This window comes from Xenopus laevis, chromosome 3S (genome assembly GCF_017654675.1).
Source record: "Xenopus laevis strain J_2021 chromosome 3S, Xenopus_laevis_v10.1, whole genome shotgun sequence".
NCBI lineage: Eukaryota > Metazoa > Chordata > Amphibia > Anura > Pipidae > Xenopus > Xenopus laevis.
Genome location: NC_054376.1, coordinates 54,694,716 through 54,755,663, shown reverse-complemented (window position 1 = coordinate 54,755,663; position 60,948 = coordinate 54,694,716). Strand labels below are relative to the sequence as shown.

The 60,948-nt window shown below is 36.3% G+C and overlaps 1 protein-coding gene across 1 annotated transcript; it reads right to left on the bottom strand.

Annotated features, from left to right (window-relative positions):
• Positions 1-3,597: 3,597 nt before the first annotated feature.
• Positions 3,598-56,118, bottom strand: lipc.S (lipase, hepatic type S homeolog). The gene is made up of 9 exons (XM_018255480.2): positions 56,001-56,118; positions 30,762-30,952; positions 30,264-30,443; positions 22,338-22,455; positions 20,920-21,144; positions 17,622-17,864; positions 11,391-11,511; positions 9,450-9,668; positions 3,598-4,331 (listed from the first exon to the last, which is right to left on the bottom strand). Exons 1-9 carry the CDS (start codon positions 56,080-56,082, stop codon positions 4,214-4,216), a joined length of 1,497 nt encoding a protein of 498 aa, XP_018110969.1. The 5' UTR covers positions 56,083-56,118; the 3' UTR covers positions 3,598-4,213.
• Between the last annotated feature and the right edge of the window lie 4,830 nt (positions 56,119-60,948).

The window sequence follows — 60,948 nt, the reverse complement described above, 5'->3', positions numbered from 1 at the left end:
CCACCTGTAGGATAAATGGTGATGCTGACTGTGAGCCAGGCCTGATTACTCACCATCAGTTTCCCACATCATGTTCCTGTGGCAGCAAGTGGGAACAATTATCTAAAAAATAATGTGAACAGCTTTGAAATTGACACTTGGTTTTGTGCCATTTGCTATGAAACACAGCTTTTTTTGAGAAGTTATTGTGGGAAATGATATACTTTTGTAAAAAGTGTCATAAATAGTGTTTGCACCAAAATTTGCACATCATTTCCCTTCATATCATAAAACTATCTTGGACACAAGATTTTTTTAAGGAGCCTCAAACCATGTTTTTTCATGATAACATTTGCTTTCATTTCTAAATAAAAGTCACATTGTAGATACTTCCGTTTACAAAGATCTGACACTTTTTTCTATTCTTCTTAGCTGAGAATTCACTGAATACTATAAACCCATATGGCTGTGTGAATCCACTTCAACAGCTTGTAACTGGTTTGTTAACTCATCTGAAAAGACAGTATATAAATAAAACATTTATTATGGGGGGCAGTGCTGGTTTGCTTTGAGTTTACTGAGGCAATTGGATCCTGTCAGTGTTTTAAGTATTATTTGGCATGTTCACATCTGTACATGCCTCCTTCCCATGTCAGAGCTGAAGGGAAGTCATTAAGTCACAAGGATAACAATCAAATCATCCTACCTTAAGTGATCTCAGATCTGAAACAGAAGATTGCTTTAACACCACACATGCATTAGCAAGCAGCTTATTACAGTTATTGTGGATGCTGTACTTGCAATCAGCCCTGATCGATGGTGGATTTCAGCCATGCATTTATGTATGAGTGCTTCTCTTTAGGCACATAATTAAATCCCTGGCTATGAAGCAGATATATAGATCACAGCCAGAGGTAGCAATCTGCAGGAATTGTATTTAAATAAGGTTTTCAATTCCAAAGGCCTGTGCATATATAATATTTACAAACAATAAAATACATATAATAAAGTACATATATTTTTAGAATATTCATAACACCTCTAGCATCTCACAGCCAAAAACTGAAAAGGTTTGACAAGTTGCATTATTTTTCCTCCTCAGACTGACGCTCCTGTCTTCCTGCAGTGCCTTAGTCTTAGCTGAATAACTGGGCAGAGTTATTACAATTCTGTCTGGAGGTTTATCACTGTCAGGAAAATTTTCCTGGTAGCCCAAAAAGTGTTTCAAGGATTTGGCACATTTATTGGTCTTTTTGGCTAATTGGATTTTCCAATTCATCAGAACGGCATCTAATGTATAGCAAATGGAATAGAAAGTATTTGCATTAATTAGCATTCATTTGATATTGACACTAAAAAAACGACTCTTGAAAATATGAATGTACATTATGGTTATTTATCAAAATCCGAAATGTTCTCAATATTTTCTGAAAACCAATCTGACCAAATCCACAATGACTTTTCTCCCCTATTTATAAATACATTTGCACGAAAATCTCTTGTGTGAGATAAGACTCAATAAAACTCCAAAAATCTTTGGATTATTTAATAAAACCCAGCGCAGATCAGGATATCTTCAAAATGTCAACGGGACATCTGCCTATGACTTCTACATGAACTCGGCAGGTCTGAGTTGGAGTACTGTTTTATTTGGACTTTTAACACCATCGGGGGTTTAATCTTGAAAAATGTGAGGTTTTTTTTTCTATGAAAAAATTGTGTTTTTTCTCTTTAAAAGTCTGACCAGAAAAAAATCTGACTTTAATAAATAACCCCCAAAAAGTTACCTATAGGTCATGTTGACCATTTTACGCTGATCGATCGGCTTTTGTAATTAATAGTTACTTGAAGTTGCTAAACCTGACTGTCCCTTTTCGACCTTTTAGAGTTTCATTACTAATGCAGAGATGTCAACTTTTTTCGGGAGTTAACAGATTATCCGATTTGTCCCCCCGGTCTCCCATCACTCTGATGCATTCCTCCGATTTCGGACGATCACTGAGCAATAATCCGGTGTGCACATAACAGAACAGTTCAGAGACATCAGTGGAGTGCAATGCGCATGCATTTGATGCAACTTCCACTGACATCACAAACTCGGAAATATTTCGGCTGCGTGCGTCATAGCTCCCCCTGGTGGGAAGAATTTGACAGCTCTGCTTATGGACTATTCCTGCACAAATATGGCAGCCCCCTCTTAGAGGAACATGGGAGATTAATGTAAAAGTATTGGATAAATAGTTATGCAATGAAGTTTACAAATGACTAGACCTGCAGAAAACGTTGTGACTGTTTTTACTGTTACCTATATTACCCCAAAAAAAATACCAGTGGGAACTTCTGATCTTCCTCTTCGTGCCTAATGAGTCATTCCACAGAGACTTAGGCTCATGACCGTCCCCTGTGCAGGGATGATGATCTGACAGCTTTAAACCTGTACATGGTCATTTTATTTTTGCAAAGGTTGAGAAAAATGTAAACTTTTTACCACCCAATCTATATATAATATGCAAAACAAAACATTATGTAATTGAGGTGCTATGGCATAATTATAAATGGAACAGACCCTGAGCCAAGGTGAGGGGTGGTACCTTTTCCCCATAGGTTGGGCTGAACTGTGGCCATTTTTTGCAGTGGGGAATGGGGAGAGAGTGAATATTATGCCCCTGCTGAGGTGCATTAATATGTTTGCATTTTTAACACAGAGGCCAGCTTTAAGCCAAAACCAAGTAAACACAAGTGCCAGTTTTTTACGTGGATAAGGACATACCTATTCTCCCTACCACTGACCACCTACCACCTGCCACTGTAAAATCAGAACCACGGAAACTATGAAAGTATGACTTTATGTCTCTTTGTTAAGATTTAGAGGTTGGCCTCAGGGCTTCTATACTCCAAAGCAAGAGGTATGAGATGAAATATTCTTGGTAATGCAGCCTCCACTCTACTTTGCCTTAGTAATCTCCACCTTAACACAGGAAAAATGTGGGAAAGTGATGGACAGTACCACAATTGTTTAAAATTTACTAAAACAGTTCACAGATAATCTTCCTGCACCCCCTACAAAATGGACTAATGCTAACAAAACATTCACAACGAAGAGTGAAGAGGGTTGTTTTTATGTATCCTTGTAAGAAACAAATGTGAAGTAGTTTTGATATTTGTTATTAAATTAAATTAATCTGACCTCATATTGAACAAAGGGGTAGTCTATCCCTTAGGACATTAAATGTAGACACCTAAGGAGCTATGAATAGGCAGCTTACTAATGCAGTTCTTACTTAAATTTAGACTATTAAGGGGTATGTTCTTGTTTTCCTGGGAATGCTGCACTTTGTGGCTCACACTGCATTGAAACTCCACTGTAAGGTCAGACTTGCCATCAAATTCTCTGTCAACAAGGGTTTAGTGATAGGAGAAGTATGACATTTAACCATGCAACATTAACTGGAAATCAATCCAATCAATCAAGTCAGTGGTGGAAATGTTTGACTTCTAACCAAAGTCTTTGCAATAAGGGAAAACTGGCATCTAGGGTCAAGGGGAAAGAATGGCATTTACTTTAGGTATGGAGAGCTGGAATGATCAACGTACTTTTTTCTGTACAAAAAAAGATGGATTTATTTTAAATAAGCTGTTTATTATTTCTGTAATAAAAGCCATCCTTATATGTGGCAGCTAACCTGGACACCACACTGAAGAAGGAAGAGAGAGCATTGCATTAATGGTAACAATTATTTTTTTTAATGCATGTAACATATGGTGCAGAACCCACTACCTGCACCATAAGTATATATATATAACCCTGCTGGCTGCCATATCAACATGTCCCAAATAACCTTCTTATTATTTTGCAATGAATGGGGAAAATTGGCTCCTGTACTATGGGGCTCAGCACTAGCTAACTTTCCCCAGGCCCTTCAGTCACTAAGGACTGTCCTATAATGAGTCACAGCAGTTTCTCCTCTCTCTCAAAGGGATTAGTATCAGTTAAAGTTTACAGTGACACAGGAATGGTGCTCTGTGCACTTCGTTCTGCACTTTGTTGGCAGAATTAGCCAAATTGTTATGGGAATATTTTAGAGAATGTAGAGAATTTTAGAATGTTTAAACAAATAAGTTGAAAAGATATATACATGAGTGTAATACTCTGTATTTCTGACTGTACAAACTTGACAAAAACACATACTTATAGTAATTTGCCTAATGTTTTTTGTAAGCGTTCATTCTTGGCTCAGCTTGTGCTTGTCTTTCTCACTTGCTTTTTTGCATTGTTCCTACATCTCACATAGGTTTTCTCTTGGGCAGGAAGAAGCTTGATGTTGTCTACATTTTCGGAGCAAAATGTCATCCTGGAAAAATAAAAGATGAAATTAGAAAGCAGACATTAAATTGCGAGGATATAATTGTCTGTCCTTTTCTACAAAATATTTCACAAACTGCCTAAGGTAAATAAGGTAACACACCCCCAGTGGGTAGACCCATTATATCAGGAAAAGGGTCCCTGGGGGAACTGTTAGCGCAGGTAGTTTATACCTATTTACAACCACTAGTCTTGAGACTGCGCAGCTACATCAGAGATAGCCAACATGTTATAAAATTATCGTCTATATTATGTGGAAACACTATTTTACTTGGACCTCCCTAGATGTGGTGTCTCTCTATACTTGTATCTCACATAATATTGGCCTCAAAGCAATAGAATACCATCTTAAAACATATAGCACCTATTCAATCTTTTCTGCTTGAGGCAATAGAATTCCTCCTCACACATAATTCTTTTCTGTATAATAATAAGTACTTTTTACAACAAAGAGGTACTGAAATGGGGGCAAAGTTTGCCCTGTCCTATGCCAACCTCACCATGGGTTGGTGGGAGGAGCAATATATCTAAATATGGATAATCCTTTCAGAAAACATATAGTTTTTTTCAGTCGTTACATCGACGACTTTTGGCAGGGCACATCCAGTGAGTTCCAAGAATTCATAGAATATGTCAATAACAATATGATAGGTTTAAGGTTTACACATTTTTTGGACAAAAAATCCATTACATTTTTGGATTTAACATTGTACCAAAAAGATGGAAGGGTAGTTTCAACTATTTATAGGAAACCAAACTCTGGTAATTCCCTACTCCAAGCAAGCTCCTGTCACCCTAAACATGTCATTAAAGCCATACCGGTAGGCCAATTCATGCGATTGCGAAGGCTATGCACCGATACACAGAAATTTATTTTACAACCTGATAAACTACGGAAGAGGTTTAGTGCTAGGGGATTTTCTGAAACACACATTGACTTTTCCTTTTCAAAAGCTTTAAATTTAGATCCTACCAAGGGAGACAACAAGAAAAGGCACAGTAAAAGGCACATACAGGAAGGATACACTGTTACATGTTACTACACAAGATAACAGAAAAGAAAATTCTATTTATTTTATCACTGAATTTAGCTCTCAGTATAACAGTATAAAACAGATCTTTGAAAAAAAATCTCAATATCTGAAGAACTGATCCTATATTTGATACAATTCTTGACAAATAGGAAACCAATTGGCCCTTAGCCTGGTTCAAGCCCCCTGTAATAAAGATCCAAGTTGGCTCAATACCAAGGGTATGTACAAATGTGGGGCTAGAAAATGTCTTACCTGCACACATGTCAAGAATACAAAAACATTTGCTTCTAATATAACATGCAGGGAGTACACTATAAAAAGATATATTAAACACAGCCTTTGTAGTATATTTATTGGAATGCAATACATGTCATATCCAGTATGTTGGTCAAACCTCTTGTCCTCTTAAAAATCAGGTGAGAATATGTTTTAGATATTAAAAAAGGAAATTTGGACTTGAATGTAGCAAAACACTTCAAGGAATGTAATAATGGGGATGCCACCAAATTGATGGCCGTAGGCATAGACAGTGATAGACGTGGTGGATATATTATTTCTAAAATACTCTGCTCAGAGACGTGGTGGATTTTCTACTTACAAACTAGAAAACCCCTTGGTCTCAACAGTGACTTTGATGTCACGTGTTTCTTTAAATGATTTGTTCTAAACCATAATCTTGATGTTAGGCATGTGGGTATTAAGTATGAATTACAAAAAAAGGTTTATTTTTGACTAAGATATGTACAACTCACTATAGTGTAGCTTTTATGAAATTTTATAGTTATATACCATAAACTGCATTGAAGTTCCTCTTCTTCCCTGAGTACTTTCCCCTAATTTACAACAAATATATTAACAAAGAAAAGAAGTGAAAGAGAAAAGAAAAAAAACATGTAAATGTTTTTATTTTGATCAGACTTGTGTTACATTTTTTCTCTCTTTTTTTCTTTATTATTTTCTTTCCATGTATTTCCCTGTTTCTTTCTTTTTTGCATTATACTATGTTATGTAGATATATACTGACTGCGTTTTTTGAATGAACAATTGTATACCACTTATATGAATATAGATATTCTAAATGGCATTGTTGTTTTCACTTTGTTAATTGGATTAGCTTCATATGTAAAAAGACACCTGTGCTGTTAATTGTCTTACAATTCGAATTGGTTGAGGTATACACTGTTTGTGATTGGCCACAACGCCTTTAAAAGAGATGTTCAGGGGTGTGCTCATTAGCCTATGAGTAAGTGACCCAGTAGGCACGAAACGCGTTAGGCGGTCATCTGTATGTCCCAATAAATTATTAGAATTTTTTTATGTTAACTTTGGTCTTTACTTTTCTACAACCTGACAAGGCATTATATGAGGTATTAATGAGTGTGCACAATGATTCAAAAATGATAGAATCTTCTCAATATTGAAGAAACCCTTAAAAAGCTAATTTAAAGGAGATGTGTTACTTACACAAAAAAAGCTGAATGATAGATCCAACAATGCGCTCGTAATTTTATCTGTCTTTATCTCGAAAAGTCCTATTGATATGCATACAGCACATTTTACAGTATGAATGTCTCAAGAATTAAATAATTGTCTGACATATTATTCTTGTACCATAGAATACACCCTTGCTGCTAATACATGTACTGGGATAATGTCTTTTAAAAAGAGTTAGTAAGGTCTCCTCCTTATGCATTTAATTTTGGTGGAATCAAATAAAATAAAACATTATTGTAGAAGACAGTCCGTATATGATGTTGCCATTAAAGTAATACTAATACCCCCAATCCAAAATTCTTACTGATGCAAAGTGCCCCCCCCCAAGGATCCAGAAATGGGTCCTTCACAGTTGTTGTTCTTTATTGAGCACTGGAAGTCGGGAAATTAAGGCCTTATCTTGTATAACTTTATTACCCAAACAGTTGGAAATCATGCATGCATTTTGCTATAAAAAATATTTTAGAATTATGGAAAAAAAGGAGTTCATTATATACTGTAAAACGTAAGCTCTAAAACATAATCATTGGACCAAAAGAATTGATAGATTTAGAGGGCGTCCTTCAGGATTTCAGGATTTTTCTAAAGCTGACCTATATCAATGTGATTACATTGATATTTGGCAATAGCTGAGATTTTGTATCAGAATTAGATACATTTTTTTTTATTCCTTTTGAATTTAAACCAATACAGTTGATTTCAAATTGGAGGTTCTTATAAATCCCAGAAGCTATATAGATCAGTCAGAAACATTGAGCTCAATAAATCTTCCTGTTAGTCTTATTTGAGTAATCAGGAACGATTTAAGGTTCCAGCAGTAGGGCCGAGGCAGAGATCTAATTGTTGGGCCTTCACTGAACCAAGAATTTGTGAAATAACTTACAGTAGCTGGTTAACCTAAATATACCTAAATATATAGAGGCAAGCAATTCAGACTTGGTCTTTGCTTCCTGAAGTAGACTTGATGTCCAGTTATGGCTGCCTGGGCCAACGGCCATGGGAGTAGATAAACCATTATCACAAAATGGGGATACCACAAGAACAAAATGTCCCCATTAAATATAACAGCTTTTTATTAGAAAGGTTTCTTAATATATGTTGCAAAATAAACCTACACTTAATAATAGAAAAAAGGCAAATGGTTAAATGAGGTTGTCTGCCATTTCTTTGGTATGTTTCATTCAAAATTTCTATCAGCGAAAGTGTGATGGGCCTTTTTCCATCAAAAGTAATTTAAAGAAGGCCCTAGTTAAATCTGTAACAGTGTCTCTTTAAATCCTTTCATGGCAGAGCATGTTTTACCACGTTTATTAATATTTATGCTTTTAGATATGATGTCAATGCCTGAAATAGTACCAATGAGAAACTGCTCCCATTATAACATGAAATTTTACACTGTAGCATAATGTAACTATATAGTTTTACAGAGCTCTGCACTTCATCTGAGAAATTATAGATAAAGTCTGTATTGCTAAAAATCCTGGTAATAATAGAGAACAAAGTAAAACAATACAATTCATACTACAGAGGTTTTCTATATAACATTTCTTTTATCCAAACTGATTTTAAAGGTATATTTACAGACTGTGCTAATAATACTCTGCTTTTTGTGATCCAAACTGTTAATAGCAGAAAAGCAGTCCAGGTAAGAGATAAAATGAATTTCCTTAATGTTTTTAGGCTTACGATCGCCTGCAGAGTTAGTTGTTAGCATCTTCCTGCAGGGTTTCATTATTAGAGATGATAAAGCTGTTTGGAATTGTAAAATAGTCGATTGGATAAAATGAAAGTACTTATTTGGATCTTAGAAATATAAATGACAATGATATTGTTAGAATAAAGGTTTTGCTAGTCTGTGCTGACAAATGACTTTCCCAAGGCTACATATTAGTAGTGTATTGTGCAACATTTGTCTTGCAATGCGATAATTATCTGATGAACCACCTTTGCCTGCTGTTTGGGGTTTCAGTCCCAAAGTGTCATGGTTGAATAATTAAAATTCTAGAAAACTATATAAAACAATTTAAGGAATTTTGTATGCAACCTTGGACTAGTTCTGTAACTGGTACCAATCAATACTGCTATTACCATGTACTCTTGGGTTTATGTTTTTTTCATCTAAGAGGTGTTCTTCCATTTTCATCTGGAAAACTGTTAAAACTACTTGAACTGCTTATTTTACACGTTCCTATCCCAGCTGTATATATTCTTTACACATTTGAAAAATCTTACTAATATACAAGATGTAATATAATAATAATCAATGTAATGATGCAACATTGCTGATAACGATTTAGGTCTAATTTACACAGTTGTGCTTAGTGATGCTTTGCTTTATTTTTCAGGTAGTCAGCTATCAAAAACCGAGTGTTATCATATATATTTATCCTGTCGCAGAATCGCACATGATCCCTTGAATGCCTCACCTGCTAAATGTTAAAATTTTTAATTGTGCAACAACAAATGACAGTCATATAAAGTTTCTAAGCTATAATGGTGTGGTTGCTGTAAATATATAATGCTATGTAAGTGGTAGGTATCATGGATCAACACAACAACAGAACTCCTAACTGACTTACTGATCTTGAGTTTCTCCAGCTTTGACTCTGATTGTATTTACAAGTAGTCCAGGGCGATCGTCTTCTGAGGTCCAAGGCATAATTGTCTGTACTGTGTCCCATATATTAGCCCAGACATCTATTCCTTCCCACTTGAACTTGACCATCATGAGCTCTCCAATGTCTGTATCCAGTGTTATAAGGAAGGAATACGTTTTGTTGCCTTTTATTCCGTCAGTTCTATGGGGTCAGCAGAAAAGTTGCAAATTTTGATTTTGGTTTTTACTTAAAAGTACAGTTTATGCTTTACTGAATTTCAATAATAAGGACCAAAGGAATGGCATGCTACTAATCTCCATGCATAGAGCATAGCTTTACTACAGTAATTTTGCAAGATTAAAATTATGACAGCAACTGTTCTAAGCAGGTTATATTAAAGGAGAAGGAAAGGTCAATACTAAGTAAGCCTTATCAGAAAGGTGCACCTAAATATACCAGTAAACCCTCAAAGTAGTGCTGGTCTCAGTCCTCTGTCAAAAGAAACACTGCATTTCTTTCCTTCTATTGTGTTCACATGGGCTTCTGTATCAGACTTCCTGTCTTCATCTTAAAACTCCTTGCCCCTTGCGTGAGCATGCTCAGTTTGCTCCTCTTCTCCCCCCCCCACTTCTCTGCTGTAATCTGAGCCCAGAGCTATAAATAAGTAGAGAGAGACTGAAGTGATGCCACACCAAGCTAATACTGCAGCTGCTATCCTAAACAAACAAAGCTTCTACAGCTTTTTACTCAGGTATGGTAAAACATTCTACAGAATAAATATAGCATTCTAGCTTGCACTATTGCAGCTAACATAGTGGCAATAAAATACCTCCGTAGCTTTCCTTCTCCTTTAAGTGATATTCATATCTGTGTATGTCTGGTTTCCCTGACAGTAATTTACATGAGCATTCCCAAACAGTTGCTATATAAAATATATATACACCCTCAAGTGCCCAGTTAGTTAAGTAGACCTTTTTAAAAGTAATCTTATATCTGACTAATTCTTAATAATCTTACCAATAAATAAAATAACAATGAAACTCAGAACTGCTACCATCTCTGTAAATCAATGGGGCACATTTATCGAAGTAAAATCCTTCGAATGTCGAAGTCGAAGGATTTACCGCATTTTGTCGATCGAACGATTCGAAGGATTTTAATCCATCGATCGAACGATTTTCCTTCGATCAGAAATTATTTAGAAAGTCTATGGGGAAGGTCCCCATAGGCTAACATTGGTGCTCGGTAGGTTTTAGGTGGCGAAGTAGGTAGTCGAAGTTTTTATTAAAGAGACAGTACTTCAACTATAGAATGGTCGAATAGTCGAACGATTTTTAGTTTGAATCGTTCGATTCGAAGTAGAATGGCTATTTATATTATGTAAGTAGCCACAAACAGGAGTGGTTGAATAATATAACAAAAAGTCAATTTAGATCAATATGAGAAAGAGGTTCAGCATTTAGCAGCCAGGTTGTACATTCAAAGCAAATCATGTCAATAAGCCCCTGTAGATAAATGGAACGTGAATGAATGATTAAAAGAGTTAGAGCTTAATACCTTTGGCAAAACACAGAATAACTGGGTAGTGTTATAAGATCCTTCTAGATGTACTAAAGAATAATATGTCATATTTATCCGTGCCACTGCTGAGGTTCTAATGTGCTGTCTCTACCCTCTGTTACCTTTTGTATATCGTACATAAACTGTGCTTTTATTCTTGCCTTAAATCTCTGACATTGATTATTTGCTTTCAAGATCATTTTACTTTCCATGCAAAGCCCATGAGACAGGTGATTATCTAATGCCATTTTTAGTTTAAATTTCCCAGTAATCCAATAAAGCAAAAAAGGATTTTTTACTTACGCCGCATTGTTAAAAACAAGAAAACGGCAACTATGAATGTGGTAGCCCAAGAATACTCACGGAGTGAATGGCACATTCTCTACATCTTCCTTGGTCCCTATTAAAGTGAGTGTAAATGTTGGGTCCATCTGTACATCCTTAGTTTGGTGGATAAAATGAATCTTGAATTGATAATGGTAAACTACAAAACACATGAATGAGAAAAATCTCAATATTGCATGCATCTGCATTTTGTTCTTACTTTTGTGCAATTGTCAGCATTTCTTCAAAGTATTACATTGGCTTGAACACTTAACAAGCTACTGGGAAACAATTTTGTCTGTACGTAGCTGTAAAATCATTGGCATCATATCTTGTTTTTCTTCCTGTTATTCTGTGTGTCTGGACAGTGGGTGGGCTGTCTCCTGGTCCATCTTACATCTTTGTTATAGATATAGATGTGCATGCTTTTATTGAGTAACCAGAGTTTGAAGTGTTTACCTGGCTGCTGCATTTGATTGTATAAATTGGGACATGTAATCCAAAAAATAAGTAATCGTTTTAGCTTATGGTAGAGTTCTTATCTACAGTGCAAGCAGGCACCAGAAATGGACCGGCTCTGGGCAATTAGTACAGCATCTCAATTCTGTTTCAGGTCGGACTACCTTTTGGAATAAACACTTGCTGCTGTAAACCTCCACCCACTTACTATAACTCATTTGCCCTACACCTTCAAAAACACTTTTGTTTCTGCTATCATCAATAGCTCTGGAAGCAAGGTCATCCCCCAAGAGAGGTTGTCACACATAAAGTTAAACTTTAGTGCATGTCACTCCTGATTATTTCTGTTATGATCACAAAATACTGGCATCCCTTGTGTATAAAATGTATTTTTTTCTGTAGTAAAATGGCATATGATAAACTATTGGTATACTGGTTAGCAGAAAGTGGCCAGAGATATAGCCAACATACATCTACTGCAAAGTTATTTGGGTGAAAACTTCAGCATCAACACTTTGACCCTGTTTCCATGTAAGAATAACTGTATTTCATTGCTGAAGGGTATTGCAACTTCCAGCAGAAAATTGAGGTAGAGTTTGTATAGAAAGAGAGAGAGTGAAAGGACATAAGTCAGGCTAAATAACCAGGAAAAAGTGAAATTTGAATAGAAGAGAGAAATTGGACAACAGACAAGAGGGGATGGAGAGAAGGCATACGTTTAGAGAAGAGAAAATGAAAGGAGTTAAGGCAGAAAAAAAGTAAGAACACCCCAAACAATATAGTTCTCTATAGAAATATATTGCATAAAATAGCTCATATGTAATATATTGCTTCATGTTAATTAACCATGTTCATAACATGAGCCGATTAATGGACAAAGTTTTGTGTTTTGCTTCCATACGTCTTCCTGTTACAGTTAGAGTTTTAGTATTTCTGGTCAGGTAATCTCTGAGGCAACGCACAAGCCATCACAAAATGGTGTTTCATGGTAAAAGATGTAAAAGGGCGATATTTATTTAAATATATTATATTCCAGTTTGAATATGCCACTTACTATGATATGAACTGTTGTTTAAGTATTCATTTTGGAGGTATAGTCTTCCTTTAAGGACAGATAACTACTACATATATCACAATCTATTTAGGGCAATCTGTAAAAAACATTTTTCTTCTTTGTTGCTTAAATGCAGTGGCGGAACTACCGGGGGAGCAGGAGGGTGCGAGCGGACCAGGGCCCGCATCCCCTCAGGGCTCCCCGGCAGCCCGCTCGCCACTGGAATCTGCCGTGTATGGAGGGGGGCAGGGGCCTGGCTGCGCATCACGCACCAGGGCCCGCCCCCCTCTAGTTACAGCACTGCTTAAATGTTATAAACTGCATCACATCATAAATATACTGTATATATATACGTGGGTGCAGGGTCAAAGTATTTATGTAAAGTTCAAGAGGACCCGCACTCGGTTGGTTGAAAAATAAAGATATTTTTGGTTCACTAACCAAGCAGTGCGGGTCCTCTTGAACTATATATATATATATATATATATATATATATATATATATATATATATATATATATATATATATATATATATATATATATATATATATATACACATACTCTCTCTCTGTCATTCTATTAACATCACTTTTTGTTCCTTGTGGACAAGGTCAGCTGCTCTTTGCATTTAAGAAAGGTGTTTGTGTCTGTTACTGCCTTGCATTTAATAGTATATTCATTTTAAATCCTTGCAGCTCCCTGAAATGTGAAGCAACAATGCAACTTCTGTAGGCTAATTACAACTATAAATGTCGGCCTGCATCATGCATATGAAGCAATTTCGAGGACTTTCTTGAGCTTGGCTTCCAACCAGTACATTTTCTTACCACCTCAAAAAAAGATGGGAGAAGAATACCTTTCATATTGGGTTACAGGCAGCCATTCTTTATGTGCATATTAATACTGGAAATGCAATTTAATTAGACAACGGGAAATTCTATATTTTCAATTAAACTGAAGAAGAAGAAAGTTATCAGTAAAAGAAGTAAGCTGGCATATTACGGCAATATTGAATCACAAGCCTCAAACTAGGTCATGTTGGATTATGAAGAAAAAAACAGCAAATAAATCAAACTAATAAACTCATTTTATGAAAAGCGACACAATATTATCCAGTACCTGCTGACTTGTGGCTACTGGATAATACATTGCATTTCCATATCCCCTGAATTCAATATGTGCTCCTAATTACAATTTGTATTGTGAATTCTCATACAGAGAAGACAATGTACAAACTAGATGACATGCTTGAATTTATTGGTACAATGAGATTCTGTGAGAATAATATTATTGCCTTTGGCTAGAGCAGATAAAATAATCTAGCCAGGTTTATAATGAACATACTGTGGTTCTGTTCCCCAACTTCAAAGTCAGAGGAAACAGCCACAAGATCTAACCTTGTCTCTACTTCTGTGTAGAAAGAATTTGTGCTGCTGTCTAGGGGTAACAATCCCAAATCCCATATCAGAAGATGATGTTCTAAAAAGGATCACACTGGAAATAACACTTTCCTGCAAGTTATACTGTACAGTTGTAGCAAGCAGACTGTATAACATGTATAACATAGCATCAAAGCAACAATTTATTTGAAAATAAGTGGAATACTAATTCTGGCAACATAAATTGCTTAGCTGGGCCTGGAACGACTCTACACAACCAGATCTGAAAGTTTGAAAATAAATAGTTGCCAAATTGTCCTTTAAATTTATCAGTCTTGTCTGTTATTATACAAATACTGTCAGTGTCAAATAGTCGACCCAACTACCTCCATTTTAAACTCACTCCAATACAGATCCACACATTGGGAAGCCTATTTTCAAAATTCAAATCTGTGAGTTTTTTTAAAATTTGTATAAACTCGTAATCATAACAAACTCAAATGTGGACAAAGAGCTTGAATATAAGAAAATTAGCTAAATGAAATAATGGAATAAAAGCTTCAAATGTACTGAATTTGTATTCTACTCATCATGTTCGATGGATTTACAATCTTGGAAATTTGAAAACCTAAATTTTAAATTTTGCTATGAACAACTCCCTTTGATAGCTACATGAACTTACAAGCTTTTAGATGTTAACTAGGGATGAGCGAAATGTTTATCAGTGAAAAATGCACATAGGGGCATATATATTATGCTGTGTAAAACGACATTTTCTGTATAAAAGCTGTGTAAATGGCGAGTTTATCAAGCAAAAGCCAGATTTAACGTGGTTATTTTACATTGCTGCCGGTGAAAGTCACTCCAAGAAAAAACGCATAAGAATTTTACATGGTGAAACCCGATGACGTATGTGGTGTATTATCCTGCTGTTTTTTTTTACACAGCAGAAAAATATGCCCCATAGACTGTAATGGATAGTAAAAAAAAAATAAAAAATGTGGAAAACGTTCCCACTTTCCCACAGTCCAAAAGGCCTCCACAGCTACAACAGACATCTATCCCATACTTGATGGGATGATTATTATCTTTATTTCTACTATAAGGAACCTTCTTACTGTGCTCCTGCTAAAGGTGCTGTCTTATCTTACTATAGTTGCTATTTCACAGTCACTTCTTTTTCTCCTGCTGGACTAAAGGTGCTAATGAACTTATACACAACTTTAATAGCAGGGCGGCCCAAGTGAATTTGCTTGTTTTTTTTAAGGGGTTACTTTTCTTTGGGAATCCAAGATTCAGGTGCTAAGCGAGCCAACCCTGTCTGGGAAGGTATAAGGCACAAGAAAAATAATTTTACTTTTTCCTGCCATCTTCTTTGTTACTCTTGTATATATCAGACCATATGAATACTAATTAGAATGAGGTCAGCAACAGAAGATACAAATGTGTCTTTGAACTACTTCATCTGAGAAACTCACCTGATAAATGAAAGAGATGGCTTGACTGCTATTTCCAGAAAAGCAAAAAAATCTAATGTTTCATTACTAATGTTTTATCTAAAAACATCACTGGAAAGTCCTTATGGTAAGGAGGATTGTGTTATTTAGTGCCTGAATACGCAATTCTGAACATCAAACACATCTGTCTTTTTTCTCACAGTATTTCTATCTTTCTGTAAATGTCACAGGAAAACAAATTATTGGCTGAAAAGTCAATGTTCAGAGAGAATTTCACCATATGTTTTTGTAAAGGGATTTTGAACTTTGCCATTCACTCAGCATATTTAGCAGCAAGTAATGGCAAATGCCAGGATTTGTTCAGTTCTTCATTTCATTTCTGTCCACAATATTAGATCTCCTGGGTTAAATGGCATAATTGTGCTGTAGCATTTCTTTGAGGAGAAAAAGAATTCTTAAACATATATCTGGCATATATTAACCCTGGTAGTAGCTATGGGTCACTAGACCAGTAGCAAACGTTGCACCAATTATTACATCCCCCCTTTGGTGCTTAATGCCTTATTTCATGCCATAGCAATTGACAGGGTCAACTATTATGACTGTTAAGTACATGATTAATCCCTTTGTTTGAAACTTCCAACATTCCCATTGCATTTTGTGGGCTCAGACTTACCCTTAATTGAAGTTCTAAGGACTAAGTATATAAGACTTTGTGGTCATCATATTTACTGGGCAAAGTATGGGAGAGGGTACCCCATTATTTGACCTCCTTTGCACTGTTTCACGTGGATTGCAATTTCAAAATCAATCGGGACCCTCCACACTCCTGGGATTTCTAGCAGAAACTGGCTCTGTGCCCCTATTTACACTATATACAGACAAAATTTTTTGGAGTTTTTCTCCAAAAAGTATCAAAAATGTAATGAAAAGTTCAAGCCATTTATTAGGACATACAGGACCTTTTACTTTTTGGAGACAAACTCACACTTTTTGTCTGTTGCTACTTGCTTAAAGGAAAACTATACCCCCCCAGAATGAATATTTGAGCAATAGATAGTTTATATCAAATTAAGTGGCATATTAAAGAATCTTTTAAAATTGGAATATATATTTAAGTAAATATTGCCCTTTTACATCTCTTGCCTTGAACCACCATTTTGTGATGGTCTGTGTGCTGTCTCAGAGATCACCTGACCAGAAATACTACAACTCTTACTGTAATGGGGAGAAGTGTGGAAGCAAAAGACAGAACTCTGTCTTTTAATTGGTTCATGTGACCTAACATGTATGGTTTATTTGGTTTGTTTGTGTGCATCCTAGGATCCCAGGGGGCGGGCCTTGTTTTTTTAAAATGGCAATTTTCTATTTATGATTACCCAATGGCACATTCTACTAAAAAAGTATATTATTATGAAAATGGTTTATTTACCTGAAGCAGGGTTTTACACATATCTTTTTATAGAGACCTACATTGTTCAGGGGTATAGTTTTCCTTTAAGCTCCCCTATTTATGCTGGCTGGTCACATTAACAGTGTATATAATCATTATACAGACTGTGTCACATTGCTCTGTCACGCTGTGAAACAGACAGAATTATGTTACAAATTCCTTTATTCCCAGCTTACTGGAGTCTTTGACAACCTTACACCAGGTTTTTTTAAAATCTTTCTTTCTATCCTTCTAAATCCATAGGGTGAGCAGCGATGTCTTGTACTCAGTGCACGTCTGCCTTCCCCTGCGCTGACAGAATAACGAGCAGCACAACCCCAGTCTGCAACTTGAATGACAATATATACAGTACATTTGGTATCTTTTTACAAGCTAAATGAGACTTTGTATCCAAACTATTTCACAAAGAGCTTAGTACAGCAACATAATATGTCTCTATCCAATTAATTGTCATTAATATCACTAACCTTTATATGGCATGTGGGATCGTGTTTTGAGAAAGAGCTTCCTTCCCCTCGTGAGTCTCTTCTTCTTGATGTTGTAACCTAAGGTGTTGCATCGATTTTTCCTGCAGCTCAGGCACACACCCTTGTCAAAGGTATTGATGTCCTTGCACCAGTAAGCCATGCTCTGCTTGTCGTCATTCAGCAGAGAATCGATGAACAGATGGACTGACCTCTCATGGGCACATTTCACTGTTTCTTTAATGCCTGACATTTAGACGCAAGCAAAAAATCTAAATGTTAACAATATGTTCTCAGTAATATTCTCATTGTTTGCAGGATAGTTGGGACAAATAGCTGGTGTGTCAATAATACAGGGCTGACATTTGAGAGTAGGGGCCCCTGGCAGGAACCCTGGAGCCCCTATCTATGAAGAAAGCAGTAAATCAGCTAAGCTGTAACCCTCCTGCCTGGGGGTTCTTGCGGTCTCAAGTCACTATTAGCTGGAGGGCCACAAGTCTAACCAGCCTAAAGTATATGTTAAAATACAGCACAATTGTTACAAAATATGTGTTATTTTAGCTTTGATCTGTGTTCACCCCCAAGGGGCCAAAGATTGTCAAGGGGTGCTCGGCATTCACCAAACTGCTGAGTGTCTCCCAGGGCCGGGCCAAGGTATTTTGGCACCCTAGGCAAGGGCTTAAATCAGTGCCCCCCCACCCGGCCCTACATTATCATTTTCCACCTTCTGCCAGCAGCCATTATGTTGCCCCATGTCCCTGTGCCAGCGCCTATCATATTACCCCCATTTGTACCTGTGCCAATGGCAGTCAATCACTCAGATTACCCCCAATCTGTACCTGTGCCAGCATAAGACAAAACATCCATCATGTTGTTACCCCCAGTCTGTAATTATGCCAGCAGCAACCAAAAAAAATCCATCATATTGCCCCTAATTTGTACCTGTGCCAGCAGAAGCCAAAAATCCATCATAATGCCCCAAACATCTGTGTACCTGTGCCAGCAGCTATAATATTACCCCCATTTGTACGTGTGCCATCAGCAGCCAATCCCTCATACTGTGCCAGCAGCAGCCAGAAATTCCACAATATTTCTCCCAAATATGTACTTGTGCCAGCAGGAGCCAAAAATCCACCATATTGCCCACAAAAATGTAGCTGTGCCAGCAGCAGCCAAGAGGGAGGTGGGGAGTGCCCACAGTACAAATCATGGGAAAGAGGGGCTTGGACTAGGCGAATTAAAAAACTATTAAAGGCCAATCAAACCAGGGTTTAAAAAAAAGAAAACAAAATTGCTGTTTTATATCGGAATATGGACCCCTGAACTGGAGTCATAAAACTTTATTTTCTGTTAATATAACTGGAATTGTTTTGCCCCAGTTCTATATTCCACTAGAATTAGACTTAATTCTATGTTATGGAAATTCTTTAGAAACACATTTTCACAAGATAGGATTTTAAAATGTTGTCATTATTTAACCCACGCACACCCACATATATATATATTATAATGTCGTCGGTGTTTCTTTGTATAAAGGACATTTCATCAAAATGGATGATAACAATTTATTTGCACACACCAAGCTTTACTGTTTACCAAAGGGACACAAGGATGTAATGATTTATCACTCTATGCAAATGAAAAGCGCTACATTATTCCTGCAAGTAGAATAAAGTGTCTAAAGTCATTTTTGTGTCTACTGTGCCATGAAAAAATTCTCTGTGTACCTATAAAAATACATCCGCTCTCACACAGAATAATTACTGTAGAGGCTAACGTTTAGAAAGTGTAAGAATTTAACAAGGGTGTCACTTTATCTTGCTATCATGTATTTGTAGGTGAGACTCTACCCACACACATCACCCACGTCTTGTTTTTTGTCATTTCTCAAATATGCCCTATTTGCCAGTCTCCTGCTCAATTAAGGTCAGTGGGCACTCACCACTCCACCACCTTTATAAGTAAGTGGATCAGACATAATAAATACTGTAACTGCTATTTCCTTACTCTGAAGCTGGAATTGGGAATTGAAGGGACACTATAGTTATCTTTTTTTCACTGATTATTTTTCACATGCTGTTGTAACTTACTTTTATTCATCTATTTTGAACCCAATCCATGACTTCTAAAAAAAATATTTGTAAACACATTTCATATTCCTCTGAGAATATTATCAGCTAAAATTATTGGAAATGGGATGCATTGCTGCTAATGCCCTAGACCAGTGATCCCCAACCAGTAGCTTGTGAGTAACATGTTGATCCCCAACCCCTTGGATGTTGCTCCCAGTGGCTTCAAAGCAGGTACTTATTTTTGAATTCCAGGCTTGGAGGAAAGTTTTGGTTGCATAAAAAACAGTTGACAAATAGAGATTTCTCTAGGCTGCCAGTCCACATAGGGGCTACCAAATAGCCAATCACAGCCCTTCGTTGTCATCCTCAGGAACTATTTTTATGCTTATGTTGCTCCCCAACCCTTCTTACATTTGAATGTGGCTCACAGGTGAAAAGGTTGGGGATCCCTTCCCTAGACAATAATACACCAGCACTCTCAGCATTCTTAACACTCTCTTCTAGATAAGCAACAAAACCTTGGAGCAGATTGCCTACTGTATTAATATTACCCAAAGTCTTTTGAAAACCACAGCTTCAGACGTGTGGGCTCACCGGGGCTGCCACATCAGGGGCCTGCAATCCTCCCAAAAGTGTGCTCCTGCACTTTCCACTTTCCCCAGCAGTGAGTGGTGCATTAAACGCCTTTCATTATCTGTGTAAAAATATACTCCGTGCACTTTGTATAGTTGGTGCTGCTTAGTGCTTTCTGCTCTCCATTCTGAATCCAGTATTGCTCCGCCTATTAATGCAAGTGAACCCTGGAGATACCACCACCTCTGAACCAGGCGGGAGCTCCAGGGTTTCCTTCTTGCCCAGCATCAATAAGTGCAGCACATGTGCACCTTGGGCACAGATATCTCTTGCACACTCGAACACTGGAAATGAAGCCAGACAGACTTACATACAATTGCATCTGATTTGTGATGAAAATGTACATGATTTGGTTGAATTGCTTCAACAACAGCAATGATGATATTAGCTAGTACTGGGGAATAAACCCACTGATAAAAACCACCATATTTCTTCTGTGTTCAACATTTAGTGCATTTGTTGTTTCGCATTGCCTGTCTGAAGCGAGTAGCCTAGTAACATAACACTAATAATTCATAACAGTTTTTTAAATAGAAGTATCTGGCAGCGTTTTGCATTATAACAGAAGCTAAAAGTTTATTTTTATCACTTCTCACCATGATATCCAATGTTTGTAATGAGGTTCTTAATGTGGCATCCAGGTTGAAAATGGCCTCCATTGGGGTAAAAATCATAATGGGCAACAGGTTGATTAATACCAACACTTAATCCCATGTGCTGTTGAGTAAATGTATGAATGGCATCAACAAAATTAGCATCATCAGGTGACAGGCGGTCTGTAGATGACATTCCTTCAAACAATGGGCCAGCTGGGTCAAGTCCTAAAAGACAAATGAAATCTATATTATGATTATAATACCATATCTATCTATCTATCTATCTGTCTGTCTGTCTGTCTGTCTGTCTATCTTTCTATCTCTGTCTGTCTGTCTGCCTGACAAATGAAATAATCTATATTATGATTATAATACCATATCTATCTATCTATCTATCTATCTATCTATCTATCTATCTATCTATCTATCTATCTATCTATCTATCTATCTATCATCTATATATCATCTGTAAGTCTTTGTGCATGTATCTATCTGTATATGTTAGTGTTTTTTCTTTCCAACAACTTTGGGTCATCTACTAATCTACAACTACTAATGAAGCTGTTTCCATGGCATTTCCAGTGACAGCGGGTTACCAGTTCAGCTAAATATGATTTATTCTGGAGTAGCCAGCACTCTTTCCTCTGGCTTTTTTTGCTGAGTGCTACAGTATTGTATATGTATATGAGTGGTAAATGTGGAGTGTGTCAATTTTTTCAATTATTACTTTTACATTTGTTTCTTGATTACTTTAATTATGCAAATATTCTTTTACTTGTCAGATTTTCAAATAAAACCAACAGTTTATTTAGGGATGCACCGAATCCAGGATTCGGCCAAGATTCGGCTTTTTCAGCAGGATTCGGATTCGGCCGAATCCTTGTGCCTGGCCGAACCGAATCCTAATTTGCATATGCAAATTGTGGGGAGGGGGCGGGATTTTACCTGACTTTTTATTACAAAACAAGGAAGCAAACCGATTTTTTTCACCTTTTTCCTTTCCTGACCCTAATTTGCATATGCAAATTAGGATTCGGATTCGGTTCGGTATTCGGCCGAATCTTCCAAGGAGGATTCGGGGATTCAGCCAAATCCAAAATAGTGGATTCGGTGCATCCCTAGTTTATATCACTAAATCAACTTCCAATCTATCACTAATATATAAAAACACATAATTAGAATGGACAGAATTGCTGAAATGAAATAATAATTAATATTTTACTGCAGCCAATGCTTGTGCATTACAGTTAACATTAAACCCCTCCTTGCTCATGCTGCAGTGGCCATACTGTGAAGTCAAGATACTTGCTTCTGATGCCTGTACATTTCACTTTAATTTCAACATTCCAATGTCATGAATCAATTTGTGTATGTTGAATATTATGTTTTACAAGGATTATAATAAATATATGTATTACCTGTAATTCGTCCAATCTTGTTTGAGCCACTGATATAATTGCCGGCAAATCCCGAAACATGTGCACCAAGACTGTAGCCAATTAAATGGACGTTACTTCTCGGAAATTGAATAGAGGACTGGAAAACAACATGATTCATATGTTTAATTAATACACTGGGATGGTGATGGCATTAAATAAATATACTGTGTGAGAAAGCAATAGGACAAAATGCTATGCTAAGATAATGAAAAACAATAACAGGAAGGAACATTCAGGCAGCAAGAATTTTTATATGTGAGGGGACCTCTTCAATTATGCTTTACGTTAATGCCCATCTGGAGGGGGCCTTAATGAGTTAAGTTGAGAACAGCAGTCCATAAACTGTAGTTGGTATGAGCTGTAGAGACCACAGCAAAGTCTAATGCTTCTGCTGTTGACAGGACAACAGTTCTATTAAAAGACATAATTTCTATAATTAAAATGCTGTTCTTTTATTAGCTTTTTTAAAGTCACACAGGTATTTGTACTGTGGCTCTTCCTTATTATACTATATATCATCAAATTCATATTAATAAATATTATATGAAACACAAGCAAGAAATTCCAAGACCCCCTCATTTTGGGGATCATTTGCTAACAAAGATGTACATATTAATGAAGTAACTCACAAAATGCACTCAATTGTTGATGTTACTCTAAAAATCATAGCAGCCCCCATTGCACCAGTCATTTATTAATGATTAATTGTATGAATGAGCTTCAATATTTGTGACTTTTGATGACACTGGGCATGACAATATTCTACATCTGTTTATAGTTTAATATTCCATTTTAGGTTCAGTGTGTCTGGTAAGTGGACATTAATGATAACCACAAAAGTTGCTTGAAATGAATTAAACAAGATCATATAGTGGAACCTGTGATGGACCTTTCAATGTATGCAATTATTCAGAAACTCGACATTCCCTTTGCAAGTCTATGTTGAAGATGCAATATATGCCTACATTCAGGAGGCTTACATTGAAACATAGTTTAACAAAGAAGTTTTAAGGAAAAAAAACAATGTAACACAAAAGTACCTTGGAAATTGGGATAGCCACAGCTGAGAAACTGAAGATATCAAAGAGCTATAGCATAGTGTTCTTTCCCTCCAAAGCCCAGTGCAGGGCCCTGACAGCAGGTATGGAGGGCATAGTGAATTAATCCATTGGCTGATGCCATTGCAAGCATCCTCAAATCAATGGAGAAGCCACCACACAATCTCTTTTTCTCAATTTTTTTTATTATTTTTTAAAAAATGTTTACATTTTATTATTTGTAGAAATAAGTCAAATCAACTGGTCTTTCTGTGTTGTTTCCTTAAAGACTTTCACCAGTCATCCAACATATTTCTCAATATGTGAATACAAGGTGGGTTGTGGGTACACTCCAAGGCTAAGTAAAAATGCGTTTAAATACAATGAAAGTGCAACTGATTTGTCCAATTAATCAATGCAGATTCCCTGGTTCCCTGTCTCATAAGTAAATTAGTATATATATGCAAGTGCATGTGTTTACAAAAACAGGGTTTTTTTGTTATAAAGCTATCATCATAAAATTGGTAAGCCGCAATGGGTGTTGGTTCTGGCAGTCTCTCTTTCTCTTAAAAGCCACAAAAGTTAGTGGCGGGGGAGAATCAAGCCCTCTAATTGAAACCAATGCCAAGGTCAGGAGATAGTTATCCCAAGGAATGCTACTTTTATACTATGACCAGAGATATACCACCGTATGGAGTTTACCTTGATGTGGAATGGTGGTTTTTCAACTTTATGATCATAACTTTGTAACGAAAAACCCCTGTAAACACATGCACTTGCAAGTCCAGTTGATTTGACTTATTTCTACAGATATACCATGACCTGGATGAATGACATTATTCACAAAGACATTTAAAAAATGTAAGTAAATTGCAAATGTGCTCATACATAAATAAATATATATGTATATATATATATATATATTCCTGATGACGGCTTGAGTTTGTAAGCCGAAACGTTGAAATAAATGTACCAGCTTTTTTTCACTTATCAAGACCTATGTGTGCGGAAGTTTTTTGCTTTATAGATATGAATTTTTGTTCCAGCACCTAGGCATCACCATCTGAGTGCACATATCTAGTTATATGTATGTATATATATATATATATATATATATATATATATATATATATATATTTACAGTATGGAGAGTTTGAATCCAGTGTAAACTAACAATGGTCTTTATTTTCTCTGCTTTGTGTATGGCAACATTTAAGAAAAACTATGGATATATTTTTAAAGTAAACCAACAGGCCAAATATATTTCCTAAACTATACCTGTTTTTGGGCTTATAATAAGGACATATGTATACTGTCTCTTTACAGTAAAATGAATGTCCGAAGATATTATATTCAATTGGAAATAAATTTTTACAATTGTATCTAAAAATCTTGATCATAAATATATTATCACATTTTAATTTTAATGATAATGTCATTTGATCGTGCAATATTATTACGTGATGTTATTTTTATTCTGATTAAATTCCATTAAGAAAACACTGACTCTGCAATTCTTACATATGTCCCAAAAGGCAGTGAGCAACACTTTGTTTTTTCAGTTTTCCCCATAAGGACAATTGATATCTTCCTTGTTCCCTAGTTCATTTTACTGTGAATCATTTTACTTCATCATGTATTTAAATTCAGAGCAGGTATAAGAAACAGAAAATTGTGTTGTTCCATGCAAGAACTGATATTTAGTAGCCGAAAGACATCAACATCATTTTGAAGAAAGAAGCAAAGGTAATTATATAATGCTGATACATTTTACATATAAATGTGTATTGGTACTAGAATACACAGTGCAATAATTTGCCTATCTGAACATATTTATGCTAATTATATGGCTGTTAAAGTAGAGAATTGCTTTACAATGGCCTGCAACAAATAAAGAACGTGACTTTCAATATTTTTTCCTTCTAATGACTGGGGGCACTTAGTTGATTCATATGAGTAAACAAGGACAGATTGCAGAAAGCTTATTACCTTAAGGCAGGCTATTGTCCCGTATACTGCCCCTTACTAAAATCCAACCTCTTTTCTTTGTCTAAGATACCAGAAACATTAAATCAGATCACATTGTGAGGAAGTATGCTGTCCTTGTACCTTGGTGATTCTTAGTAATAGATGGTGCGGCAAATGGTTAGGGCTGTTCTTGTAGGGTAGAGCCAGATTGGCTCATGTCCCACTATGGGATTGCTGAAAGAAAGTAGAGATGCACCAAATCCATAAATTTAGGATTTGTTTCACTAACAAATCATCCACAAGAAGATTGGCTTTATAATAAACCAAACTGAACACTAATTGGCATATTCTAATCTGAGAATAAAGGGCCTACTTATGATTGCTCCAACCTTTCATTTTTTAGTTGTTAATTTCCGCAAGCCTTTCGGTTTTTATCTTTAATTTCCCCAAATGGGCTTTTTTAACAAATAAAAACTTTGACAGCTTTTATATGCCAAAGTTCTTAATCATTACCAGCCTGTTTTTTTGGCCTCAAACCCAGCATTAGTTAGGCAACTTAATGGGGGGGGGGGAGTCCTTTACGATTGTGCAAGCCAAAACCCTAAAGCTTTGTGTCACAAAAAGGTGTTCAGATGTCCAGAACTTGGATCTGATTTGGATTCAGATTAGCTGAACGCAGGAACGTAGATTTGCTCATTTTTGAATTTGTTTGCTTTTTTCTTGATTACTAACATATTTAAGAAACAAAACTGGAAATGGAAAACTTAATTGGCGTAAGTTGTGTAGAAGAATGCTTGATTGCAATGAAAATTGCCTTTTATCATACGTTTACAGTTTAGAGTTTAAAAATACGTAAAAATTCAAAACAATATTGGATATTGAAAATATACCTCCATTTACTTCTGTGGACGCTTGCCAGGTCTTGACTGAGATAAATTCAATAAAATAATTCTTAATTTAAGCCATACCTGACCTGAAACACTTTGCTGCTCTACTATGTGTATCTAGCTGAGAAAAGAATGTGGTTTCATCTAGAAAAGGAAGAAAGCATTATAAAATTATACTGTTGTTTTTCTGGAGGTCTTGTAAAGGCAACTTGGACTTGTCTGTTCTCTTCTATTTCTGCCTTTCCATAGGGTTGCTGATGTCTTCTGTTACAGACTGCAGACTACTGTGATACTTGGGAGACTGCATAAACTGGCACTGTCTATGATTTTTTCTTTTTTGATTAATTTTATCCCAGCATTAGCATCTCTTTCTGTTGCCAGCCTCAGCCAGTGAAACCCTAATGTGCTGCTCCTGGATTTCACCTTTTCTGTGCACGTCATGAATACAAGTCAAGTAAGAAAAGAGAGGACTATTGGTTTTAAACAGAGCTTTTTCGTGCTGCCCTTTGGAAGCTTTTATTTAAATATCAAAATTAAAAAAATGACGAACTTTATGGAAAGGAAAGATACAGTAACTAAATGTATATAACCGCCCAACAAACACAGAAACACAAATGGAACTTAAAGGGATACTTTCATGGGAAAAAACATTTTTTTCAAAATGAATCAGTTAATAGTGCAGCTCCAGACAAATAGTTTCAAACCTTTTTAAAAGCTAGCCTTTCTAGTCATGTGGAGTGATCTGAGGCTGACTGACCAATGGTTTCTTCTGCTTCTGCTGTGACATTGCCAAACTGAGACACAATGATAAGGGGAAAAAGTTCACATAATGAGTTTTGTATTTTTAAAAATCCTTTACTTGCTTCGAAATTATGATACTTTCACCTAATTTAGGGTGAAGAAACTGTTTCACTGGATAAAAAAAAGTATTTTGTTAAGATTAAAAAATAAAATACAATTTAACATGCAGGACATCTGGTATTTTGGGGAATAATTTTGAAATTGTAAAGGAGTAGGGGTAGAGGGTATTAGAGGGCACTAATTTATTTAAATGTCACCATATTATTACACGAATAATATAAAAAAACCTTTTTGAAAAATAATAACCTTAAAGGGATTGTGTCATCGGAAAACATGTTTTTTTCAAAACACATCAGTTAATAGTGTTACTCCAGCAGAATTCTGCACTGAAATCCATTTCTCAAAAGCTCAAACAGATTTTTTTATATTCAATTTTGAAATCTGACATGGGGCTAGACATTTTGTCAATTTCCCAGCTGCCCCTGGTCATGTGACTTGTGCTCTGATAAACTTCAATCACTCTTTACTGCTGTACTGCAAGTTGGAGTGATATCACCCCCCTCCCAGCAGCCAAACAAAAGAACAATGGGAAGGTAACCAGATAACAGCTCCCTAACACAAGATAACAGCTGCCTGGTAGATCTAAGAACAACACTCAATAGTAAAAACCCATGTCTCACTGAGACACATTCAGTTACATTGAGAAGGAAAAACAGCAGCCTGCCAGAAAGCATTTCTCTCCTAAAGTGCAGGCACAAGTCACATGACTGGGGGCAGCTGGGAAATTGACAAAATGTCTAGCCCCATGTCAGATTTCAAAATGTGGAGTAGCACTATTAACTGATGCATTTTGAAAAAAACATGTTTTCCGATAACAGGATCCCTTTAATGATAGTATTCTGCAGTTACTGTTCTTTTAAAATAGTCTCAGAGATGTCACTTTCAGTATCTGAAAATGAACATAAACATTATGGCAGTTAAGATTCAGTAGCAAATCCATATTCTCATATTCCCATATTCCCATATTCCGTAAGGAAAGGAAAGCTGCAAGATAGAGAGATGAATGCATTTTGCACTTGGTAAGAGAAATCTTATCTTTGGGAGATCTGCTAGAAAATGTAATAAATAAGACTGCTTGCCTCAGTATCATGCATTAATGCACTAGTATTGGAATTTATTTTAGTGATTTATCAAATGATGTGCGGGTATCCAGAAGAATACATTCAAATGTATATAATATTTTTCAGTAAGGAAGAGAGAAGAGTAAAGTGGATTAGCAGTTCATGTGGTATAGAAAAACATATTGTTAAATACTGTAATTGTTGCTTGAAAATAAAAGTTGGAGATACAAAGTCGACACTTAGCTGGTCATTTTCACTGGAGAGTGGTGTGTGCTCAGAAAATATAGATACAGCTTACTCTGCTGTGAACTGGAAACCGATAAAGCAGAGCTTTGCTGAACTGCTGCGATCATATTTACATTTTTATACTGCTGAGAAAAGCTGTTTTATTTGCTGATTTTTTTTGTAGAGGTAAAACTGCTTTTATTTTTCATGTTCTGCTCCTGGCTGAAATAAAAACCATTTTTTACTTTAAAAAGACATTTGGAATCTTGACCATTGCTCTGCCACATACAGTAATGAATATGTTCTCAGGAAACTCTTCTCTTCTCAGGAAGCCCAGCGACTCCCTCAGGGATATGGGTTTTTGAGCTACAACTATCGAGTACACCAAGAATTCTTTTTTCCCCTTCAAATAAATGGTCAACATGTTTAATGAAAAAGCCTTTTAATATTAATAAAATATGTACCCTGTGCTATTTGTTTTATCTGCAGTATATATTTGATATTTACTTTCTTTCATATTTTGTACAAATTGAAAAATCTGTATTTGCTCCTGATTATTTAATGATTTTGAATAATTGTTTTTGTCAGGTACAAATATTTGATCATCTGGAGCAGGCACAAAGATTTGCATCTGACAACATGCCGAGATTTGCATTGCCTGGGGAGCAGATACAGGGAGAGCAAGGTGCAGTGTGGGTAAAAGAAACACTTTGTTCCTGGTTCTTATGTTTTACACATGGCCCCCCTTTTAGGAAATGGTTAAAAATGTAATCAAAAATTTAAAATTAATGTACAAATTAGAACTTTAGGTATGATTAAACAACATAAAGGGGTTTATTTATCAAAATCAAAATTTTTAAATAAAAAAAGTCCAACCAAGCTAGAATCCACGACCTTATTTATTATTAAAAAAGCTCAATTTAATTGGTTCAGTTAAAAAATCAATAAAATAGAGTTGTACAAGTTTTTTCGCGAATTGCATAATTTTTTCAGGTTTTTCCCTGAAAGGCGCACATTTTTGGGATTTTTGACCAAAAAACTTGGATTTTTTGGCTAATTCCCATGCAGGCCACAGAAACTTCAAAATAGGATAGGGACCTTATACAGAACCCCAGCAGGTCTGAGATGGCAGATTTTCAAAATCAGGCTTTTTGCTGCATCAGGCTTTAATAAATAAAAAAAATTAAAGCCCGACCGGACTATAGTAAATAACCCCCAAAATATGGAAAAGTGGAATATGAATAATTCTGGTGCAAAGTAATGAATACTCAATGGAATGTGTGCTTTTATAAATATATATAGAGATTGAATTGAACAAGAATAACTTATTAGGGGGGATGTAATAAAATTCGCAAAGAGCAACAAAATTGCCACTAATAAGAATAAAAATTCCAAATTTGCAATGTAATACTCTTCCTTAAACTGTCATTACATTGCAAATTTTAATTGTGCATTGCATAATTTAATTGTGCACTGCCCACTTTTAAGAAGTGCCATAATCTTTTGGAGCAAACATAACTTTTTCAGTAAGAAGTTTTATAAAATTCCCTGGGCTCTGGAGCAAACTAAAAAATTCACAAACCTTCTTCCACTGTTGGAAGTGGTCAGAAAATAGTTTCCAGGTTTGCAAAAATTATATTAAATTCATGCAAAGGAAAATTAGTTAATACACAGGCATAACTTTTTGAATGCGAATATTTTTTCCGTTACCGACTTTTATGATATTCCCCTGTATATGTCTTACCCCACATTAACTTATTGTAAAATCAATGGCTTATGTAGGCAATGGTTTTTGCATTGTATAGTGCAGTGAAGATGTTCAGAAGATACCCACGAATATAAAATATATAGACTTTAAGACTTTACCTCCAGCCATTCCAGAAATTCAGCTATTTCTTGACCTATAATACGAGTGTTCTGCACGGCAATAGGGTAGTGAACATGGGCAAAATTCAACCAGTCTGCCACAATAACATTAAACTGGCTTTTTTGTGACTTAAACGCTGAAGCCATCTTCCCAATCCAGCTCTCCAGCATCCCATCAACCTAAACAATGGGAATATAAGAACACCACAATCTATAAGAAACTTCAAGCAGATTTGCTACTACCCACCAAAACACACAACCGGTAATGCATTCACTCTATATATTTGCTGTTCATCTGTCATTGCATAGTTACTTATACTCCTGAATAGGAGATTAATTGAGAATCAGGACAATTTTTGGAAACATTTTCCTATTCTTTTCCTTGGCTCTCAGACACATTCTGTGGTGTGATGCTACAAGTGTATCAAGGAAACATGGTTTGGGATCTAGATAATTTGGGACATACTCTATCGCAAAGAGAAATATTTAAATGCATACCGACCATCCATGGATAATGATCACAAGGGGAAGTGACTCATTAAATGCACACTTTTCAAGAGTTTCAGGTTTAAATATTTGAATTTGACACAAGTCTTCATCTCTTCCCTCCTCATAAAACTTAAACTTTGTCTCTGGTGTGTCTTGATGTTTTTTTATTCTTATGGCCTGGGCATGTTTTTCTTCTTTACCTGTAAAACAATCACGCAAAAAATATTTGTTGACTGTCTAATTTTAATGAGTGAATATGGGATTTCATACCTGTATTATTGTTAGAAAAGAGCATCACATCTATTACATCGAGGCTAATATATCAATACATTAATATTATAACTTTTTTAAATATATTGCTTTCGATGAACTGAAATCCTGTTACACCTACATGACATCTAGTTTATTTTTTTCTTAAAAATAAGCATGAACTTGTTTTAAAGGTTGAGGGACTATTTTTTCTAAAATATGTGACAGATTAAAGTGGTTACACAGATGATCCAGTAGATTTCTACTGAATGTCATTGGATGGTAAGGTACGAAAACACATGCAGCACCTTTAATGCAGAAAACGTGCATATATTGGATAGTACATTCACAGATATAAAACAAATATATAACTGTGTAGATATACCCAGTGATGTGCTTATTTTCTTGTATTGTCCACAGAGTGACAAAAGGAATGAGCAGCACTCCATGGATTCTTGGATAAAACAAGGTTCTATGCTCCAGTGTTTCCAATAACAATTTAAGGGGAACATAATACAAATCATTAATAAAAGCAAACTTAAACTGATACTGGCACTTAAAATCTACTCTTTAAAATATAATTGTACATTAAAAGTTGCTTAAGGGTGGTGGCATACAGGGAGATTAGTTGCCCATCGATAAATCTTCTCTATTGAGGGCGATTAATCTCCCTGAAATGCCTTCCTTCCGGCAAGAATATGAATCGCCAGCGGGGTGGCATATGAATCTCTTTGGATTTCTGAAGTCGTTCCGAAGTTTCCTAGTGAGGCAATTTAAGGGCACTTCACAAATATGACAGGGACATGGGGCATCAATGTAAAAGCATCAGGCACATTTTATAAATAGCATGCAAATAGAGGGTCATGATAGATCTGGTGGCGGTATCTATTTAACTGAACTGCCATATTAAAAAATTTTATTCCTCACTGGCTTGTTGTTACACTGAGAATTTAAATTGTTCATATCCCATTTTAAGACTTGCTTGAAAGTGAAATATGAGAAGATTACATGCAGCACAAAGTGTGAAATGTGCAACCTTCTCGTGCTGGTGCACCAGGTGCTAAGAATCTGCAAAACTGGTGATAAACAAACAAAGAAATGTACTTGATCCAAACTAAAATATAATTAATCCTTGCTGGAGGCAGTACCAGCCAGATTTTCTAGTAGATGTAAGATCCACATTATGGAAAGATCCGTTACCTGGAAAGCACCAGGTCTCAATCATTCTGGATAACGGGTCTCATACCTGTACTGGCTTTTATTAAACTCTACAATTTATTATTGTAACTACCTAATTTCCCACCCACTAAACTGTATAAACTTTAAATCCAATAACCAATGTGTTTTTTTCATAATTAATTCTTGTTGCTAAGTTATTCCTTTTTGCAATCTACATTAAACCCAAAGGTCTAAGGTTCCTGTGTCATTTACATGAAGCCAAGAGCCAATTAACCCGCCTGTATGTTTTTTGGAGTGTGGGAGGAAATCCATGCAGACCCAGTGAACATACAAACTCCTGGCAGATATTGACAAAGCCAGAATAAAACTCAGGACCCCAGTGCTGCAAGACGGAAGATGAGTTAAAAAATGGACTAAAAATGGACAATAAAATCAGTAATTTCCAGTAATGAAACTATTTAACATTTTATAACATGCGTATTGCCTTCTGACTTTATTCTTCTGAAATACATGCAATGTAGTATGCCTATTACAAGAAGATGTTGTTTCCACATTTGGCTCAGCCTTACCCATTCATCATGTAATCAGTGGGGAGTTCAGTATACATTTTATCTGCTATGTTATTGTTGCGATTCTTCTATCACTAGGTAACAGTTATGTTCCATCTCAACCTGGATGACTTTCTTTTCTTTGAAGAGAGACAACTAGGACCACATTGTCCTAAAAGCCTCAAAAACTCTATACTCGTCTAACATAATGTTCAGGACGAATTGTCTAGAAACCAACCGGTTTATATGATTATCATTTAAGGAATTGATCTACATGTAAATCTACATATTTCAAATTAGTTTGTCTGGGACACTTTCTGTTTTTAAATTCCTCTCTGCCATATATGTTGAAAAATGTATCTGAAAGTTGATTTCATACAGTTATACACTAGTAATCATGAGCTTTTAATTGCTACAAGCAACAAGTCCCCACATGCGTTTATTATGCTGGTTATTAAGGCGACACTACTGATCTATGGTGATGTGCATGAGAATTGTAAGCACTTTGCTACATCTGTTTGTGAATCTTTAAAAATGAAGCATTGCTATCACTAGGTTTGAAAGAGGGGCAGCTTAGCAGTGTATAAACAGTAGGGTTTCTTAGGTGATAAATGGAACCTCCAGCAGTTCCCTGATAAATTCTACTCTCAGCAGTCTTTCAGCAGAATGACTTTGTGTGCGTCTGTGAATGCAATTATGGGTCCCCTTTTCAGGGTTCTATTTATTGGGATGTCAAATAGGCTTTGCGGCTTGATCCATATTTGGTTTTTCTATACTTTGACACAAAAACTGCAGGAAAGCTGGTGTGGCATTAGCTAAGCAGGCAGATATTTTTCATCAGCACGGAACAGTATTTCATGCTGATTATAAGCTCTCATTAGAAGCATGTAAGTTGGTTTAGAGCAAGTAACACAAACAGAACTGTTTTTCATACACAATTAAGTCTGCGTCAGGTGTTCATTTTCAACTCCTTGAAGAATAAAAAAAAAGAATGTGTAATTTGTACTTCCAAAATAAAGCCACTTCTGTGCTGACCAATGTTCCATGACATATTCCCATTTGAAAGTTTGACAGAATGAGATGAGGTTTTTCCCTCCTTCTCTATATTACAGCTTTGCTTATGTAGTTGAGAAGGCTCAAACTAGGGTGGGTGTTATGCAAATCCATATACATACTCTCACTAAAGGGGCACAGAGGTAAATAAGAATTTAGCAGACTCAATAAAATTGCTATCTATTCAAGGTAAAACATGTTAAAGGGATACTGTCATGGGAAAAAACATTTTTTTCAAAATAAATCAGTTAATAGTGCTGCTCCAGCAGAATTCTGCACTGAAATCCATTTCTCAAAAGAGCAAACAGATTTTTTTATATTCAATTTTGAAATCTGACATGGGGCTAGACATATTATCAATTTCCCAGCTGCCCCAAGTCATGTGACTTGTGCTCTGATAAACTTCAATCACTCTTTACTGCTGTACTGCAAGTTGGAGTGATATCACCCCCCTCCCTTTTCCCCCCCAGCAGCCAAACAAAAGAACAATGGGAAGGTAACCAGATAGCAGCTCCCTAACATAAGATAACAGCTGCCTGGTAGATCTAAGAACAACACTCAATAGTAAAAACCCATGTCCCACTGAGACACATTCAGTTACATTGAGAAGGAAAAACAGCAGCCTGCCAGAAAGCATTTCTCTCCTAAAGTGCAGGCACAAGTCACATGACTGGGGACAGCTGGAAAATTTACAAAATGTCTAGCCCCATGTCAGATTTCAAAATTGAATATAAAAAAATCTGTTTGCTCTTTTGAGAAATGGATTTCATTGCAGTATTCTGCTGGAGTAGCACTATTAACTGATGTGTTTTGAAAATACTTTTTTTTACGAATTGGGGCTAGCACATTGCAGGCTTTATTTAGTGTAGATTTTATTTACCCGAGCACCTGGAAGTTACTACCTGCCCCCCATTTATGATGTACACAGTCCCAATGGAGCCATAATGAACTGCTGCTCTTCATGATGAAAACTAAGAGAATTATTCATATGAATACTGTATGTTCTATTCTTGGCACTGTGATGCCTGGAAAATATATGGCATTTAGCCATATATCCAATAGCAGCATCTAGAAGTATGTCATCGTATGTTTATGGAGCATCTTAGACTAAAACACTGTGGGCCTATTTATTAAACCTCAAATAAAAAACTTTAAACTTTTTCTAAATTTATTATGCTCTGATGCTGCTAAAATTAGAAAATTCAAAAAAAATTCAAAAAAATATTAGAATCTGAAAATACTCCAGCTAAAACCTGTCGAAGTCATGTAAAAGTCAATGGCAGATGTTCCTTTAACAATTGAAGCATGTTTTTTGCTTTCATTGTTCTTGAAAGTTTAGTGCTTTTCATTCTGGTTTTCATTCGCTTATCTGATAAATGTTTTCTGGGCAACAACTTGAAAAAGTTCAAATTTAAATCGAAAAGATTGCATGATTCGAATTGTCATTTTTTCTTGATTTTTTCATGCACTGATTTTTTGAGAAAATTTTCAGTAAATTAAGGGGATTTGGGTTTGGGAGTTTGGTCAAATTCTTTTTTAACATAGTGAGAAAAAGTCGACTTTCAGTAAACAGGCCTCTATTTTATGACTGAATAGATAAATAAAATCTATTCCTGCGAGGCCCGAAACGTTGCCACATGTCTGCTCGTATTTGAGCCAATAAAGTACACCTTCAAATTTTACACAAATTACAGTGTGCTGCAGTATATTGGATTTCTACAATTGAGGTTTGGATCCGTGGCAGGTGTGATCGAATACTGCTAGAAGCACCTGATCCGAAAGGATATATTGTCTGAGGTGAGCACTCCATTTTTGTGTGAATAGATAAATGTCAGTCAACAGCTGCAATGGCCTGCAAGCTACTGTCCTGTATTAAAATTGTATAGATTCATATTAGGAGTGGGTCACTCTCTCTTCACAAAGCACTGGGAGGCCCCATCTAGATCATGCCATGCAGTTTTGCTCTCCAATACTCAAATGGGATCTTATTGCATTAGAGGGAGTCCAAACAAGGGCAACTAAGCTTGTAAATGGAAAGTCTCCCTGGCCAAAAGGGTGGCAAAGTTGGGGTTGTTTACACTGTAGAAGGATCTTAAGCAGGAATATGATTACTTTGTATAATAATACAAGGGAGCCATACAGAACACTATCTGATGCTAGTAGAATTTCCAAGCCAACATGAGGGCATTTTTGAGATTATAAGGAAAAGTTCCATCACAATGGGAAGTTGTGAAACTCTCTCCCCAAGGCTGTTGCATTGACAGATGCAATAGACAGCCTTAAGACAGAGTTGGATTTTTAGAAAATACAGAGTTACTGAAATGAACAGTTAGAACAAAGCTGAAGCAGTGATTGGTCTAATCTATCTTGGATTAGAAAGTCAGGAAGAGATTGTTACCCTTTTGAGGCTTTCCTCTATATCAGCAGGTTTCCCTTGTCTTCAGAAAGCTCTGAATTCTGGAAAGGCTATCTCCCATACATTCCTTTTTATCCAAATAACACAAATTTTTCAAAATGATTTTGTTTTTCTCTGTAATAATAAAACAATACTTTGTATTTGTCCCCTATTTATATACACTGTAATTAATCCATATTGGAAGCAAAACCAGACTATTTTTAATTACATTTTCACATGATTTTCTAGTAGACTTAAGGTATGAAGATCCAAATCAAATCATTATTTGGGAAACCACAGGTTTTGAGCAGTCTGAATAGTAGGTCCCATACCTGTATTTAGTACTTTAACCATGCACTCTACTTATGCATACTAGCATCATTTAACAGCATAAGATAAGTAGGTGAAATGGTGTTCCCCAGAAATAGCTGCAAGGATGAAGGAGCAAATATGGGTGCATCTAAATCTGTAATGTGTGCTCAATTTTGCATCGATTTCAGACTCAGTTCACCAACAGCTGGGGGCCATAGGATATGAGTTCTATCATACAATGTTTTTTGATTAGCAGGCCAGCAGAAAACTGTGCTTTCCATTGGTTGATCCTTTAGAGATGTGTAGTAAACTGTAAGAGAACTAGAGATCGAGAGAACTGATGAAAAATATAACACAATTCTAATTCCAAATGTCACCTGTGTATAGCATGTGAAAAAAAATCATTTATCACCGTGGGGTAGCTTTTTAAATTGTACTATTTCATTCTAGCATTTGGGATCTTGCTCTTTCTGTAATAAATTGCTTTGAGTCTCTATACTTTTTTTGGCTTTCTGATTTTATCGTTAAGTCATTCTGAAGACAAACTGCAGTCAGAAAGACTTTAAGATCTTCTACTGAGTCGTGTTATAAAATTGCCCAAATATATCCTGCCTTGATTGATTGCCCTACAGATTATTAAAAGCGAGAGGACTAGTCATAGTCATTTTCGATTTCTTTGTCTGTGGCCATCTGTAAATGACAGCATGCAGCATTCCGAGTGTAAAAACAATGCTAAAAGAACTGCTTAGAAGAAGATCAGAGTTGCAGTTATATTTTCAATTGAGTCGCCCACACAGTTGGCTAATATTTATCAGGGAGTAGATGGATTAGGGTAAGTAGAAACTTTGATTACTGTTAGCACAAAGCAAAAAAAATAGCAATAGATTACAGTACTTGAAAGCTAAACATTAGAAATGAATATTAGATAATAAAAAAGTCAGCTTTTAACAATATTATTATTATCCTTTATTTATATCCTTTATTTATTTTTTCTCTTTCAATGTCGTAATCAAGGACCTCTTTGACACGTTTTTAAAAAATAAATAAAAATATTACTTTATTTTATTCATACAGGCTTGTCAGCTTTGGCACAGTGCATCGTGCTCACTGCTGATGCGTTTCGTGCCCCATGGCACTTCCTCAGAGTGTCTCTCGGAGTAAAGTAATATTTTTATTCATTTTTGAAAAATGTGTCAAAGAGGTCCGTAATTGTGACAGTATATGGTATATGTAAACTGTAAAAAAATACGTCAAATTTCTTAGGGTGCTTTTCTCAACCTGCACTGCCACTGCACCCAATTTGCAGCAAAGCACACATGCAATTGCTCCAAATTCAACCCCCTTCTTTATGTCTGCAGTGTCGCTTGAATTCTTGGAGAAAACTCTGCATTGTGAGAAAAAAACATAGTGAATGTGCTTGAATCTGCACTTTGCTCACTGTACCTGTGGTCATTTTTGTAAATGAGCCCTGATATCTTTTACAGGTCAGGGTTATCACTGACTTTAGCAGTTTATTTTCACAATGAGCAGTAGAAATACAGAATCTTCCTTGTATTCCCCACTAAAGTTGGATTTAAAGGGTAGTGACACAGAAGATATAATAATCTTGAGAAAGCCCTATTATTGCTAAATAGCCAATGTGATTAAGAATTGGCATTTCTCGTCATAACATACTTTTTCCTTCTCATTTTCTCAGATGAGCTCATTAAAGCGGATCACCTCATTTTACACCAAAGACATCATAAGAGGCAGTCCAAGTTATATTAATTAATTCTAAGCATACTAGGAGTTTTATCATTCTTATACAAAGATATGCTTGGCTGCCTCAAAGGTATAATCATTATTTTACAGTAATGCCAGAACTACAAATGAAATCATGTCCTTACATTCATTATAGCAGCCACTCTTTCTTGTCTTCAAATACTGTCATTACTTTGGTGTGTATTTATATTCCTACAATTCCAGCAAGATTCTGAGCATGAAGTCACCCTTTAATACCGCTAATTATCTTGTGCTTTTACCCCGCTAAGCAACATTTTAAGCTTTTTATACTAACCTTTTGGATTTATTTATTTATTTGCTATTGAGACGTGATTATCTGCATGTATAACACATTGTAACCGTGTTTTCTATAAATACTGTTAATTGGATTTTCTAACCCAATCTGACCTGCTCATTAGAACACAACTGTGCTCACCCAGGTAGGGCTTCTGACCCTGTGAAAGGTATGAGAGAAGCTACTTTATGCTATAGTGGAACAGATTACCCAGAGCTAATAAATATTTATTTGCAGGGTAGAAACGGTAGCACTAAGCCTAAGCACTAAGACCTTCACTAAGGCTCATGTTCAAACACTATTATTAATATCTTGTAAACAGCACTTCACATTCACATCTGTCCCTGCCCCAGTAAAGCTCACATTCTATTTTTTCTGCATTGGGTCAATTATCCAAAAAGCATATTTTTTGAGTGGAAAAGCCTTGATTTCCTGACCATGCTTGTGGTCCACATAGGACGTCATACTGGGAGCAGGTTCCCTGTATGATCTAAAACAACAAATACATATTTTTCTCCAATCACATTTGTCTCCTAGTGTGACATCACTTTGGGTTATAGTGATGTCACTTTCAGGAAGTAATTTATGTGGCGGCAAAATCCTATTTGGGTTTGGTAAGGTAGTGGGTGCATAGGAGCAAAGTCTATTGAGGACTGCTGATTAGTCAGTTCCTACTGGAGATTGGGTCTGATATACAGGATGGTCTGAGATCAGATAGAAGGCAGACTGGAATCAGAACCAGGGCCTCAGCACCATGAGACAGAAACAAGACATGAAACTTGAACAACAGCAGAGACAGGACAATGATCTGAAAAAAAGCAAAGCACCCAGGAGCAATGGGCATAGGAGTGGTTCTTTACTGGAGCTTAAGCAGAGAAGCACTTATGGGGGAAGGGAGTGCCTCTGTGATATACTGGGTAATAAAATAAAAGTAGCCCAGGATTTGCAATTAGTGCCAGCTTCCTTACACTACACCCCCTTCATGCATGCACAGTTCCTCTTCTCCCTAGACACACAATGCAGGTTTCTCCTCAGATCCTGGAGCACTTGTGAATTTACATGTGGGTGATTTAAAAAACTGTCAAATCACCTGCTCACCCACTTCCCAGTGTTCCTGAAAAATTAGATACAACTGGGCAGCATGCTGCCCCTACAAATGCTCCACCAGGCACCCTAGGCAACCGATGTGCACACAGTCCTTCTCAGCCAGAAACAGCCGGCATGAGAGTGTAGAGAATGAACCAGGGGGAGGAGGCAGAGAAGATATGTGCCTGGGGCCCCCCCGCTTTGCACCCTAGCCACGTGCCTACTCAGACTACTCTGCTTACAACTAGTTCTGGCTCTGTGACTGGATGTCTAACATAACACTACTTCCTGCTTTGCAGCTCTCTTGGTTTAATAAATCTAGAAAAAATTGAGGTTTCTTTCCACTAAAAATTCGAATTTAATAGTAAAAAACTTGAATTTTTCAAGTTTTTGGCATTCAAACTTTAATTAATAACCTCCTTAGTATTTGCTGGTGCTCTATGTCCACGGCAATGCCTGTACCGCTCAACATAGAGACAAGGCTTTACCATGAAAATAGTAGATTAGCATTTGCATACAAGAGCTACAGTTTGGAAAATACTAAACCAAAAGAAAAAAAATAGAGGACCATGCTCATACTGTAACAACAACAAAACACAAGATTTCTGCCACAACTTCCCACAGTTCCAATAATGCACTCCCATGACATGCGGCAAATTAAATTACAGTATTACCAATCATTTGATATAAAGCATAAGTTGCTGTTAAATACATTTAAATAGTAGCTTCCTGCCAAAATAAATACTTAAAGACACTACTGCGAGAATGAAAACATTTACATATTATTCTTTAAAGTAACCTGTTTTTCCTAAACTACGTTTACTTTTTATATTGGATGGAAGTACTATAAAGTAGCTGAAGGTGAACTATTGAGTAGGAAAAGAGACCATCTGATATGTTGCTTCTAGAAGAAAACACAATAGATGACTACTAATGAGTATTTCATGAACGGAATTCTGGCAGGAGACAGGTTCATGAAGAACACTGGCAGACATTGAGTTGTAGACTAAGGGCAAAAACAAATACTGTGGATGTTACAGCAGAATTTCCATACAATAGTACTTGGCTCATTATGTCTTCTCAATAACTGAAGGGTTTTGCTGGCAGGGGCGTAACTATAGAGGAAGCAGACCCTGCGGCTGCAGGGGGCCCAGGAGGTATAGGGGCCCCCCCGAGGCCCTAATTCATATACAATTTCAATAAATATTGGAGAAACAAGTCAACCTCTAAATTTTTTGTTGGCCTGAAAAATAATTTGCTGTGGGGCCCAGTAATATCTAGTTACGCCACTGTTTGCTGGTCTTCTTTGGAACAATGAAAAAGTATACTGTCATCAAAATAACAATTGTTTGTTTTTCTCTGAAATAATGTGAATGGATTACTGAAGGAGTAGCATCTATACTGAAAAAAAAGTTCTAGCCACTTCTGCTTATATATTTTCCAGTTCTGTTATCCTTGCTCAGTCTCAAGCTGGCCATACATGGGAAGATCCATTCATTTGGTTCTAAGGATTTGGCCCCAGTATAAGAGATTGGACCACATATGGGTATCATGCAGGTGCTCTGGGAGAGTTTTGCATATATGTAACTGAACAGCGAGCGCTAATCAGATTGGGGGTTCAGTTGGGGAATCCTTTACACAATTTCACCAAACCGGTTAACAGTGTCCAAGTCAGCCGCCAATATCAGCCTTGCATGGCAAGTTGCACCCAAAAAACTGTAATTTCTCTAATATTACAACGCAACTGCCTAATTATTAAAAGACACAGGAATCATACACAACCTATTTCACAATAATATGTAAAAAGATCTATTTTAGTTATTTTCTTCTTGATTATTATAGAAAGCATACAGACATTAGTAGAATCCTATGACTGGAAGGGGGTAATATAAAATATATATCGTTATGCAAAAAAAAAACCAAAACCAAAAAAACTAGCTATAATAAAAAAAAGTTGTAATTACTAATCTAATAACAGTTTCTAGTGTAAATAATTTTGGAGGTGACTGTGTCCCCTTAAATGTGTGCATTTATTAATATAGTTATATACAATATTTTAAACAGCAGCATACATAGAAGTGTTTGAAAACTGTGTTGAATGTATTGCTTGTGACCAAGGGTTTCAGGCAGATCCAATACTCCAGGATAATCTAACAGAAACCTTTCATCATGAAATTCTTAATAGGCAGGTGATTGAGGTTAAAGTGGCTGTTAGCCAGGATTTTGTAAATGAGTTACTGCAGGAATTCCATAATAGTAAGGCTCTGGAAACTGTATCTTTCTACTGTAGATAACACTCCGACATTTTTGGAAGAGCCTTGGGCAATTCTGTTCATGAAAGAAACCCATTTCCTTTGTATACCTGTCATGTGTGTGCATCTTTGTACAGGAGTGCAGGTTCTTGACTGAGCGCATCATTATAGGGGTGGTTCACAATGTTATGATAGACATTAAAAAAGGTTATTTCTGTCAGTATCTCTTTACCACACTTGATAAAAATAACCTGGGGAGCAACCACACACTTCCCCCCCATATGTGATAAAAGACACTTTGTTTGCCCAGAAGCAGCAGCCTATAGCAACTTTTAAACAGGTAACCAGTAAATGGTACCTGCTGATTGGTTGAAATGGGATACTGCTCCTCTGCAAAACTAGTGCCTTTTATTATAAAACTCTCTATGTGTTATTACAGGATCTGCTATCCATTGTCTACAACTCATTAACAGGGTCCCTTTACTTTATTTCTCCTTCCATTAGGGCACAATACTCTTCCCCAGTACATCCACCCCCTCCTGAAGTGGAGCCCAAAGTGGAAGAGACAAGCACCCTTAAACTATGGGCAGGACAACTGTGCCTATTGGAACACATCCCCCAGGGCATAAGTAAACCCCATGGATCTCTTACAAGTTAATAATGAAAACAGAATATAACATGTAATGTTATTTTACAATCACTTCCATAAGAAAAGAAATAATAGAACAAATGAGAGTATATGGTATACTGCAATTTTCTATAACACTCATTAAAATTTTTATCAACCTCTTTATCAGCTAATGTTTAGCTGATTATTTTGCAGTTAAACACAAAGTACATTTTGATGGCAGAATCTACTGTGTGCCCAGAGGTTTTCTTCTGTGCATTCTGTACCTTTCTCTAAAATTCACAGTATTTGCCCAGGACAGGAGTTTGCCGGACCTGTAAATGATTTAATTCTATTTAACCAAGATTATCAAGTTTTGCAGGGTCATACTTTCCATCAGTAAAGTTACGCTTGTCCTTGTTCTAACTTGACAAACACTAATCTAGACTGGAGTTTTGTAACAGATGAATTGCCCAACATACATTTTCTAATTTATGTATAGCCATTATAGATACACAGGTTCATTCACTTACTAAAGTGTACCAGCACAATTACCCATAGCAACGAATTAGCTACAAATTAAAATAAAGGTACTTTTCCTTCTGAGCGAATATATCTCCTACTGTGCAGTCAGAGGAACTGACCAGAAGGTGATGATATTTTTACAAAAGTCATTATAGTAGCAGTTAATAGTTTTGGAAAGGTGGGGGGAACTAATTAAAGGGATATTGACGTGGGAAAACATGTTTTTCCCCCAAAACAAAAAAAATCGTGCTGCTCCAGCAAAATTCTGCACTGGAATCTGTTTTTAAAAGAGAAAATTACTGTTTTTATATTTAATTTTGAAACTTAGCATGGGGCTAGACCTGATGTCCATGATGTCCCAGGTGCCCCCAACCATGTGACTTGTGCTCTGATAAACAGAGCACGGCTTCGAAGTACAGTGAGAAGGGGCGGAACATTAGCTGTTTCAAAGCAGCTCCATAATGAAGTGCTGGCTCCTTCTCAAAGCTCAGCATCAGGCTGCCTCCACACCAATATTACAGCCCAAAAAATTGGTTCAAAAATAAAGTTTGAAATGGTAGAGTTAATTATTTGCAATGTAAATTAGAAAGCATCCTTAGCAATACTGCATTCATTTTTTACGTATCCTTTAAATCTATCTGCTAGTTCACTGCCATCGATATTAGGTGCTGAAAGTACATTAACTGGGGGAAAGAGAGTATCAGAGCTACTGGTAGAATTCTTTTATAACAGCCTATCATTTGAGCAGTGGATTTAGAATAGATTACTAACACACTTTACTATTGCACATGAATTTTAATTGTCCCAAACCGAGGCAGCATTACACACTCCCTGTATTTATTTCCAAGAGCTTATTTTTAATTACAGCTTTACATTAATTGAGGCTGCCACTGATAGAAATGAAATAGAGTTATGCACAAGCTATTTATGATCAAACACTTTATTTTACATTTAATCTAATTGAATGAAGGCAACAAGATTTACAGTCTGACCGACAGTGTTTTAGTTTTACAATCCAGAAAGAAGGAGAATATTAGAGACGCGCCTAATTTATGGATTGCAACATGGCTCATAACACTTTATTGCTCAAAGGAAGCAAAATGGATGTACAGACCAAAGTGACACCACAGTTTGTGTGGGAGACTGTATGTTTTGTATAATGCAACCAGAGATGGCTACAAGGACTACAGTATGTACACTAAATTTAGCTTCATCAGTATACAATATATTAAAAATATAACAATATACTAACAAAATAGCCTAACAAATGAAAGTTAACAGACCTGGACTAGCAATCTGTAGATCCTGGCAAATGTATTATGTCATAGGCAGACATTATTTATTAGACCTTGAAATGCCAGAAACTCTTTTGTGGCAAACTGGGTTTCATTCACAAAGTTCTTATCTGAAAGCACAGTTTTTTGTTTTTACATACAATTCAACTTTTTCGAGTGGTTTTAACAAACTAGCCATATCTCTGGCCTGTGATTTATATGTAATAGGTAACACTGGTGTAACTATAGGGGAAGTGAACCCCACAGGTGGGAGGCACAGGGGAAGGGGGCTGCTTCTATAGTTGTTAGAAAACCCACTATCCAGTCACTCTCCTACTTATCATAGCACAAGTGGCTGGGGGGCGGGTGGGTAGATTGGTGGGTTCAGTGTAAGAGGGGGTTCTATGAGTGCTGGGCCCTTCTCGGGACCTGGAGTTTCCAGATAAACGCAAAAGGATTGTGTTTGCCTCCAATGAGGATTCATGCAACTTAGTTAAGATCAAGTACAAGGTGCTTTTCTATTATTACAGAGAAAAAGTAAATCAGTTTCAACATTTCTGTAGCTCGGAGCTTTCTGGATAACAGGTTTCTGGATAATGGATGGTGATGGGAACAAAGCACACTGAGGGGCCTATTTACTTAGTTCGAGTGAAGGAATAGAGGAAAAAAAGTTTGAATTTCGAATGGTCAAATATGGCTACTTCGACCATCGAATGTGCTACTTCGACCACGACCTTTGACTTCGAATCGAACGATTTGAACTAAAAATCGTTTGACTATTCGACCATTCGATAGTCAAAGTACTATCTCTTTAAAAAATTCTTCGACCCCCTAGTTCGCCACCTAAAACCTACCGAGGCCAATGCTAGCCTATGGGGAAGGTCCCCATAGGCTTCCTAACAATTTCCTGATCGAAGGAATATCCTTCGATCGATGGATTAAAATCCTTCGAATTCGATCGAACGATTATTCCTTCGATCGTCTGATTGTAGAAATACTGCAAAATCCTTCGACTTCAATATTCGAAGTCGAAGGATTTTACTTTGACGGTCGAATATCGAGGGTTAATTAACCCTCGATATTCGACCCTAGGTAAATGTGCCCCTGGGAGTTCTGTCTGCACAATAGGTCACAAATATATATAAAAATAATAAATAGTCTATTTCAAACCTATAACTCCCTGAACTTTTTCCCAGGATTTATATAAATATCATTAAAATAACCTATTTTCCCTGTACTATAGGACTGTAAAGTGAATCTTTCATATTACCATAACCTCGATAAGTTTTTCTCTATTTACAAAGCATTTGTTATGTTGTAGGATTTGGTTGATTCCTAAAGAAGACTGGGACTGGAACGGAGATGCTTCCTAGTAAGATGTTCACTGGCTGTACTGATTCGCCTTCACCTAAAATAGTATGTGAGTTTTTCCTTGTGACTGAAACAAGGAGTCATTTCAAGATGCCTTGTTCGAAGGGTATTTCATTTTGTTTCACTGTAAAACAGTGTATGACAAAAGTACTTTCCTCATGGGAAAAGTATGAAAAGTGGTAATGTAAGTATTTGAATGTGAAAAAAGTTGTTTGCAAACAGAAATAGATATTGGACAAAGTATCTTTAAAATATGAATATTATGCTGGCCATTGTGAGGCAAGGGTGAGAACATGAATATTTTTCATAGGTAGACGAGAAGGGAAGAGAGAGATAATTTGCTGCTTCTGCTGGGATGGTGTGTACCCATGTTTTGCTGCTTGTGCTGGGCTGGATTTTGCTGCTTGTATTTAAATGACCCATATATATGATATAATAATAAATCTGGCTATAAAGGCACCCACCAGAGGATGCTTAGAGCAAGTAACTAGGGGTGCTTTCACCCTAAAGGTCAGTGGAAACAATGAAAGTAATAATAGAAAATGGGATACATATATCACAGCAGCTGATGCTACAGGGCTCTTGGTTAATCAATTATTTTGCAGAATGCCCTGTTTAATTTGCTTTCACACAATATGAATATTAGTTACTACTCAGGCCTGTAAAAGGACTGCGGTGACTTTGCCCTGGTACATGATACCAAAATACAAGGTTTTGCATTTCCAGTCTACATCTTTGTTGAGTTCTCCTTTAAATACACAATATCTAAAAAGTATCTCATTAAAACGCAAACAGTTTTTATTTCGCTTCGGCCCTGATTCCACAATTCAGCCAATAATGGATTCCAACTCCTCATCCCTGGGTTTGCAGATAAATCATGACTTGTGTTTCCCAAGCCAAACATCCCTTAACCTGGCAGGAACTCTTAAATAATTTTTGTTCTTGAGGCCCCTGCTTTATGTCTACCTACTGCCAAATCTTTCTTTGAATAAGCAAGTTCAGTGGGCTGCAAAATGCTTCAGCTGCTCCAATATAGCAACAGACACACTGAGGCATATGTTAACTCAAACTGCATAGGTGTCAAGGTTTGCTTTATTGGTCTCCCTGTTTATTATAATTGCTTTTATAAACAAAGTGTAACATGCTGAAATAAACCTTACGAAAATCCAATTTCATTCTGCAACCTTACAAGTAATCTGAATTTTGATTGACTCCACACTTAATTTCAGAGGATTTTATTCTTTTGAATCCACCATTGTAACATGTCTTGAAGGCAAAAACATACTTATTGTGCATATATAATATCCAATTAAATGCTTCAGTACTTTTACATATAATTCCCAAGCAAACAATGCATGCTCTAGGCATTTCCCTAAGCCTTATAATTATCTGAGAGGCGGCAATAAAAAGCAGGAAACTACATCAAAAGTCTAGACTGCAAGCTGCATAATAAAACACTCAGTTCTAAGATAGGCTGATAATGTGCATTGTTTTACACTTGAAGAGATAAAAACAGTTTTGTGAAACATAACTAATGAGAAGAACATATTTACTATTTATATGCTATTTATTGGGTTTAAATGCATGAATGGATACTCTTATAGATTTATGTTAAGGTTAGGGATGCACCTAGGGTTGCCACCTTTTCTGAAAAAAAATACCGGCCTTCCAAAATATTATCTTTTTCCTTTTTAATAACATTTTGATCAGCCATCATTTTTACCGGCCAGGCTGTTAAAATACCGGCCAGGTGGCAACCCTAGATGCACCAAACCCTGCCTTTTCCCAAATCTAGGGGAATGGATTCAGCCAAATACTGAACCGAATATGAACACTTACTGCCACCATAGAAAGCTGGTGCACAGGCAGAAATACCTAATGCTCAAAGCAAAGTCACATTTTTTCATTTACAGCATATATGGTCTGGATTCGGTTTGGCCAGGCTCTTGGATTTAGCCAAATTCAAATCCTGCTAAAAATAGCTTGGATTTGGCTGAATCCAGAACCAAAACCAGGATTCAGTGCATCCCTAGTTAAAAAAGGTTCCCATATCTACTTAAAACTACTCAAAAAAATTGAAAGTAGAACACTTATAGCTAGAAACGTGTACCCAAAATATATATATAAATATATGCAAATAGGTTTTACATTTGTTTCTTCGTTTTATGTGAAACATAATTATGTGTGTTTTATTTTTCCTAGTGAAAATCCCCTGAGGTGTGTTCCTCAGTGTTCCCTAGGTTTCCAAGTTCCCAGTACTTTTCATATGCAAAAGGGACTCAGGGCCCTGGATTGCCAAACGGTTAATTGCTATTTAAAGAGCCAGTAACCAAATTAGGGTTATATTATTAACACATACTTTTAGAGCGCCAACATATTTTGCAGCACTGTAAAATATATGTGTTTTTATACAAAAGGGACCCATAGGTTTACTAAGTACCTATAGCTTTAAAACCCTACACCTCCTTATCTCCCTAGTTGCTGTGCAGATTAACATGTATCTAGTTAATAATTAACAGTTATTGGCCTATAGGCCTATGGCCACTTCCTGACATACTTTAACATAGGGGGTTATTTGTTAAAATCTGAATGCTAAAACCTCAAAAAATTTAATTTTCTTTTTACTATAAAATCTGAATTTTCCGAGAGATCGGGTATGCTGCAAAAATTCTGAAAATCCGCCATCTCAGACTTGCTGAGGTTGTATATAAGTCAATGGGAGAGGTCCCTATCCTATTTGAGACTTTCTGTGATCTGTGGTGGAATCTGACTATTTCAGGCTTTTTGGGCAAAAATCTGAAAACTTTGGGCTTTTTGGAAAAAGCCCCAAAAAAATATAGCTATTTGGGAAAAAATTCTGAAAAAAATTGTATGATTTGGGTTTTTTCTCGATTTTATGAAGTTTTTCCCTTCAAGCTTTTTCAATAATAAATAAGGTCAAATCGTGGATTCTAGTTTGGTTGAACTTTTTTTTAATTAAAATATTTTGATATAAAGTAACCTCCATAGTGTCTGGTTAGGGGTGGATCTTTATCTCCGGTTTCTGGTTGCTGACCCGGCTGGATCTGTTCCAGGAAGTCGGGGAGCAGGGACACCATGAATGAGGCCAGGCAGAGACAGGTTATATTCTTTTATAGTACTCTCTAAGAGTGTAAGATAAAGAGATTAATTAGCACGAGCAGCCTGTGCCCCAACCAGGATTGTAGTAGGGAGTAGCTTTCCCATTGACTCTGAGTCTAAAGTGAAGGGACCACAGCTGGATAGGGAATCTGTCTTAAATTTATTCTCCCTGATTATTCCACTATATGGGATCCGGACCACACCTGGACATTCCATCCTAGAGGTGTACCTTAAACTACCCTAAATGCTTCAACATGGTGTCACATTTTGCTGTCTCTGCTAGTGATAAGCGTCATTTTTTGCCAAATTTTGTAGTGAAAATTGCACCCATGCACTCTAATGGGTGAAAGAATTTGTTGCGTGTCTATAAAATTTTGCGCAATTAAAAAAAAATAATTTGTCGCCCATTGACTTCAATGCATTTCGGTGAATGTTCACCATTTTGGAGATTTTTGGCGAAGTAAAACAGGTCAGTTTCGCCAATCACAAGTCTCTGCCTAAATGTCCTGTCATATTAACATCTTGTCTGTAATTGTCTCTGTGGATTTGTGAGTATACCCTGTGGGTCATTTGTCTTGGACTAATAAACTTATTCTGTTTTGTTGCTGCAACAGCCTCTAGGCATCCTTTATTTTATTTTTAAGCACAGTAGACTATGTGAGTTGTAGTTCAACGACACCATTCCTTCATACATTCCACCTATCGAAGGCCCTGCCTATTTAGAGTCAAGTGTAACCATGCTCTGCTGATTAGCTGGCCATGGCATTTTTTAGCCCACAATAGCCCAATTTAGCCCAAAATAGCCCAAAGAATATAAAGAATTCCAAGGTGAGAAGTGTGAGGGTAGGTTTCTCTACATAAGAGTGTTTTAAGTGATCTTTTGAAAGCAGAAAGTTTGGGAGAAAGTCAGACAGACTGTGGAAGAGAATTCCAGAGGAGGGCTGCAGCCCTTGCAAAGTCTTGAATGTGAGCATGTGAGGAGGTAATGAGAGATAAGTTGAGGAGCAGGTCAGAAGGTGAGTGTAGTAAGTGGTTGGGTGAATGTCTAGAGATGAGTTCAGAGATATAGGGTGGGGCAGAGTTATGAACTGAAAGGTATTAGAAGCCAGTGCACTGATTAGAGAATTATCAGCAAAGAGTGGCATTGGAAAACATATGAGTTGATTAGTTTGCTGAGGGTGGAAGTACAGAGAGAGAAAATAATAAGGGGCCCAGGAGAGAGCACTGAGGAACCCCAACAAAAAGAGGTATGGGAGAAGATGATACTAAATTGTAAGAGATACTGAAAGAATGATTCATGAGATAAGATGAGAACCAGGACAGGGTTGTATTGGAGAGGCCAAATGAATTGAGGAACTGGAGGAGAAGATGATGATCCACAGTGTTAAATGCAGCTTAGAGATCAAGTAGTATTAGCAGTGTAAAGTGATTGTTGGCTTTAGCTATTAAACTAGATTACGTGCTCAAGCAGTTTAGAGTTGAAAGGTAGCAGAGGGATAGGATGGGATTGAAGGGATCAAGAGAGTGGGTTTTTTTTCAGAATGGAAGTGACAAGAACATGTTTCAGTTGAGAAGGAAAGATTCCAATTGAGAGTAAGCGATTAAAAAGATGAGTTAAGGCTTTAATTAGACAGAGATTGGCATTGTGGAGATGTTTGGACAGAATGGGATCAAGTGGGCAGATAGTAAGGTGAGAGGAAGCCAAACGTTTTGAGACTTCCTCATCAGTCACGGGAGAGAAGGAGCACAGAGGAGACTGGGGAGTGTGGAGGGTGGTGAAGTCTAGGGGGTTTAGTAGTATAATGTCACTTCTGATGGCGTCAAGTTTCTTTTTGAAGAAGTGGGGACAGGGAAAGAAGAGTGTTAAAGGTAGAGAAAAGTTGTGTGAGTTTTTTTTAAAGGGAGTTAATGAGTGTAGTAAAGTATGTGTGGCTAGGAAAAGGCTGGTATCTTAGATTCTGCTTATGCGGTTCTAGTACTAGTCTTATGTATAAGGCTTCATGTTAAATCTGCTGTTCTGTTTTCTCTGCTACTTTAGCTTACTGTGTTATGGAGTTAAGCATTACAACAAGTATTCCTGCAGCTACTTGTCTTTGTATTACCCTATATTCCATGGACACAAGAGGGTCTAGTCTAAGGTATGTATGTGTTTGAGGAATGGCAGGGGGTGAGGGGGAGTTAGTGAGAGTTGAAATGTGAGCAGATTGTGGGCAGAGAGGGGAAATGGTGAGTTAGTAAAATTGGAAATTGAACAGAGTCTGGTAAATATGAGACCCAGAGAGTTACCATTGGAGTGAGAGGGGGAGCCTGAGCATAGAGATAAACCTAGGTAGTATATTAGTGAAAGACGTTTAGAGACAGCAGGGTTGTGTCTTGCTACAAGTTCTCTTGGCAGACTTATCACAAACTAAATGTCTAACTGAGCACTTCCCCCATATAATATTTTATATAATATTTTATAATATATTGTAAGAAAAGTAATACAATACCGATTGAAGACAACGCAACGTCTAGCCGAGCTTCCCTTGGCAGACTTCTGAGAGGACCATCAGCTGGGGGACCCCGGGCCCAAATCAAATACAGCGACTTCCAGAGCACATCAATCGCCAATGGTCCTTGCAAGACCAATTATTCTACACAACACGTCTGCTTGTAGATGAAGTCCCGAAGCCTCCCCAGCTGAGCTCCTTTTTATATTGGTACAATAACAAAGTAATAGATCATTACACATAGACATATATAATAATATTAATGGCTACATGCCCAGGACATGGCCATGAGAATGACCATGAAAATGGAAATAACCATGCGAATGAAAATAATTGCTGTGTATAATTGCTGTGTATTTTGATTATAACTATGTAAATAAGATATGAGCTTCCTGCTTAATAAACATATTTATATGTTTATGAGTCTATTACCTTAACTCCTACTATTCCTTGTTCTCCTGCTAATGTCAGTACATCCATTTTATAACTAAGGAGCCATATTGAATGCACTTGATCACACTCACATTCATACATGGCCTGCCATGTTACATTTGTATCACAGGTTAAGATTGTCAACAGGTATATGAAAGTCACCAAATTTGTTGGGCCGTCAGATGAAAGTAAATAAGGAAAACAAGCAGCAAAGTTGTCAAAAAATTGTGAGGATGGTCCAGGAGGTCGATATATCACAGCAATGCGAAGTGAAAATATTCTATTTTTAAGTGACATGGAAGATAGCTGTTCTAGGTCATAAGTATATCTCAGGGTTGCTCCAAGATGGTATTGACTTTCCTGTACTATCTAATAGAGATCTAGAGATGATTATGTGACATAGAGATGGAGCAAACTTTGTTTTAAAATCACACGTCAAATCACTGCATGACATCATAGCATTATTTTATATAGTAAAACATGCTGGTTAAACAGCTGGACATGGTAAGACACCTACATCAACTAATTACACACTGCTCTTATTGTACATAAACAACAACTAGGAAAACTAAAAGTAATAAACCACCTGCAGTGAAATTGGAACAACATTGTCCAGCATTCCAAAATCCCAGTTCAGGTTTTTAAAGGTGAGAAAACTGCAAAAATGTTAATAAATCTTCCCCAGAGGGTATTTGTTTTTAAGTACAAAGTAAATGCTTTGGGGGGAAGTGTTGAAAAAAAGTTTACAAAATCAGATGTCTGGGGTGTGAGCACTTGTTTTAATTAATCCGTGGTCTTTGAAGCAGGACTAAACTCAGTTTGAAGATATTTAGAGCATGTCATCAGAATAGAAAATGCCACCATGCTCTAATCAGACCCATGATCAGTAAGAAGAATCGGGCTGGATTTTAGTAGATTGAGATTTTCTCCACTGGCTTTTTCCAATAAAGGAAAAAAGGCAAGTGTCATATTAGCCTTAAAATGCCAACTCTAATAGGCACCACAACAAAATATGTAAAAGTACCTTTGTATGAAAATTCAGACATGATATATATATATATATATATATATATATATATATATATATATATATATATATATATATATATATATATTCTTCAGTACATTATAGTTTGGTAGAAGTAAACATTATAATAATTTTACGAATGATTAATGCATGAACTGTAGTAGTCAAAGGCACAAGAGTCATAAGAAATTAATTATTAAAAACCAATTTCTTGGAAGGAATGGTAACAATTGCCAATAAGCATTACATTGGGGTTATCTGCATCAGAGGTAGTAAAATTGAGAGTGAATTAAATGCAGCATTATCTAGTATACAAAGCAAAGACAGTACTATAGTTGATAGGAAAAGGCCAGTCAAATGGCCTACGATCTCTCCTCTCTGTTCACAGTGTGTTTCCACATATGAATTAGCACTATTGATTTTTGTATTGCGAGCCATCATACTGTTCACTAAGGCAGTGTTCACTGATATGCTGAAGTCACTCAAAGTACATTTCAACAATGCTTTCTACACAATGCTCTCCAGAGTATTTTATTTTCCAAAGGATCTTTCATTGTCTGCAAATCAGGCTTCTGAAATATCGATCAGCAGTGGTCTGTTATGAAATGGGTTTTTTTTCAGCAGCATAACATGTAATAACAAGATCAAAAAGTACTTTTCAAATCACGTAGCCCTTGGGAACCAAACATATAAATTAAGACAATTATATTAAGGGCAATGGGAAGAACATCTGAAAGCAAGGGGATTTTATTTTAACTTTGCTTTTTACTTTTTATACGTGCCCATTATTCTCTTTAGTCTCAAGTATTTTATGGAATGTTAGATGCCTATTGTGTCCAACCGTGTAACTGAGACATTCTACAATTTAATGTGCCATAGCAGTCATTTGGTGAGTTGACTAAACATCATCTGCCAAGAACAGACAGAACAGACAGATCGTTTTTGGGTAAACTCTACACCTATGGCTCATCTGATATCATGAATATACAAATGTCACCCCCACCTACCCAACCAAAAATTGGTGACAGTCACTGTGCTTAGAAAAGAGAGAAAGTAAATGGTGTGAGTAAAAGATTGTTATGCAAATCATACAACTAACTAGATATGTATGGTTTGAGGTGGCTATATTATATTTTGTTTCTTTTAGACATACTTTAATTAAATTTAAATTTGACATACTGGCCAGCTTTCCTGAATATATATATATATATATATATATATATATATATATATATATATATATATATATATATATATATATATATATATATATATATATATATATATATATATATATATATATATATAGGGCCCTAATGTGGGCCAAAACGTCGGATCTATGTACCGAATAAAACACTTATTTTGATGAAAAATAGTGGTGTGCGGATCCTTACGTACAAATCTCTATATGAATTTTTGGACCCTGCACCCACAAAGATCATACCAAGTCCGGTCTTCAGAGTGCGGTCGTTTGACACAGACTATATATATATATATATATATATATATATATATATATATATATATATATATATATATATATATATATAGTTTTTAATAATTTGCTTTATATTGTGTGTATGCCAGACATATATTGTTTTATATTTTTTTAATACATCTCTTAGGTGTTCTCTCGTAGGTAGTTAATTGTTGCTGATTAAAGTTCTGTAAAGCTGCATAAATCCATATTAATGGCAAAACAATACTGTTGCATTTATTTATTGTTTACATGGTCTTTAGCATACTTGGGGGCCAATTTATTAACTTCGAGTGAAGGAATAGAAGAAAAAACACTTCGAATTTCGAAGTGTTTTTTTGGCTACTTCGACCTTCAACTACGACATTCGACTTCGAATCGAAGGATTCGAACTAAAAATCTTTGACTATTTGACCATTCGATAGTACTGTCTCTTTAAGAAAAAACGTTGACCCCCTAGTTCGCCACCTAAAAGCTACGGAACCCAATGTTAGCCTATGGGGAAGGTCCCCATAGGCTTGCCTAACTTTTTTTGGTCGAAGGATAATCCTTCGATCGTTGGACTAAAATCCTTCGAAATATTCGATTCGAAGGATTTAATCGTTCGATCGAACGATTATTCCTTTGATCGTTCGATCGCAGTATTTGCGCAAAATCCTTCGATATTCGAAGTCGAAGGATTTTCATTCCCCAGTCGAATATCGAGGGTTAATTAACCCTTGATGAATTTGCCCCTTGATGTATGTAGAATCAAATTTTGGAAAGATCCACAAAACTCCAAGCATTCTGGATAATAGATCCTATACCGGTACAGTATTCACAAACAGACACAAATATTTTTCAGTAGCTACTTTTGTAAAGATATTCAAGTACAAATATACCATACAATTTACAATAAAATAAATCAACAATTTTTGCATAAAAACAGCTATTTTCTGGATCCTGGAAAAAAATATTCTAGCACGTAGAAGTGCAAATTGTTATACTAAAAGCCCTAGTTTCCCCAAGAGGAATTCGGGGGAAATAATTTAATGGTAAACAGTAGGGAACAGTAGTACAGACACCCTGGTACCATCATGTTTATCATAAATAGTGATGGGCGAATTTGCGCCGCAAATTTGCGCCGCGAAATTCGCGAAACGGCTATAAATTCGCCCGTTTTTGACGCCGGCGCCGGTTTTTTTGGCGCCGGCGAATTTTTGCCGCGAATTTTCACGGGCGTTTCGCGAATTTATTCGCTGGCGGCGAAACGCGCAAATTCGCCACGAATTCGCGCCTGGCGAATAAATTCGCCCATCACTAATCATAAATTTACTATAAACAACTGAAGAGGTTAGCTTTGTTAAACAACACTTTACTTATTTTGGTGTCTGGCTGTTCTCAAGTTCCTGCCATTTATTAAAGTTAATAATTATAATACAACTGTAATGGAACCAATGCAGCTCCACAACCTATATTTTCCAAACAAACATCCTTTGTTATAGACAATGCTTGTCTTTTCTCAACATGGCCTTACATGTATTCGGGTAACAAAAGTAATTCTATATAAATATTGTTACTAGTATGTCGTAAAAGATAGGACTGTCATTGATTACAAACACAAGAAATGTGCATTCAATTCCCAGAAATGATGGTACACTGAGAAAGGTCAACAATTCCTAGAAATAAAATCAACTTTATGCAATACATCAGAAGTTAAAAGGTAAATTTTAAAAAAATTATTCAGGTCTGGGACTAGCTGTCCATCCCACTAGGATTTGTGGTCATCGATGGAAAATAAGTAAAACTTTACTTACATTTCTGTTTCCTTTTCTGAGTCAATGTCTGCTCAGTAAGAAGGAGAATTAGTAAAAGTGGCAATAGCTGAATTCTTCCCATAATGACGAAAGGTGAGAACCAAGGTCAGTCATCTACGTACAGAGAGATGTACATTAGTCAGGGTATTGCAAGGCATGAATGCCATGTTAAAAATTAACTGTTAAATAAATAACCTCAACCCTGATTTTGGAAAACTGATGTCTGCCCTGTACATTTGCTTCATCATACACCTACACCACAATCATTTGATTCTACTTCTCTAACTGGAGATACCTGATATTCCAAGTAGAAAGTCTCAGTTCTGAGAAAGACAAATAGTTTCAAACCTTTTTAAAAGCTAGCCTTTCTAGTCATATGGAGTGATCTGAGGCTGACTGACCAATGGTTTCTTCTGCTTCTGCTGTGACATTGCCAAACTGAGACACAATGATAAGGGGAAAAAGTTCACATAATGAGTTTTGTATTTTTAAAAATCCTTTACTTGCTTCGAAATTATGATACGTTCACCTAATTTAGGGTGAAGAAACTGTTTCACTGGATAAAAAAAAGTATTTTATTAAAATTAAAAAATAAAATACAATTTAACATGCAGGATATCTGTTATTTTGGGGAATAATTTTGAAATCGTAAAGGAGTAGGGGTAGAGGGTATTAGAGGGCACTAATTTATTTAAATGTCACCATATTATTACACGAATAAAAAAACCTTTTTGAAAAATAATAATAACCTTAAAGGGATCCTGTCATCGGAAAACGTGTTTTTTTCAAAACGCATCAGTTAATAGTGTTACGCCAGCAGAATTCTGCACTGAATCCATTTCTCAAAAGAGCAAACAGATTTTTTTATATTCAATTTTGAAATCTGACATGGGGCTAGACATTTTGTCAATTTCCCAGCTGCCCCCAGTCATGTGACTTGTGCCTGCACTTTAGGAGAGAAATGCTTTCTGGCAGGCTGCTGTTTTTCCTTCTGAATGTAACTGAATGTGTCTCAGTGGGACATGGGTTTTTACTATTGAGTGCTGTTCTTAGATCTACCAGGCAGCAGTTATCTTGTGTTAGGGAGCTGCTATCTGGATAACTTCCCATTGTTCTTTTGTTTGGCTGCTGGGGGGAAAAAGGGAGGGGGGTGATATCACTCTAACTTGCAGTACAGCAGTAAAGAGTAATTGAAGTTTATCAGAGCACAAGTCACATGACTTGGGGCAGCTGGGAAATTGACAATATGTCTAGCCCCATGTCAGATTTCAAAATTGAATATAAAAAAATCTGTTTGCTCTTTTGAGAAATGGATTCAGTGCAGAATTCTGCAGCACTATTAATGGATTCATTTTGAAAAAATGTTTTTCCCATGACAGTATCCCTTTAAAAACATGATTTTTTATCTCTTTTATGAGAACATGCATCTTTAAATTGATCACAAATCAAATTATTTGTTTGAATTACATTAAAGTCAGTATTCAGACAAAAACCCATATAAGGTTAGACATGCACTTGTGTTACACAAAAACAAAGATGCTTTGAGGAACATTTATTCAAAAATTGATTGACGAGTATCATTTTCTCTCATGGTTTCAAATAATCTTGAGAATGACAGGTCTATTGAAGAAATTATATACTTGCATTGCAAGTGCCACAAACCAAAGAATGATGTTTTCAATAATTTAGAATTTTCTAGTAAATACTAAATTAAAATTGATTTCCATAGTGTGTCTATAGATCTGATCTAGAAATATTAAACTTTCAGTCAAGTTGAGTTTGATGTATCATAAATATAACAAAATCTTGCAGTTATTTATATTATTCTAGAAAATAATTTGCAAAACCATCTTGTAAAAAAACCTTGGATTTGCTGACATTGATTAAGATCTCCTTCCCCTTCTAACAAACTATTTTCACATATTATAACAAATGAACTGAGTTTATTTTAGGTTAAATCGGAGTAGTGAACACCCAAAAGATTACACACACAATCAGATAAATATCTGCCTACTCTTCAGTCAGCTCTTATATCTTGCTGAAATCTCCATTTGTGGATGTAGGGGATAGCACTTTTGAAATCTATGGGTATCCAAGTCAGACATGTTACTAAATGTTCCATAGACAACAAAAAAAAATAGCAGTTTATAATATCTGCTTTTGCTCTGTTCTCATTGCCAACTGACCCCCTGTGATATTAAGGGTCCCACCCCATCCTTTTTACTATTTACATATTAAAAAAAATATTTTGGATTCATTTTACTCCATACTGCAATACCCTTTTACATTTAAATGTTAGCATTTTTTGCATGATTTATTGGATCTCCTTATACGTGATAACAATTTCAGTTGTCCCAGCTAACTTAATTACTAGGGATGCACCGAATCCAGGATTTGGGTCGGGATTCGGCCAGGATTTGGCCTTTTTCAGCAGGATTCGGATTCAGCTGAAACCTTCTGCCCAGCCGAACCAAATCCAACTCCTAATTTACATATGCAACATAGGGGTGGGGAGGGAAATCTCGTGTTTTCCCCTTTCCATCCCTAATTTGCATATGCAAATTAGGATTCAGGTTCGGTATTTGGCTGAATCTTTTGTGAAGATTCGGATTAGGTGCATCCCTATTAAATACCCTAAAAGCAATTTTTTTCTTACCAGCCTCAACACAAACACTTCTCTCAAACACAAAGGTTTTGCTTTACAATGACATTCTTTGCTTACAAATGGAATATATGTGTATTTATTATGCATCATTTTAAAGACATCCCATTTTTGTTCTGTGATTAGTTCTGTAAAAAGGCTTTCCCAGTAAATATGTTGCAGTGATGTACTTATACTGGCAAAGTTTGCACATCTAAAATTTAGCGTTTTTGTTATTTTGTAATATCTCATATCTCATATCCTATAACTAAGTGAGTTAAAGAATTAACAGTGACTCTGGGCTCAGGGCAGTGTACACTATAAACACAGATGGCAAAGTGCAACAACTGACCAAACAAGGGTGATTCTGTTCGAAAATGTGATTGCTTTCATGTCTATCTCCTAACACTGTTGTATTAATGAGGAACACCTATCATGGACAAAGAGAGGAGTCCATCGACCGGCATCGGGTGAGGAAACAAAGGCAATGAATGGCATGGGAGGATCCCAACAAAAAGGATGAAAGGATATGTTGTTTACACCCTCAGGGTGTCAGAGCAGGTTTCAGACCCTGGGAATAAAGGTCAGATATGGAAGTCACTGTCTGTGCAACACTGCCACCCACAGGACATCTTATACATCATTAGTTGATCTACACTGCCATCTACAGGACACTACTAACTTTGAGGTTTCCATGGCTCATCATATGACATCGACTTGATTGGCTGGGACTGTCTTTTGGATGTGGCTATCCTGGGAAAAGGGTAGTATGCTTGTTTGAATGGTCTTCCTTATGTGTATATAAAGAGCATTGGAAATACTTTGTTAGTTAGTCACTTTCCACTCCTTTCCATTGCACCTTTCCCTATCTTTCTTCCTCCTTCCATCTTAGTTAGTTCCCTTTTTATATTATATCTTTGTAATTCCTTTGTAAATAAATACCACTTATTTAAAGATCAGACTGTCTCAACTGGCACCACAAAATAGAGCAGATCCAACATATTAACCTTATAGAGTTGTTTCTGCAACATAATCTTACAGGAGATTATGTTATGGTGACTATTCCCTAAATGCTCAGCATGCAAATGCTAGAGATCAGTTTGGTATTATTACTTATTACAAGGTCCAAAGAAAGTCATTCCTAGTCGGTTCTTGATCTAGCTGAAATATAAAGAGGCAATGCTTCTTTCTGTGTGATTCTTTGTGAAAAGTTGGTCTGTCTTTTGGCTGCTCCTAGTTCTGAAAATACATTGATTTCCATTAAACAATTTGACAGCCTGAAGACATGACGTCCTTGGCTGGCATTTCTACAAGAATGACCAAAGAACCCCTACTATTGCTTAGATCTACTATTCAGTGTATACTGTATTAAATAACTTGTTTAAAAATTTATCTGGTTAGTGATCAATCAAGATGAATAGTCAGTGTCAGTGCTGCTTTAATACTGTGCCACTTATACACAGAGCATGTATATGGAGCATGGAGGCCAGCTAAAATCTGAAGATAATTCTCATTGTCTGTTTTAGAAGTTAGTGAAAACCTAGCCGTCTCATTTATTAATATTGTGAATATGTCCTGAAACTCTCCTGCTTAGAGTAATAGACCAGTAGCTCCAGCAATCAATAAGTTAATCCAAACAGTAAGTTAAATAAAATACTGCATAGAGTCAGCAGTTGGGCTTTACTTATGTGTGAAATGGGTCTGCAGCATAGTGGTGTGGAAACCTGAAGCTTAAACTTGCAATATTCATATAATGCAGATGGCCTCTATTCCACTGCAAACATTGTCAAACATTTACATTCCATCTCACTCATTGTAGTTTAGATGTTTCACTGGAGGTAAGCATAGCCACAGGGTTTCAAAGGATTAACCTGCTTTATTTGTACACTCTTATAGAGACAATCAAATAATGAGCATATTTCAAGCTGTTCCTCTCAAAACTAGTTCTGCAGAATATAATAAAAGCAAACATGTTTAATGTACAAACGGAATACATGCAAATACAGAATATTCTTTTATTTATGATTATTGCAAAGCACAACACAAAGGTGTACAATAATGCTTTCTATGTAAAATGGTCATTATGCTAAAATATTAACTGGTTTTAATTAAAATCTGTATGCTAAAATATTTCCCAGATACATACATATTACATGAGCTTCTCCTACAAATATAAAACACAGGGTACTGTAACCTAATTTGGTAAAACACAAAAGATAATACACTTTGGTATGTGTACCCTGCACCACAAGTAGTGGCAAAACTAAGGTACTGGACACAGAATAATATAATTTTAGAGCACCCTAA

Excerpts from the sequence above, each read along its gene's own strand:
- lipc.S (XM_018255480.2), bottom strand. The coding sequence starts at position 56,082 with ATGGGAAGAATTCAGCTATTGCCACTTTTACTAATTCTCCTTCTTACT. Across the intron at positions 17,865-20,919 it reads TACAAACATTGGATATCATG|GCATTAAAGAAACAGTGAAA; the intron begins GTGAGAAGTGAT and ends TCTAAATGTCAG. Across the intron at positions 4,332-9,449 it reads GCTGGAGAAACTCAAGATCA|GATGACATTTTGCTCCGAAA; the intron begins GTAAGTCAGTTA and ends TTATTTTTCCAG.